This window comes from Quercus robur, chromosome 7 (genome assembly GCF_932294415.1).
Source record: "Quercus robur chromosome 7, dhQueRobu3.1, whole genome shotgun sequence".
NCBI lineage: Eukaryota > Viridiplantae > Streptophyta > Magnoliopsida > Fagales > Fagaceae > Quercus > Quercus robur.
In genome coordinates, this window is record NC_065540.1 from 31,323,839 (window position 1) to 31,395,927 (window position 72,089).

Below are 72,089 nucleotides of genomic sequence, written 5' to 3' on the forward strand. Positions count from 1 at the left end.
AGATGCATATGGTTACAAAAGATTCGCACAAAACATCAAGAATGAACACAACAACGTATGGGTCACACAAACATAACAATGCATACAAACACACAAGGTGCTAAACAAGATAGGCCTAGGGCCCAAGAAAAAAACGAGAATGAACCCAATGCCGGATACAAAACAAGGAGAGGCCTAAGGCCTAAATAGAGTATGAGATGGGCCTAAGGCCCAAGATGAAATAAGGATGGAAACAAGCAAACAAACACATGAAAACCACACAAGACAACAAACATGCAAACGAACACACAAAACATAAAAGATCAACTACAAGGAAGCAAACAAACAAGAAGACACCAAAGACGAGGATAGACATGACAACTTCTAATGAAGCGACAAACACAAAAAACCATACAAAACAAAGGATGATAAAGATGAAAGGAAGGAACACAAAAATCAAGGTAAAACAGACCATCCTAATGAGCATGGTAAAAATGGGAACCAAACACTTGATTCATTATGGATAACTTTCAAAACATTCAATCATGGGGACGCATCCTTCTTGTGGGATCCACCTTGCCCCTAGCTTGAGTATTCACTTTCTTTTCTTTTCTTTTTTCTTCTTTTTTTTTTTTACCCTAACTTTTGCCTAGGCCATCCTTACGGGTTTTCAACCTAGTGAGCATTTTTTTAGGCCCTAACTTTTGCCTAGACTGTTCTTGTGGGTTTTCAGCCTAGCGGGCTCTTTTATTTTTTACAAGAAACAAACAAATGGTAAGCAATGAGTAAGTGCTATGACTTATTTCCAAAAAATCTTGTTGATTCAAAATCTCAATACATGAGTTGCATAATTGACATGATGTGATATGGCTGCACCTCACAAGGTTGCCTACATACCCAAAAGGGATCAAGCCTAACATAGTTCACACAAACAACTTCAATTGATCAGAGAGGACTTTTACTTTGCTTATAATGCAGGCTTTGGTTCTTGGCTCACAAAGAAATGGATAGCAAAGGCTCAAACTTACTTTCTTGATAGTTATAACTTGGTCAAGGATTACTTTTCATTATTCTTGAACTTTCTTCACTTTCACCTTATTTATTTATTTATTTCACTTCACTTCTTTTTTTCTTTTTCTTTTTTTGCATTTCACTTCATGCTTGCTTACTCCCAAGTGCAAGAGATCGTAGCAATATAATTCTCGGTGTACCGAGATCAAACCACAAGGAGCGGGGTGAATTCAAAGACAATGTAATTAAACAACAATTTGGGTGAAGAATAAAAGTACGTTTGCTTGGTGATTGTTAACAAGAATAATAATAACTAGTTACTAACTTGTGCGATGCACATGAAAGCTTATTATGTTGTATTTGTCTTTGTCATCATCTCTTTCAATTCTCTGTTCATCTGAATCTTCATGCTTCTTAACATTGCTTCAATTTGCAGTGTGTTTTCTTTTTGTGAAAAATTTTTGTTGAAATTTTTGTTATTGAATTTTAGTTGAAGTAGAATTTTCAAGTTCTTGAAACATATATCTAATAGAGTTTTACTTAAACTAAATTATTGTAACACTTGATAAGATAATCACACGTTGAAGAGAAATAATAAATATAAAAGATATAAAACCTAAAATATAAAGAATCTAAAATAAAAAGAAAAAAAAATAGTGATGTGGAAAATTGTGGGAGTTTCAAAGGTTTCGGTTTTATATTGATATATAGATAACTAATTTAAATCAATAATGTAAATACTAGGGCATCGGGGTATTTCCCTATATCGATATGAAATTCTTTGTGATCTAAGAAAATATATATTTCATAATTGATTGTTCTTATACAATTAAATACTTATGATTCGGTTGAACTGAGACAATTCAAAAATGCATGATAAGCTGAATTAATAATGCGGTTAGAATAGTTTTCAGGAAAACTCATTCACTTTAAAACCTAATTTCTATTTGAAACTATTAGAAAATCATCTAAACAATAAGAAAAACATGATTGAACTTATTGAAAGTATGAAAGAACTAATGCATCAAAAGAAATCTAATTGAATAATCAAATATGTTGTCTAAAATCTTTAGAAAGAATCACATTGAATATTCATACGTATAGAAGAAACATAACACTTCACCCTAGCAAAGAGTTTAGTCTGCCATTAGAGAAAGGAAAATACAAGGTTTTCTCCGCCAAATTCGTTCTACACAGCCTCCCTTCAAAACCCTAACGTAAAAGTGTCCAAAGAAAATAAAACTTTTACTATTTTCAATTTTCGTCTAGATTTACAGCAGTAACTTGTGAGTTAATTTGGACTTTCAAAAATTGTGAATTTCGAAAAACTCAAAACTGGAAAGTTGTAGATGTTTAACGATCCGTTTGTTTCGATATAAAATATTTTCAGGAAAATATTTTCCAATTTTACAGTATTTGTTTTGCAGTAAAATATTTAGTCAAAAGTAAAATATTTTCAGGAAAATATTTTCCAATTTTACAGTGTTTGTTTTGCAGTAAAATATTTAGTCAAAAGTAAAATATTTTCAGTCAATCAAATCAACCTAAGCAAATTTATGTAAAATATTTTACACTTAAAATTTTGGTAAAACATTTTACGTTTACTCACTCCCTCACACCTCGATACTTATCACTCCACTCCCAGTCACTTTCACGCTCAAACTCTCCCTCTCAAATTTCTCTCCAAAAAATCTCAGCCACCACCGGCCCCCTCTCCCACCAATCACCGGCTCCAAGGTCTGAGGCACCACTAGCAAGTACAAGGCACCACCGTGTCTTAGCATTTGTGCTTTAGCTAATTCTGGTGACATTCAATATGCCTGTGTGCTTTTTTCTCAGATTGAAAGACCCAATACTTATATGTGGAACACAATGATCAAGGGCTACTGTAAAGCCAAAATTCCCACCATAGTGTTTTCATTTTTTTGTCAAAATGGCTCGAGAATGCGTCAAAATGGACCGCCGGAGCTTCGTTTTTGGGCTCAAGTCGTGTGAGCATTTTTGTGTAGTTTCAAAGGGGGTATCGGTTCATTGCTGGGTTTGGAAGTGGGTTTTGAATCTTTTGATTCGGATTTGGTAGTGCGAAATGGGTAATGGGTTGGTCCATTTTTATGCAGAACGTGAGTGTTTGGATTTGCGCTGAAGTGTTTAATCAAAGTTTTGTGAGAGAGGTAGTTACTTGGACATCAATGATTGATAGATATGTGGTGCATAATTGTTCGGAGTAGGCATTGGAATTGTTTAATTTGATGCTTGTGAGTGATGTTGAGCCAGTTGAGGTTACCATGATGGCTGTATTATTATGGAGCAACAGTCAGTGATTTATCATCTCAGCTTGGTGTAGAAAATAAAACCAATTTTGGGATTTTTGAGCATCTTATTGTATGTGAGATGGTGAATGAACGTATACTTATTCTTGTGTTACATAGTAAAGTACTTGCTCGGCTTTCTGAAGACATCTAATTTCATATTGTTACTTGCCCAGCGTTTTGAATAAGAAATTAACGTCAGCTTTCACTTTAGAAAGTAAATGAATTTGTTTGTTGTAAAGTGAGCAAAAACTTTTATAGATCTTGGCAGAAAGTTTGTTCAAAATTAAGTGAAAAATAGTATTTTTTTACTAGCTCTCGTCCGTCTCTATGTATTTTTTGGAAGTTAATAAAAAAAAATGTTTTAATTTTTAATTTTTAATTTTTTTTCCATTTTACTTTGTGCCAACCACTGGAAAATATTTTACACAATATTTTCATGTACACTGTCAAACACTGTAAAATGAAAATATTTTCCTGCAAATATTTTACATATAAAATATTTTACCTTTACAAATATTTTACATTGAAACGAACAGAGCATAAATCATGGTTCCAACCCATCCAGCCTTGTGTCAATTGGATTTTTGAGGAGAGAGATACGCCCAAAACACTGATCAATGCTCAAATCTGATTTTTCATTTTTAGATTCTATCTCTTTGATTTCTTTCCTTATTTGAAGCTTCCAAACATGATAGACGACCCAATCACTCCAGCTGCACCTCCTTAGACATTTAAGCATGGTTCTTTAGCTCCTCTTTAATTCTAGTTTGGTCTCCATTCTCTTAGAAACCCCTATAAACTCATCTTTTTCACATGATTTCCTGAAAGTAGAAAATTACACTCAATGAATGACATCTTATTCAAGAAATAATGTAAAGATAAATAATAGGGACTAATGCAAATCCTGGCTTAATTATACAAATTAAGCATAGTAATAAGGAGATAACGCTCACATAAATATATAATACGTATACATTTTAAGGCGTTATCACTTCACTTCACTTTGCCACTTTTTCTTTTGTTTACTTTTGATTCACTTCACTTTACTTTTTTTTCCACCACTTTATTTAATGCATTGCCCCTAGGTAATCCTTGACAATGGTTACTTTGAAAGAAAACAATTTTGAAGGCTTAAAAGGGGTGAGCAAAGGGAAATGTGTTTAAGATAGCAGGATAATGACCTCTCTTCATCCCAATTTTTATTGTTCATTTTGGCAAATATGCAACATCATATGTTGAGAATCAAATCAACTTGGAAATTTTGAGAACTTATCATAAAACTCAAACCATTGCAAACCATTTTATTGATGAATTAAAAGAGCACATGAAGTGAAAGATTCACTGAATTGAAACAACAAAGACATACTGAATTGAAATAACAAAGACACACTAAATTGAAACATACATTGGAAAGAAAGACTCTTGCGGAATGCAATAACAAAGACTAAACTTCTCAATCAATCAACCCCAAGTACAAGGAGGCACACCATGGTAGTCGGGGAGAGGATTAGTCTTGATGTTTGGGAGATTGATGGGTGGCTTAAGGATCTTGCCAGATTGAATGAGGTCTTCAATGTCATGACGAAGACGACTGCACTTATCAATAGAATGACCATGGCTCTAATGGTACTTGCAATACTCACTTGCATTATAGTTTGGAATAGAGGTGTTTGGAGAATACCTTCCAAGATCCAATGGCTTAATAAATCCTTTGGTTGACAAAGTTTCAAGTGCTTGAGATAAAGTCAATCCCAATGTAGTGAATTCTCTTTGAACATTAACAGCATGAACTTCACTTGTTTTACCTCCATTGTTACCATTACTACTTGAATTTCCTACCCCAAACTTCTTTTGAGGTTTTGCATCACTCTTCTCAATAAGGTCATTGTTGATAGCATCCTCAACTTGTATACTAACATCAAACAAATCAACAAAAGTCTTCAATGGAATTGGTGCAAGTTGGTGCCCATAAGTAGGCAATATATTCTTCATGACCATCCTCACTTGGTCTTTCTCACTTGGACGATTAGGCATTTTGGAAGCTTTTCCTCTCTACCTCATCAGAAAATCAGAAAATAACTCATTGTTCAGCTGCTTTGTAGTTTCCAAATCTCTAAGGCTAACATCCAATTAAACGCTGTATGAATATTGTTGTGCAAAGGCTTCAATCATCTTGTTTCAATCATTCATCTTAGCATTTTCCAATGAAAGATACCATTGTAGGGCTACATCACTAAGAGTTCGAGGAAAACACAAAATGATTTGCTCCTTGGTAAGATCTAGAAGTTTTATGGCAAGAACATATTGCTTTAAATGATTCTTGGGATTTCCAGTTTGATCAAAAGAATCCATCTTCGGCATCTTGAACTTTGGGGGAGTTGGATATCGGGAAATTGAAACTGTAGGAACCAAGTATGAGACTTCTGGGCCTTAAATCACTTGGGCTCACAATTTATTTGTAGTGGGCTTGAGGATTTCCTACTCTGGGTCGTTCTCGGCAGAGAGACTCAAAGCAACACTCAGTTTATACTTTCTCATTTGACTGTTTTCTCTCCGTTTTTCTGAATCCCTTCTTCTCCCAAACTTCTGCTATTTATAGCTAAGGTTAGTGGAGAGAAATGATTACAGCCACCGCTAGTGCAATAGAAGGTCCAGTATTATCTGATTTAAGTGGGCGTTTAGGTGAGAGTGGGGAGCAGCATTTATAGCCTTGAAACTTGGTTCCAGCCTAATCGATTATGCTCGGCAATGCAGTTTACCGAGCATATCCTATTCTCCCGGACACGGTTCACATGCCTGTTCGGGGAAGCTTGAGCCGAACACCTCTTAGAATTCAAGGCCCAAAATTCGTTTTTGCACTAAGGCAGTTTCAAGAAAGGCCCAGGGCAACAGGGGTATTTCGTTGGGCCTGGCCTAGGACCTACATTGGTCTTGGGATCTCGGTGCCGTACATTAGCCCCCCCTTGATTCGTACCCGGTTCCCGGGAGGAATCAAGGAGCTGGTTAAACCTTTTGACCTCGGAGATCTTATTGCTTTGGCCCGGGGTTATGGTTTCTCATTAATGTTCATCTCAAAAGACGCGCCGTCTCGCGGCGTCAGGTACAGTTGCCATTATTGCCTGGCGGTTCGTGAACCGAAGCGGCGCACAGATTGGTTACGTTTGGCATTCGCAGGGCCGTTCGTAAGTCGTGCCCATTTATTGCTTGATTAAACGTTTCTACGCCTTCCCCCCCCCCCCCCCTTTTCAATTCTATAAATAGTCTCCTTCACAACATTCTTTCATTTTTTACTTTACCTCTGATATTTCACGCTTACTCTCTGCCGACCAAATTTCTGTGCGCCTACCTACTTGCCCAATGTTCCTTTCCTCCTTAGAACCCAAAGTAAGTTTTTCTTCCCCTTTCTGTTCCTTCAGCTTTATTTCTTCAAGTTCCCTTTTACATCTTTAGACGTCATAGATGGGTTATTCTTACCTTCTAGAGTCCCCGGCCGCCTTGGCCACTTTTAGGAACAAATTTAATATTCCCGATGACGTGGATGTGGCTTACTGCCACGAGAGTGATATTGATCTCCACCGAGGGCTAGGCTCAGCCTTCTTCCCTTTGATGTCAATTTTAGAAGGCGGGGTCAGGTTCCCCGTGGACCCTCTTTTGACAGATACACTTAGGTACTACGGCCTGTGTCCCGACCAGCTTGCCCCCAACTTTTACCGGGTAGTTAGCTGTGTCAGTAAGTTGAACCATACCTTTGATTTGCAGTTAAATTACCATGACATTAACCATATGTATAGCTTATGTGGGAACAAAGCCATTAACTATTACCTTAAGACGAGAGATAATCGGGTACGGCTGATATCATGCCTACCTGATTCGAACAGGAACTCCGTCGGGGAGTTTGTTCAGGTGCACGGCAACTGGTTTGCCGGGGACGTCCCTTGCCCCTCTTCACGGCGTGAAGTGGGTTTGTACCAATCCCTTGATCTAGTTTCTTTCCTCCACTTTTCCTTTTCATTTTATGGAAGTAAATCTTTATTGTCATATATTAATATGATACTTACTCTCTTGCAGACGGCAAAGTATTCGTTCCGGACATCAGAACCGTCCATGTCAAGGATTTGAACTTCATCCTTCGTTCTGAGATATACGTGCACTGGGACGGACAACTCCGGGCTTCACATTTGATCCTCGGGGTTGAGCCAGTTTATTCCACCTAGCAAAGTTTTAAGCAGGCACTTCTTGTTGATAGCCCGTTGCTTTCATATATAGACGTCCGGTACGCAAACTTCTTGCTGCCGAAACTTACAACCGGGGAGGCAAGGGAGTTTGGTTGGCGGTTCACTTGCTCGGACGAGCTAGCTCCTTTGCAAGACGAGTCCACGGAACAGGTATCTCGGCGCCTCAGAGAGATAGCCCATGAAGCCATACAGCAAGAAGACCAAGTCCAAGAGTAGCCTAATCCCGAGAATCCGTCCGCCGAGCCTCAACAACAAGTGATTGAAGCGGCCGCCTTGTTAGTTGAAGCTATCCAACCTGGTGGAAGGATGGTGTCAAGGAAGGTCATGACCATCGACCGGTTCGTGCTCGGTGCCTGGCAGCCCAATCAGCCCCCACCTTCTCAGGGTCGGGGCCAAGTGCCTCAGCCTCCACCCTCTTCGCAGGCTGGACGGGCACGTAAGAAACAGAAGGTAACCGATCAACCTTCCACGGCCCGGGGGATGCCGTCGTCCAGACTCCTCCCCAACCAACAGGGGGAATCGTTATCCGTGAGCCACCAACCCAGGCTGGTACGAGGGTTGCGTCCTCCTCTCAAGTGGCTCCAGCGTGGAAGCCCAAGTTCCTGTTGGACGGCAAGCCGCTGCCCTCAACCGCCTGTGTTCGGATGTGGGAGAAGGGCGAGGGCGGCCGTATTGCCCAAACTTTGGCCGAAGGTCTTCTCCTTCCCGAGGACGTGCATGCCTTCGAGGAGGGATCCGAGGAGTTTGTGGGGCGTCGGTTAGAATGGCACGCCATTGCGGTAATTACTTAGTTTATTCGTTTTCTTTCCATACCTTCACTTCTGCTTCTTTATTAACTTTTGTGCTTGCTAGGCTACCCAACTTGCTCACATAGTAGCCAGCCGGACACGGGATCTCGCCAAGGAAGTCAAGCGCGAAAAGGGAGCGCGGGAGTCAGCGACCAAAACGGCGAAGGAAAAGCTCAAGGTAGCTGAGTCCGCCGAGAAGAAGGCTGCTGCCGCGGAGAAGAACAGGGCACTGGCCGAAAAGAGGTGTGCGGAGCTCTTGGCCAAGCAGAACGAGACGGAGGTCAAGTTAGTTGAAGCCATCAGCCTCAATACTGCCAACGCCGAGGAGTTAGCCGACCTTAGGGCAGCCCTGGCAGCCGCGGAGCAAAAATGGTATAACGAAGGCTTCGCTGATGCCGAGAAGTCCGCAGAGCTGGTAGTGGCTCAGGCTCGGAACCTGGGCTTTGAGGCCGGGTGGTTCGCTGCTCTCCAAGAACTGGGTGTTCCGGAGGATTCGAACTTGAGAGACCCCGGCCAAATTCCCTTTCCGAGCCCAGTCGCCGCCGTCCAGGACACCCCGGCTGCTATTGACGAGGAGGAGACGGCAAGCATAAGGGAGCTTGTTGAACAAATTGATGCTCATGCCGAGCCAGAGGATATGGAAGCCACCAGCATCCCGACCGTGCAAGAGCTTCTCGATGAAGACTCTCATTTCCCGCTGACCGACCAGCCAGAAGCGACGGACCCGGCCCGACCCTCCAACTGATTCTCTTACAGTCCTTTTATGCTTTTCCTTGTTTTTATCATATTTCTAATTTAATGGTTTATTTGCCTAAGGCACCGAGATGTGGTGCATGAACAATTACCTTTTTTTGTTTGATTGGTAAAATGCTTTCCGTTTGACTTTCATCTTAATCCGTTGAATGAAATTCTGTCTATCTGTATGTTTCACGTGGATTATGCCAGTGTTTTGGCCATTTAATGGAATGATACTCCCAAAACCCATTACACGGTGCTTTGAAAATCCCGAGAGCGCCAATGGAGTTGGTTTTTGTAAAGGGTCAGGGTTCCCGTATGTTCGGTGATCGTGATCCTATCGAGGGTGATTGTGATCCTATAAGGCTTTCCTCTTGCTTGGTGGATTTAGCTTAACCGAGAGCCAGACTTCTGTCCTTTGTGTTTTTCGTTGTAAGGTTTCCACCTGCTCGGCGATTTTAGTCGAGCCAAGAGCCAGGTTTCTGTCCTTAGAGTATTTAGTTGTAAGGTTTCCACCTGCCCGGCGATTTTAATCTAGCTGAGAGCCAGGTTTCTGTCCTTAGAGTTTTTAGTTGTAAGGTTTCTACCTGCTCGGCGATTTGAATCAAGCCGAGAGCCAGGTTTCTGTCCTTAGAGTTTTTAGTTGTAAGGTTTCCACCTGCTCGGCGATTTGAATCGAGCCGAGGGCCAGGTTTCTGTCCTTAACGTTTTTAGTTATAAGGTTTCCACCTACTCGGCGATTTGAATCGAGTCGAGGGCCAGGTTTCTGTCCTTAGCGTTTTTATTTGCAATTCTCTTGGTGTGCAGTTACGGAACCATAAACAGCATATACAAATAACTTCATCATAATCTTGATTTTAGCAAAATACAAGTTCTGTCTTACACGGATGGTCATGCGTAGAACTTCTTTAAGTTGTTGGCGTTCCACGGCCGGGGAAGCGGCCTCTCATCAAGGTCTTCCAAGTAGTAGGCCCCTGCACCCGCGATGGCTGTAACTCTGTATGGTCCCTCCCAGGTTTGAGCAAGCTTCCCTGCAGCTATGTCTCACATGTTTCCCACAACCTTTCTTAGCACTAGTTCCCCGGCACTGAATTCCCTCCCTTTTACATTTCGGTTGTATCTTTGGGCTAGTTTATGCTGATACTCGGCGAGCCGTACGGTCGCGGCCTCCCTGCATTCTTCTAGCCAATCCAAACGCTCCATCATCAGGTCAGCGTTCTGGACGGGGTTAAACCCTGCGACCCATGCACTGCATAAGCTCACCTCGGTTGGTATCAATGCCTCCACTCCGTACGTCAAAGAAAACGGGGTTTCCCCCATGGATCTTCTGGGGGTCGTGCGGTAAGCCCACAATACACTGGGTAGCTCCTCTGCCCATCTTCCTTTTGCCCCGTCCAACCTTCTCTTGAGCCCGTTCAAAATAGTCTTGTTCACTGCTTCAGCTTGGCCATTGCTTTGTGGGTAAGCCGGGGTTGAATACTTGTTCCTGATGCCGAGTTCGCTGCAGAAGGTCCGAAAAGCTTTGCTGTTGAACTGTATCCCATTGTCTGTTATTAGCGAATTTGGCACCCCAAACCTTGTGACTATGTTTTTCCCCATGAACTTTTTCACGTCAGTATCCCGGATATTTGCCAAGGCCTCAGCTTCTGCCCACTTTATGAAGTAATCTACAGCCACCAATACAAAACGACGGTTCCCTGTTGCTCGGGGGAATGGTCCGAGGATGTCAAGCCCCCATTGCGCGAACGGCCACGGGCTGCTGACGGGATTTAGACGTCCTGCAGGCTAATGGATTAAAGGGGCGTGCTTTTGACACTGTTCGTAGCTCCGAACATATTCAATGGCATCCTTCTGCATCTGTGGCCACCAAAATCCCTGGGTCATCGCTCTGTGTGCTAAAGACCGTCCCCCAACATGCCCGCCACACACTCCCTCATGTAGCTCGGTCAGAAGCTCTTTGACTCTCTCAGGATGCAAGCACAAAAGGTAAGGGCCTGCGAAGGACCTTCGGTACAATTTGCGGTCCGAAGACAGCTAGTACTGGGGAGCCACCCGACAAATTTTGTTGGCCTCGTCTTCATCCTCTGGAACTTTATCCTTGGCAAGGAAATCTATGATCGGGTTCATCCAACACGGATTAGCCACTGCTACCTGCGCAACCTCTACTCTGGCTTGGTCGGGAATACTCTTCACACTGATACTTGGCTCCCTTATAAGTTCTATCGTGACTAGCCGTGGCGTGTCCTCGGTAGCCGATGATGCTAACGTGGCAAGGGAGTCGGCGTGCTTGTTTTGTGATCGAGCTATCTGGGATACCTTTACCGTTCCGAATTGACCGATGATCTGCTTGGCCGCATTCAGATAAGCTTTCATTCGAGATTCCCGAGCCTCGAAGTCTCCTGTGATCTGATAAACAACCAGCCGAGAGTCCGAGTAAATCTCCACATCTTTTGCGCCCAGATGCAATACGGCTCTCAAACCGGCCAGTAGGGCCTCATACTCGGCTTCATTGTTTGAGACTTTGAATCCCAATCTGAAGGAGTGTTCCAATCGTATGCCCTCAGGGGTGATTATGACAATACCAGCCCCGGCCCCTATAGCATTTGAAGCGTCGTCCACAAATACCCTCCACGGGCAAACTTCCACACTACAGATTACCTTGCCGTCGTTCTTGGGTGTGAATTCTGTGATGAAATCTGCAAGAACCTGTCCCTTCACCGAGCTTCTGGGTCGATATCTTATGTCAAACGATCCCAACCGAGTCCCCCATTTGGCAATTCGGCCTGTGAAGTCTGATCTTTTTAACAGTGACTGTAATGGATACTCGGTGAGAACGAACACCGTATGAGCTTGGAAGTAATGTGGCAACTTCCTCGTGGCGTGCACCAGGGCTAAAACTAACTTCTCCAGGGGCAGGTACCTTGTCTCGGCATCTACCAAGGTTTTGCTTACGTAATACACTGGCATTTGTACTCCTTGGTCCCTTAGTAACACAGCACTTACGGCATGCTCGGTGACTGAGAGGTACATAAACAAATCCTCCCCGGGTTTTGGGGCTGTCAACCTCGGCGCCTTTGCCAAGTATTCCTTCAGCTCTCGAAAAGCCTCATCACATCCCTCGTCCCATCGAAACCCCTTCCACTTCTTCAGAAGTTGATAAAACGGCCGGCAGCGATCGGCAAACTTGGAGATGAATCGGTTCAGGGTGGCTAACATTCCAGTGAGCACTTGCACCTCCTTAGGATTGCTTGGTGGTTTGAGGCGGTTCATGGCTTCTATTTGGTCAGGGTTAGCCTCTATTCCCCGAGTAGAGATCAGATAACCCAGGAACTTGCCAGCCCCCACCCTGAACGTGCACTTCTCGGCATTCAGGCGCAATTTGTGCCGCCGTAGTATCTCGAATACCCCCCGGAGGTCTTCCATATGTTGTGACTCTTTTTTGCTTTTTACCACCATGTCGTCAATATAAACTTCAACCGTGCATCCAATTTTTTCTCGGAACATTCTCGTCATCATTCGCTGGTACGTGGCTCCGGCGTTCTTCAGTCCAAACAGCATGACCTCGTAGTGATAGTTCGCATTCGGGGATATAAATGCTGTCTTTTCTTGGTCCTCGGGCGCCAAGGCAATCTGGTGGTAGCCTTGGAAGGCATCCAGGAAGCTCATCCTCGGGTGCCCATACGTGGCGTCTACTAGTTGATCAATCTTGGGCATTGGGAATGGATCCTTGGGACACGCCCTGTTCAAGTCTGTGAAGTCTACACAAACTCTCCATTTGCCGTTCTTCTTCTTCACTACGACAGTGTTTGCTAGCCATCTCGGGAAGAATATTTCTTTTATGACTCCGGCCTCCTTCAGCCGCTGGACCTCCAGGTTTACTGCATCGACGTGTTCTTTTGATGCTCTTCTCGGTTTCTGCTTCTTCGGGGGAAATGATGGGTCCACGTTGAGTTTGTGGACAATGAATTCGGGATCTACGCCGGGCACTTCATATGGGTTCCACGCGAAAACATCTACGTTCTACAAAAGGAACAACAACATCTCTACCCTTTCCCGGTCATTCATGCTTGTGCCTATCTGGAAATACCTGTCAGTATCTGGAAGAATTCTAACCTTCAATACCTCCTCGGCCACGTCCGCCCCTGCTTCCCCTCGGGGCCTCTGTAATTGCTATGAAGTTTCCTTCTCGGCCTGCTCAGCTTGTCCGAGTTGTTCATTTTCCCATCTGACCGCGGCGACAAGGCACTGCCTCGCCACTTGTTGGTTCCCCCTCACCTCGGCAACTCATACTCAGTGGGAAATTTTACTCTCACATGGAGGGTGGACGGAACAGCTTTCATGGCGTGAATCCACGGCCTCCCCAGGATTGCGGTGTACGGTGAGAATGATCGGACTACTATGAAGGTAACTAAAACTCCCTTGCCTTCCATGTCCACCGGGAGAGAGATTTGTCCCTTGGGAATTACGACTCTCCCGTCAAATGAGACCAGTGGCGTGTCATACTTCGCCAAATCCTGGGTCTTTAATCCGAGCCCTTCGAAGAGGTCCGGGTACATGACGTCAGCCTGCTCCCTTGATTAATCATTACCCTCTTCACCAGGAATCCGCCTATCCGGGCTGTCACCACCAAAGCGTCGTCGTGAGGTTGGACCGTTCCTTCCAAATCGTCTTCCCCGAACGAGATGGTCGGCCGTCCAACTTTCTTCTTCTTCTCGGCTGATTCTCCCCCCGTGCAAGCCACTGTCAATACCCTTTTTGCTGCTGTTGTTCCTCTTGGTGCGGCATGGATGACTTCAATTACCCCCAGTGGAGGCGGGAGGGGGTTCCTTTTCTGTTGGATGCCCTGTTCGGCTTCTCGGTCAGTGGAGCCTACTACAAACTCTTTTAGGTACCCTGCCTTTACTAGCTGTCCGAGATGATCTTTTAATACTGTTCGGTGGTGTGTCCTTTGTCTCTGTGATAGGTGCAGTATAGGTTTTGGTTCCTCCGAGATGGGTCGCCCCCCATTTTGTTTGGCCACCTGAAGAATGACTCGTTCTTGATCCGCTCCAAGATTTTGTGCACGGGCTCTTTAAACGCCACATTAACCCCTTCGATTTGCACCTCTGGTTCCTGCATTCTGAAGTCTTTTTTTGGTTTTGTCGGCAAAGCGCCTTGCCGAGATCTCCCAATTAATGGAGCTTTCCCCCTGCTCTGTAGCCGGTCGTCCTCCAGGCGTTTGTACTCCTCTATGCATCTCATCAGTTGCCTCATATCCTCGAGGGGTCTTCTCGTCAACAACTCCCGTAATTCAGAGTCTTCGGGGAGCCCCATCCTGAAGGTGCTTGCCGCAATTTTCTCGTTCCCTCCACCAATCTCGTTGTATAGTTCCTAGTATCGGCTGGCATAACTCCGAAGGGTTTCCCCGACCCTCATCTTCATGGAAAGTAGTGCGTCAACCGGCTGTTGCACTCGGCTGCATGTCACGAATCTGCTGCCGAACTCTTGAATCAGCTCGGCGAAGCTATGTATGGAGCCTTTCCGTAACCCATTGAACCATCTCAGGGCGGTTGAGCCAAGATTAGAGGGGAATACTTTACACATCAATGCATCATTGTGTGCATGCAAAGACATCATGTGGATGTAATGACTGACATGCTCCACGGGGTCTGTCCTCCCCTCATAAGAATTGAATGGTGGTCGCGTGAATCTGCTCGGCATAGGGGCCCGTTCAATCTCATCGGAGAATGGAGACCGGGCTGCCATCCGCAAGGCTCGGCTCATGGCGTCCATGGCGGCATTGTGGTGATGCCGTTCCTCCGGCGATTCTGATCCTCGGTCATCGTATCCATGCAACCGTGAACAGTCCCGTTAATGACGTGGTTCCCGAGGGTGCCGGTGTGACTCTTGAGAGCGTGATCGGTCTCGGGATCATTGCGTACCAGATCGGCTGGAGCCCTCCTCGCCCCGATTTCTCCTTTGCTAGGGGTTGCGATTCCTTTCTTGGCGTCGACCCCTTGCTTCCAGTTCTAAATCCATTACCAGTCTGCGCAACCGCTCCAGCTCTCAGTCTCTATCATCATACTGCCGATGCGCCGAGACGCCTGAAACCGTTCTGTGTGTCTGGGCCGACCCTTCTCCCAATCCGGACCTTTCCTCTCCCCTTGGGTGCTCCCTGTCCTCCCGCCATTTCTGCCTTCTCTCTCTCCACGTCGATCCCCGAGAAGATCCTATGGAACTGCTCGGTGCACGCCCTCCTGAACGCTCCTCAGACATTCCCCTTGTTTGAGTCTCAGTCGAACCACAGCTTCGTAGGAGAGCCCCACGGTGGGCGCCAATTGTAGGAACCAAGTATGAGACTTCTGGGCCTTAAATCACTTGGGCTCACAATTTATTTGTAGTGGGCTTAAGGATTTCCTACTCTGGGTCGTTCTCGGCAGAGAGACTCAAAGCAACACTCAGTTTATACTTTCTCACTTGACTGTTTTCTCTCCGTTTTTCTGAACCCCTTCTTCTCCCAAACTTCTGTTATTTATAGCTAAGGTTAGTGGAGAGAAATGATTACAGCCACCGCTAGTGCAATAGAAGGTCCAGTATTATCTGATTTAAGTGGGCGTTTAGGTGAGAGTGGGGAGCAGCATTTATAGCCTTGGAACTTGGTTCCAGCCTAATCGATTATGCTCGGCAATGTAGTTTACCGAGCATATCCTATTCTCCCGGACACGGTTCACATGCCTGTTCGGGGAAGCTTGAGCCGAACACCTCTTAGAATTCAAGGCCCAAAATTCGTTTTTGCGCTAAGGCAGTTTCAAGAAGGGCCTAGGGCAACAGGGGTATTCCGTTGGGCCTGGCCCAGGACCTACATTGGTCTTGGGATCTCGGTGCCGTACTGAAACAATCCCTCAATATCAACCATACCTTTCATCTTCTCAATTTTTTGTGACCTCTCTTTGGTTTGCTTTGACTTTTATTTCTTTTTAGGTTTCTTGTTGATCTCAGCCTCTTTTTCCTCATGACAATCATCACTAAAGATAGAGTTTTCATCTTGAGATTCTTGCACTACTTTCTTCTTCTTTTCTTTAGCACTCTCAAGATGGTGAAACCTCTCAATGATAAGAGAAGTCATCATTCTCATCATTTCTTCCATCTTCTTCAAAATATATTGGTTACTTGATGCCATTTGGTCAACAGAAGTAAGATTAGTTCTTATGAGTCGATTATCAGAAGTTTGAGACCAAGAGGGTTGTGTAAGAATCTTTCTAGGAGCAATGATGGGTCACCTATGATAGATTTATCCTTATGAGAAACATTTTATGAAGATCACCAACAAAAAATTTATACACTCAATTCCCACTTAACCATGCTCTAGAATGAGAACACAAAGATTAGAAAGTCCCAAGAAGATAAGACCCAAAAGGAAGAAACTTGAAGACACAACAATGAAGACACTAAAAGATGACAAACCTTGAAAAGACGACAAACCTTGACAAGACATGGGCCTAATGCCCCTAGACAAGCTAGAATGGACCTAGGGCCCAAACAAAGGACAAATTAAGGTAATAACCCTAGACAACATGACATGGGCCTAAGGCCACAAAACAAATAACAACGAAAGATCCAAGCGTAGACACAACCAAAGATGGACCTACGACCCCTAGACAAGACAAAGGTGGGCCTGATTCTCTTAGACAAAACAAGGCTGTGCCTAAGGCCCAAGACACAACATAAGATGTGCATAATGCCTAGACAAGACAAGAATGGCCTAAGGCCCAAGACACAAAAAGGCAGGCATAATGCCGTAGACAAAACAAGGATGGGCCGAAAGTCGAAGACAAAACAAGACAAGACACAGATGGACCAAGCCCAAGACATAACAAAGGAAAGACTCAAAATATCAAGCAACAAGGGGCTACCAAAATACGCTAACTTTTGAAAAAAATTTATTAATAAAAATACTCAAAAAGATTTTTTTTTTCAAAATTTTTATTTTGAAAGAAACTCTTTCTTAAAAACTCATTTTGATTTTTTTTAGAAAGAAAAAAAAAATTTATTTACAAAAAACTCAATTAAAAAAAAAAACTATTTTTAGGAATTTATATATATATAAATATCTCACTAAAAAACTCACTTTTTTAATTTTTTTTTTTTTTAAAAAAAAACTTTACTTTGAAATAAACTTTTTCTTGAAAATTTTATTTAGCAAAAAATTCAATTTTTTAAAAATTTATTTGATTTTTTTTTTTTGAGAACTTCACACTTTTTTTCTTGAAAATTTTTGTTTAACAAAAAAAGAACTTGAAAACTTTACTCTTTTTTTTTTTTTGGGTTCTTTTAAAATATAAAAAGACTTTTTTTTTAAGAGATTGACCCATCTTATTAGCCCAACAAATAATTCAAACAAAGCACACACACAAGTGTTAACCCTACATGGTTGAGTTTTGAGCTTATCTATATGTGAGTAAACCCCTTTAAGTTAAAGGAACATATCAATAGGTTACTCACAACTAGGTGGGTAATAATTCCAACTTTAAGCCTAAATGGACCCCATATAGATTGGGGACAAACTTTTAACATACTCAAAACCCATCATAGGTAATGACACAAATTGTTCCTCAAAAAAAAAAAAAAAAAAAAAAAAAGTAATGACACAAATTGTAAGTTGGTGGGATGAATTTCGAAAAGTCTTGACCCTAATGCTGCCTCCACTTTCCCACTCATCTCCAACCAAGGTTATATGGGTACAAAGTCCATGTGTGTGAAAAACAAAATAAAACAAGATTGAGCTCAATTAATAAAATCTTTATTTATTTATAACCTAACAACATGTTGGAGTTAAACTTCTCTATTCCCAATGGAGTCACCATTGTGGGCACAAGCGCACGCAAACGAGTGGTTTCCTCATGAGAAGTACGCCTTGATCTGAAGTGGACCGGGTAGAGGGTGAAAAATAGAATCGCCACTTATATTAAGTCTAGGAACCATATTAGGTTATGACAATCCATCCACCAATAGCTTTTAGTAGTTGCTTTAAGAATTCTAGCATTGATGTTTGAGATTTCTTTCCGGTGTGACATGTATCCCTGTTTTTATATGAACTTCATAGGCAAAAGGGATGGATGGCACGGCAATGAGATTGGTAGTAAATCTTCAGATTTTGCTACCTAGAATGATTTATCGTTGAGTGAGAGTTGCAGAGGAGCGAGCATTTAGAGAATGATCCACCACTAAAGGGAAGAGTTACAATAAAGCCTTTCAGTTATAATTTCACCGTTCCAAGTTCTCACCGTAATATTTGGTCCTTTTCAGTCACTCACCAAATCTGGGTAAAGGGCTATTTTTCCTATTTGATACCATCGCAGGGTAATGGATACTTTTATTGATCCTAGGCAGGTTTGATCATTTGATGTCTTTCAATTTGTCAACTTCGACGGTGTCAGTTGCTTAGCACACTCTTTATAGTTATACCGGGTAGCAAAATCAAACCAATACCAAGTTACCACAACAATATATTGCATGGAGCAATCTGGGATTCAAGAGCAGCTTTCAAGGATTTGAGAGAAAGATATTAAGAGAAAAGGGCTTACATTCTATCCAGCCATAATCAACCTTCAGCACCTAACCTGGAATAAATTTCATAACAAATAATTTAAAATGTCACTTTCAAATTCTCAACAAAATATCAAGCAGAAAATAACTGCTAGTTAAAACATTTTGCAACTTTTAAACAATTTTCTTTATATATAGCACAGGTATACATGCAGTTTCAACTTGTCTGGAAAAACCCTCTTTGCTTGGCTGAAGGGAATTGAAATGCCGACACTCAGTAAAATGTAAGGTCAAATACTAGGGCAGACTAACATGTATGGATCTTTCAATGTCATTTTTCTTGAGGAATAAATTTTAGAAAATAACTTCAAAAAGGATAGTTTATTGGTTCACGCTGCACGGCTTTCTGAACAAGCTCAGTCTGTTCCTTAACGTGAACTGAATAGAAACCAGTGGCTGAAGCAGCAGATGGAGCACGCCCAACATACTTAATGTCATCAAAAGTTCCTCTCCCCAGTACTTTCATGGCAGTGCAGAGGCGGGGTGCAACGTAATTGTATGCACCCATGTTCATTGGCTCTTCTTGGCACCAAACAATCTCGGCATCTAACAGAATCCAAGAAAAATTAGCAAGCTTCAATAAGTCAACAGAACTTACAGTACTCAATTAATGAAGAAACAACAGAACCACCTAGCTACTAGAATGTGACCTATAATGAAATTCACCTATATTCTGGTATGTTCATACTCCGTTTTTTTTCTCTGGTTTAAAAGATTTGTAAGGATCATAGATTGATCAAGCATCATCTTGGATGACCAGGTATGGCTATATCATACTATTTTAGGGTAAATTACATTTTAAACCCTATACTTTCAAAAAAAAAATTCAATTCAAACCATAAACCTATTATGTGTGATGTTGATAGAAAATGATTAAATAAAGCGATGTTGTATGACTTAGAGTGAAATAATGTCCATATATAATAGATACATGTTAAATTAACTACTGTGCACGTTTTGTATAAGCGTTTTTTTTTATTAACGGTGTCACATAAATGAGTACATGGTTTGCTTGAAAACATTTTTGAAAGTGTAGGGTTTAATTTGAAACTTCTAGAAGTATGGGGTAATTTGAAACAAACCCAAAACTGTGAGGGTGAGGTTTAAAATGTATTTTCACCACTATTTATCTATGGGGAGTGCCTGCCACCAATATGAAAAAGAAACCTATTATCCATGGGAGACATTGGACTGAGTGCCTGCCACAGATGTGAATAAAGAAGCCAGGTAACCAATGTTAGATCTAAGTTTTGCTTGCATAAGGACATCCAATTTTTACATTATTATGGGGAAATATAACTAGTAAATCACTTTAAAAATAATATGGCCAGTAAGTAGAAAAGAAAAGAAGGCGGCGTTTGAAGGGCTATTCAACTAAACCTAATTGATTATTTCTCTAGATGCAAATTCAAAATGCATACTTGGATATCGCTTCAGCTCCCGTTGGATAAGGTCATATGGGAAGGGGCAAAGCTGCTCCACCCTACATATTGCAACATCCTTAGCATCAACCTTTTTCCGTTCCTCATCAAGCTCATAATAAACCTGCAACAAACAGATTTGCATTAAAGGTCAGCATCTAACAACCAGGGAACAAAAGGAAATTGTACCAATGGCAAAACCAAACCATCTGAAATCAAAATCCCCCAGGTAAGATTTATAAGAAGCCCTAACACTATGTTTACATGGAGAGAGATGGAAGAAGGGGAAGAGGGGGAGAGTGGAAAGCAACTAGAATGTACTAATTATTAATTCTTGCCACCTTCCCCTCTACACTCCCGCCATCTCTCTTCATTCCAAACATACCCTAAAGTAAATTAACCATAAGAAGCTAAATATTTGTTTGTATTATTTTATATAGAAAAAAAAAAAAGATTAAAACAAAAATCCAAAAAAACCTATATTCAGATGGAGGGAGATTGGGCAAAAGGACAGGAGAGGAGAGTTGAAGGCAGCTGAGATGTTTTCAGTTCCAGCCACCTTCCCCTCCACTTCTCTCCCATCTCCCTCCAAACATACCCTAACTAATTTAACCATAAGAAGCTGAATATTTGTTTATAGTCATTAAAAAAAAAAAAAAAACCGCAGCAGTAAGAAGCACAACCTTTCCAGAGCAAAGAACCAGTCGTCGAATACCCTCTTCAAGATTGGAGTGGTCATTCTGGTCCTTTACAAGGCGCTTAAATCTGGTTCCCTGTTTGTCAAAACCTGGGTGGCCCTGGACGTCATCAAACTCAGACAAATTTGATTTGCAGTCCTTGTGACGAAGCAAGTTTTTAGGAGCCATTACAATGAGAGGCTTACGGAATTCCCTGTGTATCTGGGTAATGAAACAAAAAATCATATGCAATTATTAAAAAAAAAAACAAAAACACAAACAAACAAACACAAAATCAAAATCAAAACTAGAAAGTAAGTCATATTCCAATTAGTTGCACTCACTTGACGCCGCAAGACATGGAAGTAATTGGCAGGAGTTGTGACATTCACAACCTGCCAATTGCATTCCTGAATTTGTGTTCGAAGAGTTGGGTCCATCTCAGGAATAACATAAGGATTGTCATCACTCATCTGCCATAAAATTTAAGAATAAATATAAGCACAGGAACATCCTAGAGAATATTGACAATAATTTTATGAAGGAAAATCCTTAATAAAGAGAAATAACAGGAACACAATTGATATACATATATAACAACACTTTGGGCAGAGTACCTGAAGAAAACGCTCCAACCGTGCACTAGAATGTTCAGGGCCCTGGCCATCATAACCATGAGGAAGCAGCACAACAAGCCCAGTTTGACGAAGCCACTTAGACTCCCCACTACTCAAAAACTGATCAAATATAACTTGGGCCCCATTAGCAAAATCGCCAAACTGAGCTTCCCAGATTACCAATGAATTTGGATTTTCCATAGAGTAACCTAACTCAAACCCAAGAACACCAAACTCCGAAAGAGAACTGCACACAAGAACATATATTGCTCATCTAGAAGAAGTTGAAAACCACAAAGCAAGATTACTTGGTGTACCAAGAGTTATATGGAAGAGTATAACAGTCTTTTAATATTTGGACTGACAGATAACTGTCCTGTAGTAAGGAGTTTGGGCAAGAAGAAGTAGATACTGTCTCATGAATTATATCTATGTATGTAATCTATGGGACAGATTTTCCCTTCATCCGACCAACTATGTGGCAATTCAAACAATCTTCCACATTTACTTATAATCATATGACCTATTAGTAGTCATGTGAACTTGTTTAAATCACTTAATAAGACATTTTTTGATAAGTTACTTAATAAGACATGCGATTAAAACACATACCAATGATCATCTTATCTCCACAAAACAGGTTGAATGAGATTCCTCCAAACCGGTTTGGTGGAAAACTTTGTCCTAATCTATATTAGCATACAAGTGCACATGAAAAAATACAGAGGATTTTTTTTAGTTCAAAACACCCTATCTAAGGTCCTAAGGAATAATATAATCTAATTTTATCACATTCTTAACAAATAAGACATTAGTGTGTAGATGAAATGAACCAATATCATCCCTCAGATTATTAATCAAAAAATAACATACAGTTTCATAAGGACTGAAATAGCACAACATTATATAATTAGGACATGGACCTTTAAAGGTTTATTAAGACCACAAATGCCAAAGCTTCAAAAGTCCTATATAAATTTCAAGCATAAATAAAAGGGGGCAAAAAAAAATCCTCGCTTTCAATTAGGAAAATACCAAATCAAGAGGCATAATAACAAAGCAAGCACAGCAATATAATGTTTCATGCTACGAATTAATTAATGGCTTAATGCTAAAGTTGACAATAACACATAAATTTTACATAATTTTGATGTTATTTTTTATTTTGGTAAGGGAAAGCAGTTACATCTACACCTGTGATGCAAAAACCTAACAGCATCCCTATCACCATCAAAATATGGACATGCATTCAGACATTGGGTAAACCCAAGGCACATTATCAGACATAATATATCAATGCATGAACTGCTAATAAGTTTCTTCCTCTTCTTTTTTTTTTGTTCTTCTCAGCAGCAAAAGGAGTTAGAACCATAACACATAAAGCTCATGCACAGCAGAACTTGTAGTAAACAAAATTGTGAAACAAAAACAACAATTTTGTTAGAAACGAAGGGTAATATTTGTAACACCTGCCTCACTTAAATTTAATTTAAATGTTTCTAGAGTGGAATTGGTGAATTATTTCATTTGTCTTGAAGGTGTTATTATTTTATTTTATGATCACTACTGAGAAAATAAATAAAAGAGATATATTGATGCATGGGATAGTTAATATGAAAGACATGGTCCAATTATAAATTGATTACAGAGATATCATTATTATTTATTTGGAGTTAAACATAATGTTTATAAGTATGGTGGGCTTCTTGGGGACCAAGTAAATAAGATACAGGGGGCTATATGCTTTTAGCCCAAGCCAAAAAGAAAAGAAAAATGTCGGTGCTTAACGTTTAAGCTTAAGAGTAGAGAATTAGGGCTTCTCTACGTTGAAAAGAATAGAAGACCGTGGCACTACTAGAGGCAGCCAGCAAAGTTGTAAGTACTGAGGTAAACGTCTATCTACACATGCTTTATTGAAAATTGTTAAACGCGTCTTTGACTTTGGAGCCTTTGTCTCATAGTCTCATGGAAGTCTTAGACTTATACTGATAGTTTCATAGGAAAAGAGGTTATCATGGATGTATATAGACATACATTATTTTATTTATTTTGAAAGTCAGTTAAGAGATTTTTTTTTTTTTTTTTTGATAAGTAATAAAGATTCATTGATATAAAAAAGAGAGAGACACCCAAGTACACCAGGGGTATACAGGGGAGAACAAATCAAAAACGAACATTACAAAAATCAAGAAAATCCAAAAACAGAAGAAAAAGGATGGTTTCTCCACACAGAGAACCAATCAAGTAAGGTTCTAAAGAAAAGAAGCTTGAGATCAGGCATGGAACGCTCCTTGTCTTCAAAACACCTACTATTTCTCTCCTTCCAAATACACCACATCAAACAGTAAGGAACAACCATCCAAATATCTCCATTACAATGGCGGCAAAACGACCTTGCCAGCAAGCCAAAAGCCCAACAACAGAGAATGGCATAACCCAGCAAACTCCAAACGGGCAATGAAGGAAAAGATGGTCAATAGTTTCACTATTACACTTGCACATATAACACCAATCCAAAATGCAAACCTTTCTTTTCCTTAAGTTATCAATTGTTAGGCATTTCCCCAAGGCTGCGGTCCATACAAAGAAAGCCACTCTAGAGGGAATCTTCTGCTTCCAAATGCTTTTCCAAGGGAAAAACTGCTCACTATGGCCAACTAGAAGATGGTAATAAGCACTGACCGTGAACCCCTTACTCTTACAAGGCAGCCAACATCTCTTATCTTCCCCGTTCCCCCTTACAGGAGTGCAATAAATGGAATTGATGAAGCTTCTAAAAGCTTCCAATTCACGATTATGCACCTCCCTACAAAACTGAACATCCCAATGGAGGACTCCATTGGTGAACCTCATTAGATCCGCCACACTTGCCTCTTTGTTACAACAAATCCTATATAAATCAGGATAGTGGTCTGCGAGAGGAGAAGATCCACACCAACGATATAGCCAAAACTGCACTTTTGATCCATCTCCAATTTCATATAGAATAAACCGAGATAAAGAGTGCCACCCCCTTCTAATATTTTTCCACAAACTAACTCTATAAGGACCAGAGAAAGAGCTAGAACACCAACCACCCCAATCACAACCATACTTCACCTCTATCACTTGACGCCATAGAGCATCCCTCTCTTGCCCAAATCTCCATAACCACCTCCCTAATAAAGCTACATTGAAGGTTCTCAGGTTCCTAATCCCCAACCCACCTGAAGAAAGCGGAGTATACACTATAGATCAATTAACCAAAAATTTGGGCTCGTCTCCTAGGCCACCCCATAAAAAGTCCCGCTGAAGTCTAGCAATTCGGTTGGCCACAGAAGCGGGAATAGGGAATAAAGAAAGAAAATAAGTAGGGAGATTAGAGAGAGTGTTTTTAATTAAAGTGACTCTACCTCCCTTGGATAAATATAATTTTTTCCAACTTGTTAATTTTCTTTCCATCTTCTCTAGAATAGGATTCCAAATAGACTTGTCCTTAAATTTTTCCCCCAAAGGAAGACCCAAATATTTCATTGGGAGAGACCCTTGCTTGCAGCCTAAGACAGCCACCAAAAAATCCATGTTATGAACTGCCCCCACAGCCACTAGTTCAGACTTATCCAAATTTACCTTCAGACCAAACACAGCCTCAAACCAAATGAGCACCATACGGAGAATCAGAATTTGATCAATATTAGCATCACAAAAAATCAGAGTATCATCAGCGAAAAGGAGATGGGAAACCATCAAAGATCTTCCAAAAGAAGCACCTACACTAAAACCTAACAAATGACCTTCATGGACAGCCTTATTCAACATTCTACCGACAGCTTCCATAACCAACACAAATAACAAGGGGGACAAAGGATCACCTTGCCGCAACCCCCTAGAACTTCCAAAAAACCCATGGGGAGTACCATTAATAAGGATAGAAAAACGAACAGTAGATAAACAAAAAGAAATCCATCGCCTCCACTTATTAGAAAAACCACAACGCTCAAGCAAGTTAGAAAGAAATCCCCAATTCACGTGATCAAAAGCTTTTTCAATATCCATTTTACATAACAACCTTGGCTGACCAAACTTCAATCTACTATCAAGACATTTGTTAGCAATAAGAACGGAATCAAGAATCTGCCTATTTAGAATAAAGGCGTTCTGGGGAGCTGAGATGATCTCTCCTAAAACCATGCGAAGACGAGTAGCCAAAACTTTAGCAAGAATTTTATAAACCCCCCCCCCCCCAACAAGGCTGATAGGCCGGAAGTCCTTTACCTCCACTGCTGTAGCTTTTTTTGGAATGAGAGCAATGAAGGTTGCATTCAAGCTTTTTTCAAACTGACCTGTAACATGGAAATGGTGAAACACAGCCATGAGGTCGGATTTGAGAATCCCCCAGCAGGCTTGAAAGAAAGCCATTGAAAAACCGTCAGGCCCAGGAGATTTGTCCCCATTAAACTCCTTGATGACTTCAAAAATCTCAAATTCCTCAAAAATCTCAGTTAAGAGATCTTAATATATATGTGAAGTAGTATTACCATTCTATATAAGTTAAGCCTATATATACATCCAAGGGTGGTGTTCGAATGGTCTATATATATGTAGGGCAAATTGTAGTATTAGAGATAACACTACAATTCAAATAGAATCTAGTATAGACGTGATGTCTATTAGAAGGCTATGTCAAATTTAATATTGTGAAATCTTCACAGTCAGATTTAATATTGTGAAATCTTCACAGTGACTAAGGAAAGTTTTTGAGGTTATTTGAAAACCTATATGCCCTTATTGAATTATTTGATCCTTAATTAGGTTCTAGTTGACATCATCCCAAACAGCTGAAGTGAAGCTTGGTTTAGCGACTAGAGGTAAGCGGACTTCAGAACATGTCGTTTCTCAAGACGTGTATATTTATATACATACATATTTGCAAAAGTGAAGTTTCAAAATCTAAAATTATTGTCAATGCTTTATAAATACCTATATATTATTATTTCTTGTTTGTATGTTTGTTTGAAGCTGTATGTGTTAAGAATGATTCAAAAAATATATTTTGAGAAAGGGTTCATTATATGATATATGATTTGTATTGACAATATTGTAATAGTGTTGGTCTTTGGCTGAAATAGTGTTATTGTGGTGTGGTGCAGTGTTTTCGTTTACTCTTTGGAGTCAGTGTTATTGTTTGCTCTTTGGAGCTAGTGTTGCCTCTCTGAGGTTATTGGTATTGTTTCCCATGGGAATCACCCACCAAGTGTTTGACAGTATATGTCTTTTTTTTTTTTATAAGTAATAAAGATGTATGTATATTCAAAAAAACCTCATGCATAACAGCATAAGGCATATCAAAGATTACAGAAAGAGAAAAGAAAAAACAAAGAGAAAACAAATTACAAAAGAGAGAACTAAGAAACATGGGGAGAGAATCACTAGAGGTGAGTCCCCAAGCCCTAGACTAGTCGAAAAGGGAGCCATTGAAAGAAGCAAGCAGCTAGTCATCAATGATTTCCATGTCCTCAAATGTCCGCCAATTTCGCTCCCTCCAAATACACCACATTAAGCACAACGGAGCTAAATTCCAAATGCTAGACGAATACTTTCCCAACCAATTCCACCAACCAAAAAGAATATCTGCAACCGATCTTGGCAAAACCCATGAAATTCCAAAAGATCTAAAAACTAAACTCCACTACTGATAAGCCTTTCCATAATGAAGTAGCAAATGATCCACCGTCTCCCTATTATAACGACACATAATGCAACAGTTAACAAAATCAAACCCTCTACCTCGCAGATTGTCACCTGTAAGGATCTTGTCCCATACGACGGTCCAAACAAAGAAAGAAACACACCGAGGAGCCTTAACCTTCCAAATACCTTTCCCAAGAAAGATAATAGGCAAGGGACCTCGTAGTTTATTATAAAACGAGCGGATATCAAAATCCCCATTCTTCGTTAACTTCCATCTCATACGGTCTCCATTCTTAGTTGGAGGTAAATTAGAACCCAAAGTACGAAGAAAATCATCCACAACACCTATCTCCCAATCATTTGGTGTCCGAATGAAGCAAACATCCCAGCTTCTCCATTCCTCTATTACCAACCGTTCTAGACAAGAGGCCATAGAGGCTGCTTTATTGGAAGCAATCCCAAATACAGCCGGAAAGGTCAGTTGGAATGGTGAATCCCCACACCACCTATTTGTCCAAAACTTCACTCTATCCCCCACCCTACCTCAAACTGAATATTTTTGCTAAAAACCTCCCAACCCATCCGGATACTTCTCCACAAACCATCCCCATGTACACCTTTACCTAGCTTGGATGTCCATCCCCCCCCACTCTTCCCCAAACTTCAAAGCTATAACCCTTCTCCAAAGCCTTGTCTCCTCAACCCCAAACCACCATAACCATTTCCCTAGTAAGGCTTTATTAAAAGTAGTTAATTTCCTTACTCCTAACCCACCATTATCCACAAGTGCACATACCTTATCCCACCCCACCAAATGTGTCTTGGAATTTCCCCACAAAAAATCTCTTTGCAACTTCTCAATTTTGTTGGCCACATGTGTAGGGATAGTAAAAAGAGATAAAAAGTAAGTTGGAAGGCTAGATAACGTACTCTTGAGCAACATCAGTCGTCCACCTTTTGACAAATATAGCTTCTTCCACCCAGCCAACTTACGCTCTATTTTCTCTAAGATAGGATTCCAAATAGTAGGGGACTTGTAGGAAGCCTCCAAAGGCATACCAAGATAGGTCATAGGCAAAGACCCAATACTACAACCCAAAATCTCTGCCAAGGCATGGACATTATGAACCTCCCCAATGGGAACCATCTCACTTTTCATACCATTAACCTTTAATCCTATCACAGCTTGGAAACAAAGTAGTAGCATCCGAACATGTAGAATCTGCTCCACATCTGCATCACAAAACAGAATCATATTATCCGCAAACAAAAGATGTGATACACATTCCCCTCCACCTTGCCTACCATCAGCCCTAAAACCATGAAGTAAACCAGCACCTTCAACTCTTTTCATCATCCTACTAAAAACCTCCATCATAACCAAAAACAACATAGGAGATAGCAGCTCCCTTTGTCTCAATCTCCTTGAGCTTCCAAAAAAGTCAGCAAGAGACCCATTAGCCAAGACAAAGAACCGAATTGTAGATATACAAGTACGAATCCACCTACACCATTTCACCCCAAATCCCATTCTCTTTAGCAAATCTAGAAGAGTCTCTCAATTCACATGATCATAAGCTTTCTCAATATCCAGCTTACAAATAACCCCCAAAATCTTACTCTTCATCCGACTATCAACACACTCATTAGCAATAAGAACTTAATCAAGTATCTGTCTACCGCCCACAAAACTATTCTAAGACTCAAATATCAGCTGATCCAAAACCTCTTTCAGGCGATTTCCCAAGATCTTATATACACTTCCCACCAAGCTAATAGGCCTGAAGTCTCGAATATTGGAGGCAACTTTCTTCTTAGAGATTAAAGCTATGAAAGTTGCATTAAGAGATCTTTCAAACTTACTATGTTGATAAAACTCTTCAAACACAGCTAAAACATCACTTTCCACAACTCTCCAACAATGGTGGTAGAAGGCCATAGAAAAACCATTAGGATATGGGGCTTTATCTCCTTCTAGCACTTTGACAACTCAAAGAATCTCCTCCTTTTCAAACCTCCGTTCAAGCCATTCCCTCTCCAACCCCTCAATCTGATCAAACTCCAGGCCTTCCACAAAAGGCCTCCACTCCTCTTTCTCCGTATACAATTTTTTATAAAACTGTACTACTTGGTCTGCCACTTCTAAGTCTTCCTCATAAATAACCCCATCCACCTCCAACATATTGAGATGATTATACCTTTTCCGAGAATTAGCTACCTTGTGGAAGAACTTAGTATTGTTGTCTCCTTCCTTAATGCAAAGCATCCTTGATTTCTATCTCCATGAGATTTCTTCCAAAGAAAGAAGGTTCTCTATTTGAGATCTCACCACAACCCTCTCACTCATCTCCACTTCAGAAAGGCCAAACTCTCCATCCTTAGCATCTAATAATTTCAAGGCCTCCAATAATTCTTTCTTTATTTGATCCGCATCCAAGGCCACCCAGTCCACATAAGGACAACTCCACAGGCTACAAACCATCCGTCTATCCATGCCTGCAAGCTTAGTTTCTTGAAGGCAGACTACATCACAATTCCACTCTCGTAGTCAATATGTCTTATCTGGCTAATGTTTCCCATATTGAACTACTGTTTTATTGTTGTTGGCTTTATAAGTGGAAAATTTGTTTATTACTATATTATATTGTTTCTACCTATTTAGGGTATTTTGACCAACTAAGTGGCTACTATTTTATTTAACTTATTTCATGATTTCAATGTTATAGTCAAATGTTTACTTTTTGACAATTTTACAGAATATATTCTATTACTGTTAAAACTATATGTAAATGTTTTGTAAAGATTATATCTTGTCAATGATACTATTATTTTGTTTTGAGAGACATCCTTATGTTATATAGTCTCTTATTTGTCTTTTAGCTGACCCGCTTTCTCCACCCTTTCAGATTAGAACAGTGGAATCTCTTTTGGTGGATGATCATTGGAGCCATAGATTGAACACTTCATTAGGAGCTATGTTAGTTAATTGACTATGTTATTATGTTTCCTTAGGATAGTGAGCTTAGTATTTCTGAAACTATTTGAGATTGTATTTGGGGACTTTATTGTTAAAGTTTTAGTCTAATGGATTTTATAAGAAAGACTTGATGGTTTGATTTCTTATTTGTGGATATTTATATTCGCTCTGTTCCATTATTTGAACTTTAGTATATAAGACAAGTGTATCTAAATCTGGGTTTTGGATTTGGGTCGTGACAATATTGTTTTGAATTACTTGCACAAGAAGAAAGTTACCACAGATTACCTGTTGCTAACAGTAAACATCTCCTCATTTTGGTTCATGATAACATGGTCTAGAGGGCAATACTTCTCCCCCGTTTCCTGATCATGAACTACTGCATGGCGATGACTAAATGTACCCCTTTCAACATCCTGACCACTCAATCGAACATGGTTACCCTCTGCAAGCAACGTGGCAAAAGCAAGTGCTTCCCCAACTGCCCAGTCTATGCCTTCACCTGTTTCAATCATTTGTGCACGTTGGTCATAGACCTTCTTTACAGCTCTGTGAGGCTTAAAATTATCTGGAAAAGTTGTGATTGCCTTGCCAACATTCTTCAAAATGTCTGGCTTTACCCTGTATATCAGCAAAGAAATTTTATTATATATATGCATTTGTATTTATACACACACACACACACAAACACATAAATATATTTATAGTCAGAAACATCAAAATAGAAGTGAAAATTGACAACCCAACTCTACCTTAAACTAAGCCTTGATCCCAATTATATTGAGGTTCACTACCAATCCTCATCAACTAATTGGAATCAGCCACATATATTCTTTTTCTCGATTCTATCCTATATATAACCCATACCATACGCCACCTCTCTAAGTAGCATATCCTTCTTCACTGCTATCTATGTTATTTAGGCACTTTAAAAAAATACTATGTTATTTTAGGGCACCCTCTACAACTTGACAAAAAATAGAAACACAAACATACCCAGTGTTCCGGATACGTGAAAGCTGTTCAGGCGATTTGAACCCAGACCAATGAGATGCAAGCCAGTCCCTTCTTTTTGGAACATAATCTTTGCTAGCCAAGAATTCTTCATTGAGTATTGTATTGACCTTATTGAGCAACTTATCAATGCCTTCCTTTGTCACCTGCCCGGATTCTAGAAGTTTATTTTGATAGATCTCAAGAGTTGATGGATGATTCCGGATAACCTGTTAGCCCCAATCAAGTTAGACATCTAAGCAGTTTGGTTGACTAAAGTCATAAGCAGCAATCAGTAATCTATGTGAAACATCAGCAGTAAGAACAAGTGAGGATCATCTTGGAGGAAAAAAACGATAAAAAATTCAGTAAAAATGTAAGTCAAATCAAACAGGAACAAAAAACTTCAAGGAACTGTAGAGAAAGGGCTAACCTTGTACATTTTGGGCTGTGTGAAGGATGGCTCATCAATCTCATTGTGCCCGAAGCGACGATAACACACTAAATCAACCACAACATCTGAATGGAATGTCTGGCGCCACTCAGCTGCAAGCTCACAAACATGAACTACTGCCTCCATATCATCACCATTTACATGGAAAATTGGGGCACTCAACGCTTTGGCAACATCAGTGCAATACTGTGAAGATCTCCCTGCCCTTGGATCAGTAGTGAACGCAACTTGGTTGTTCACCACTATGTGTATAGTGCCACCAGTAGCATAGTTTGGAAGAGCACTAAGATGTAGAGTCTCATATACTACTCCTTGTCCAGCAAAGCTACCATCTCCATGAATAAGAATACCCATATTCTTGGTCCTGTCCATATCATTTGAGTAATACTGCTTTGCTCTAGTTTTTCCGACAACAACGGGGTCCACAGCTTCCAAGTGGCTTGGATTTGCAACAAGAGACAAATGAATTCTCTTTCCACCTCTAGTTGGTCGATCATAAGAAGTTCCTAGGTGATACTTAACATCGCCAGTTCCTGTATAAAGCCCAACTTCATCCACAGGCTTTGTACCACCACTAAACTCACTAAATATCTGACGCAGTGGCTTCCTAACCACATTACCCAATACATTCAATCTTCCCCTATGAGGCATTCCAATAACTATACTCTCAACACCAAGATCGGCTGCCCTATCAAACATCTCCTTCATGCCTGGAATCAGAGTCTCCCCACCTTCAAGCCCAAACCTCTTTGCCGTTGTCCACTTAGTAGCCAAGAAGTTCTCAAACTGTGTACTCCATATAAGCCTATCAAGAATTACCTCACGGCGCTGCCGGTTGTATTGCATCGATGTGGGGGTTTCAATCTTGTCTCTTAACCAATTACATTTATTACGATCTGGGATGTGCATGTACTCATACCCAATGCTCCCACAGTAAGCCTGCTCAAGCCGGGTCAATATGGATCTAAGGGTTTGCACAGGTCGGTTCTCAGACAAAAACCCAGCCATCCTCCACACACCCAAAAAGAATTCTCTATCAAGATCAGCTTCTGTGAACCCATAAAGTGCAGGGTCCAATTCTTCTGGGATTTCTCGTTCTTCCAAACCCAAGGGATCCAACTTGGCTTTCATGTGACCATTAACCTGGTAAGCCCTCACAAGCAATAGCAACCGCATACTCTCTTGAATTGTTTGGCCTGAAATTCCAGGGGACGTGGCAGCCTGACCCACGAAATTCCTAAAGAAATTGTCCCATGACTCATCCACACTATTTGGGTCAGCTTCCCAAGCCCTTTGAAGCTCCTCTAAGTAGACACTGCTTGTCCCATCTAGGAAGCTGTCAGTTAGCCTAGACAAGGGCACAGGACGAGGTACAGGTGCTGCTTGCGCCTTTGATCTGAATACAGTGATGTGAAAATACCGATTCTGTGAGGGAAGTATCCGTGTTCGTGATGTATTTGACCCACCTTGAGATAGAGTTCTCCTAATAGCAAGCTTTGCTACCCCAGAGCCAGCTCTAAACCAACCCATCTCTATCGATCCAAACTATAAAACAGAAAACAGCAGTGACTTAAGTCTCTCAAGGCTCAAATGGACATAGAAGCCTAATTCTAACTTGTCAGAATCCAAGCATTCACTAGAAGAAACAAATAGACCATGGAGCAATAATAACAGGAATAAAAAACAGCAAACCAGCAAAAGAACATCATAAACATTAAACCAAAATTTACACCTTGACATGTATCTAAACCCAGAAATGAGCATAAAAGCCATTAAGGATCCAATCAATTACAACCTACTCTTGATATAGAAAACCCAAAATCTCAGAATTGCTAGAAAAGCCACAAGCTTTACATCACTATTATATAGCAAACCCAAAATCATGCAATTATCCAACGAAATTACTCTAACCAGAACCAGAACAATGCAAAAACCAATCAATTATATAACACGCAAGCATCTAGTTGCTGACAAAACGTAGTAAATTAAAACCCAAAAAAAAAAAAAAAAAAGAAGAAGCATATGAAATTTTATTAATATATAACTCTAACCCTGTTCACTTAATCAGTTATTCGATCAGAAACCCACTTTTAGATTGAAAATGCTCATAAGCCAAAAAAGAAACAAAACCAGAGATCGAAATATAGAAAGATTGCAAGAGAAATCCTAGAAGAGCATCGTACAAAGTATCAAAAACTTGTTCAGGATTTTGTTTCGTTTAGGTTTGGAATCCCTGTGAGGTTTTGAGCGAAATAACCTCCTTCAGCCTTTCTATTTTGTAAGTTAGACAACGTTTGAAACAATTTTGGAAAATAGCATCTCGAGTTTCAAAAAATCGAGATCCACTTACAAAACTCGACCTTCAAAGACTCGCGTTCTGAGTGGGAAAATGCCACATAGATCTCGAGTCTTTAAGACTCGAGTTTTATGCAAAAAATTTCACCTATAGTGGCGTTTTTAAGCCTTACAGTGACGTTTTAAATCCCTATAGCGGCGTTTTTCTGCAAAAAAATTTGTAAGTACCAGGTTTAGGGTGCCCTATAGTGGCGTTTTTAATCCCTATAGTGACGTTTTAAAGCCATATAGCGGCGTTTTTTGCAATTTATGGAAATCGAGTCTCTAAAACTCGATTTTCAGCGCAATTTTTTTTCCCCAAATCGAGACTTAAAAACTCGAGTTCCATCTGGAACTCGAGTTTTAGATACTCGAGATGTTATTTTTCAAAATTGTTTTGAAATATGACAATTAACTAAATTGTTTAATATTTATTGTTATTTTAAAAAAAAATTCAATCCCTGTCCTTACCGTTGGAAGAAGCAGAAAGAACTGACCACGCCAAAGTCCAAACCAAACCAGACAGAAAACTGAAACAGTGCTTTTTTTTATATTTAAAAAAATTATATATTATTTTTTTTTTTTTTTTTTTTGAGGGGGAATTATATATTATTTTTGAGACAGAACAGAAGTTACAGAACTGTGTGTTTATCAAAAAAATAGAAAGAAAGAACAGAACTGTGTGGAAAACCCTCGGGCCTATGTTTGATTTACTAATTTACCCTTCAGCTAAGGCTCATCGTCTACCTTCTTCGGTAAAAAAATATAAAAGGCTCATCGTATTTATATAATCTAAGGTGGAATCCACATTTTCGTCCCACGCAATTTTTACTTTGATTCCTAATTTTTTTTTTACATTGCTTTTAGTCTTTATCTTGGAAAATGTGTCTCGTTTTTGTCCCTGCCGTTACATCAGAGACGGAAATTGCACAGGTGGCAAACGGAGTACACTATTGGCACACTAAAAGCTGTCGTGGCTATTAAAATAATAATAAAAAATGTTATTTGTCATTAAAAAATGCCACGTCAGTATCTAAATTTAAAAAAAAAATTAACTAAATAAAAAAATAAAAACAAAATTAAAAATCAAAATTTACATGAATTTAGATTTAGAAGTATATTGAACAAGAACATCAACCTAGATTTAAGAACTCAAAACTAAAAACCAAAAATCACAAATAACTCAAAAAATAAGAACACAAAATTAAACATCAAATCCACAAAATTAAACAACAACCTTAGCAGTCTCAAGGTCCTCATCAAAGAACATATCCCATTTCCCATCCCACTTGATGAAAAACTCAGTATCCTCATAATACTTCACTCTATGCACATCCCCAGGAGGAGTAAACAAAAAATCCCCAACACCCAAATCATACCTCTCCTTTTTGCTCAAATTCCACACACTCTTCTTCCCCTCCATCACCACCAAATCATGCCCAAAAGTATGATAATGAGCCGGCTCCACACTCCCAACTTTAAACCTCACAATAGCTGATGTGGGAGTCTCTCTCAAAATCTTTATAAACCCACCTAGGATTATATCGATCGGATTCAATTTCCTATTCTTCACCAAACAACAAGTAGCACATTTTGCAGATTCATCAGACTGAGAAGAACCAGTCCACCAGCGTTGACAGGGTCCACACTCTTTGGATCGGAGACCTCCAGTACTAGATGGACGAGAATTATCTCTAGATCGGAGACCCCGCATCACTTTTCTACGTACTTTTTATTCGTTTTTGGTTTCTGGGTTTTGATCTATGAGATTGTGTTGTGTGTTTTGTGTTTTTTTATGCGATTAGGTGTTTGATTTATTGTCTCTAAGATTTCTTTGTCAGAATGGTTGTTTTGTTGCATACCCATTTTTTGTTTTTCAATCATGTTCATGTTTCTGTTATCTTTTGGTTGTGAAACTTTGTGGCCTTTACATTATGTGTGTGTGTGTGTGTTTTTTTTTTTTTTTTTTTTTTTTTTTTTTTTTTTTTTTTTTTTTTTAATTTATGTATTTGTGTTCTTAAATCTGGGTTGGTATTTTTGTTGTTCTTGTTCAAGACACACTTGGATCTCAATCCATGTGATTTTTAGTTTTTAATTTTATTTAGTTAAAATTAATAAATTAATTTTTTTTAATTTAGATGCTGACGTGGCATTTTTTAATGCCAAATAACATTTTTTTTTTATTTTAATGGTCACATCAGCTTTTAGTGTGTCAACAGTGCACTCCGTTTGCCACTTATGCAATTTCCGTCTCTGATGTAACGGCAGGGACAAAAACGTGACACGTTTTCCAGGATAGGGACTAAAAGCGAGAGAAAAAAAAGTTAGGTACCAAAGTGGAATCGCGTGAAAATGTAGGGACGAAAAGCTTATGCACGTGCTCCGCGATGATGCACTTTTTTATTTTGAGTTTAATATAATTTTTCAATTTGAATTTATCTATTATTAATGAGGTTACACATGAATAAATTTTTAAAAAACTAAAATTTAGAATTTGAAATTAAGTAAATGGCTAGGTTTAGTGTGTGCTAGTTTTTAGGAAAAACTATATTAAACGTACATGAGATATATTTAAATAGAGAGTGTGCTAATTTTTAGGAAAAAAGTTTCTCTGGTAGTTTTTTTTTTTTTTTTTAATTACAATTTTAACCCAAATTTTTTTTTTTACAAATAAGAATTATCTAATTAGATTAGAGGTGTTTTTGACATTTTCTGAAGTCATAACTAATTTTCTGAATCTTCTTAATATATAGAGATGACTCTTTTTAATCCAAGCCCGGCTTAATGCAAGGTCAACTAATAAGACCATTCTAGAGTTTTTCTTTTCTTTTCTTTTTTCACCAAAAGTTGGGCTCAGCCTCTTCTTTTCTCTTTTTATTTTTCCAGGCAAAAATTTAAGAGATTAGAGCATAAGCATCAGGACTTGTAAAAAAAAATGTCATTTTAGCATGCCAAAAAAATATTTTATTATTTTAGAATACCATTTTACAATTTACCCTGGATCAAGTCCTCTATTATTCAATTTGATACATTAAAATAATATATTTTTTTTAAAAAAAAAAAAAAAAAAAAAAAAAAAACTCAGCTTAATGCAAGGCCACCATCCAACAACCAAACCACCGCCACAACCAACGACCACCAACAAAACAATCACCACATCCTCCAACAAATTAAAAAGCCAAAAAATTGCAAATAAAAGGAAAACCCACATCCTCCAACAAAAGAAAGATTTAAAGGGAGAGAGGAGTGTCGTCACTGTCGTGAGTTGCTAGTTGTCATTATGGGTCGCCTTCTCAATAACCACTAGCCTAAAACTCAACCAACAACCGGCCCAAAACCCTAACCCAATCGACCCATCGACTTCCTCAACCATCCGACCCAAAACCCCAACCCATTGACTACCAAACTCAACCAACCACCAACTCAAAATCCATAACATCACCGCAACCAACCTCTACCCACAACCCACAATGCCGCCAACCTAAAACATCGACCCACAATGTTGCTATAATTAACCTCGACCCACAACCTAAAAAACACACTTGATGCTGACCATAACGCTGCCACTTGAAAAGAGTGAAGAAAGAAATTTATTTGAGTTTGATCTAAGGTGTAGAGAGAGGGAGCCGTTTGATGTTAAGGGTGAGGGATGGGCTACAAATGTATATGAAGAAGAGTGAGGGAGAGAGGGAGAGAGAGAGACAACACGTGGAGGTAAGAGAAATAAAGTTGAATAAAAAAGTTATAACACATCTATCTGTACCGTTATATTATTGGAACGGTACTGTAGCAAATGCCAAACTGATTTGACATTTGGCACATCTCATGAGAGTTAGTTTTTGGTATTTGGTGTGCCAAATGCTAAAAATAAAGCATTTGGCACACTTGATGCCAATGCTCTTACAAGAAAAAGTTTGGCATCTTTCTTGCTATTCTAACAACTATTAGGAACCTTCAAAATAGTAGGAACCTTCAAAACTTCTTGCCAGCATCTTAGGGTCACCTCTAAGAGGTCCTTCCCTGCAATGGTGTGTGTAGGACGAGGGACTATATACACCTAAGGGAATAGTTAGATACTCGAAAAGATCTGAATACCCTTATTTGTTAAAAAAAAAAACATTAAAAAAAATATGATTTCCTTATCTTCTTTGTTAGAATGAGATCATCCATTATACTTATGAAAACTTTGTAGAAAGTACAAACTAAAGTTGGGAATCTTGTACCATATAGATTAGTACAATAAGTATTTATCATGATTTAATACAACACTCTATAGACACCCCATTTTACAATCCACAATCTTCCTCAATTTATGGCAAAATTATATTTTCATATCTCAAGGGTGAAATCATAATTTTGACCATTAGATTTCTAAAATTTCCATGTAAAACATATATTGAAGTCTTAAAGATGAAAGCGATGTGTCAAGAGTTCCAATTGGAAAACTGGATCAAAATTTGAGGCTAAATCAAGTTTTAACCTTTGTTTTGTTTAGGTTTTTTTTTTTTTTTTTTTTTTTTTTAGAGATAGTTTTTAACCTATAGATTCAGGACCTGATGATTGCTATTTATCATCAGATCAAGACACCAATTGGTTTTTGGTGTAGGTAGGGATCGAATCCTAGATCTCTTATTTATAACGATAAGAGATTTTACCAGTTAAGCTAATTGAAACTTATTATGATTGGAATTGGAAACATGTGATTATGGTAAATTGATTATTATTTTGGTCTTCTAAAGGATTGATTATAATTAAAGAGGTGTCATAATAAAATTGATCTAGACTTAGGACAAGGGTGTTCAAGTGCACAAGGGATTATGTGATTGTAATAAATAGATGATCTTAATTTTAAATTGGAATGGGCTTGGGTCCAATGCATAGGCACTAGACCCACTCTATATATATATATATATATATATATAAACTAGTGTGTAGTCCCGTGCATATGCACGGGTATAATTAAGAACAATCATAATTTTTTTTTTTTAAGAAGAGATTCAAATTATATATAGTATTAGCTTACACTTTTTTAAAACCATACATTTCTAAAAAAATATGTAATGGTTTCTCATTATTTATATATATAATTTAGAATTTAATTAGATTTAGACTCTTCGATTTTTTCACCCAATAATTCACTTGCTACAAAAATTAAAAAAATAAATGGACATGTGGCAGAAAATTGGACTCCAACAATTGAAATCCAATTTAGAATCTAATTGGAATTGGACTCTTTTATTTTTACACTCAATAATTCACTTGGCATAAAATTAAAAATTAAAGAGGACATGTGGCACAAAATTGAGAATTCAATTAAAATCTAATTGGATTTTCTCTAAACTTTGGCTATTTATATATACTAACCTGTAGCCCTATGCATATGCATGGATATACTTAAAAGATATATGTTGAGGGTCATTTTTGAAAATCCAAGGAGAAAGAAGAAAGCCCAGCAACAAGGGCAACAAAGGGTTGGCAAACAGATGGCAAAACCATTGGGCCCAAGCGGCAGAAATAATGGATCACAGACCCATGAAATAAACAAATGGGCCTTGAAGAGGTAAATGAGCTTAAAGAAGTCTGAAAAGAGAGAAATAGCATACCCATGGGCAGCATATGATAGAGAAAAGTGAGAATAGGCCATTGTAGGCCCAAAGTAATGCAAACAAAGAAAGTAAGGGGTTAATGATAGGCCTATGAACCCCAAGGATGAGAATAAGGTAATTGGGTCATGGAAGCCCAATGAAGTTAGTAAAAGCCCATGGGAATGCAGAGTTAGTAAAAGGGTCAAGGAAGCCCAAAGAAAGCAAATGAGTCAAGGATGCCCAAGAGAAAAACAAAAGGGACACAGGAGCCTATAAGTAGGAGAACCAATGGCCATGTCAAGCTACTGGGGGAAAGAGTAAGCGGTTGGCCTAAAGAGACCCAACAGGATTGAGTCATTACAGTAGGATTGAGTCATTACAGCAGGAATGACAAAGTAATATGGCAGGAAATGAGGGCAATCAAGAAATGGGCTGAAAGAAATGTAAGGCCCAGTATCAAATAAAGCCTAGATCCTAAGGGGAGCAGGAAATCGAAAAGCAGCTCACATAAAAAGTCAAAGAAAACGGACGGTAGATTATGCAGGCAAGCCTCCAGACCATGGCAGACGAATGAGCAGCAGACAGATTTTGGACACACACAAAAGGGAGGCACGCGCAAGGCCCAGGCACCACCAGCCTATACCCAGCCAATACAAGGCATGATGAGGTTGTGGGTCAGAGGTAAGAGGTCATGGTTTGGTGGTGGAGAGAATGAAAAAATCTATTTTTTGAGGTTCCTACTTAGGCTCTTTTGGGGGAAGTGTCCTGCCGGGATGACATACTATCTAAAAGAAGCAAGTTGAGTTGGAACCACTAGGTGCATGCCATGAGGGATAGGGAGAGAGAAAGAACCCAGACCGTAGCAGGAAAGGGTGCCAAGACAGACAAACAAACAAAATACCCTTTTTTGTTTGGTGATGGGGGGTGGCATACAGACGGACCAGTGGTGGTCGGCAAGTACACCCAGACCAGACAAAGGAGGTTAAGGACTAAAACAGTAAAATCCGGTCACGGTAGGCACTATAAAGAGACCCTTGCCGTGAATAAAAACAATAACAACGGGAACCATAACTAAGGAATAGGAATTCGAAAAGATATACCAGGAAACAGAAAGAAACAAGTGTGAGGGAAAGAAAGAAAAGAGAAAAACCAAAAAGAAAATAGATAGAGAGTTAGAACGGCAGGCATGTACCAATAGATTGATTCCCTCTCTCACTCACAAAATCCTGCTCTTTGTCAAAACCAAAAGGAGTCCTTTGTGCATTAACCATTCAGGTCCGCTTCCCTCAAGGTAGTTAATTTCCACGACAGGACTTTCCTGGGAGATTAATTGCGTTGAAAAGAAACGTTCTTTCCTCTCTGATTTTGCTCTTGCAGACCAGATTTAATCTGACTTCTTTATCTTTTGATTAACCCATATATATTACCATTTGTTCCATTTGTTCTTTTCTAAAAGTAATTATTATTACTACGATTATGTTTCTTGAATAGGGATCATTTGGTTATTTTCTATTAAGTAGCCAGGATATTTTATTTTGTTATTATTATTATGTTTGACTGCCACAACTTATCTGAAACAGTTCTACTTGCCGCAAGCATGTTCCTGGCAAACAAGGCATAGTTTGCGCACAAGCCGGACCAAATTGAGTTGCAGTTGGACCGGTCCCAATTCCCTTATCCAGAAAACTAAGGCCTAGTGCAGCAGGAAGCAGCCCAACACTACAAGCAAGGCCCACCACTTTACAATATACATAGTATAATTTTTACATATATAATTTAAATATTATTGATAGTCATTATTATATTTTTTTAACTCTTTAAAAAGTCCTATAAAAATATTATTAGATAGAAAATGTAAATTGTCCATTTAAAAAAAAATTATGTTCATCAATTCTAGACTCTTTGGTTTTTGTACACAATGACTTACTTAAATAGATATTTATAATGTGGTTCCACATTCAACTCCAAAATTAAGAAATAAAGCTCTCTTTAAAAATAAATAATTTAGGTCATATGACGCAAAATTGGACTTCAATTATAGAATTTAATTGGATTTTCTCTAAGTTTTACCTATATATATACATACACACACACACACACACTAGTATATAACCCATGCATATGCATGGTACAATGAAAAAAAAAATTACAATTACACACATATATGGATTCAAATTATTCTCTCTCTCTCTCTTATTTTATTTTATTTATTTTAATTTCTTTTGAGTATACACATGAGTTTACTCTTTATTTATTTTTTCTTTTTTTGTTTATTGAGCTTTTGATGATTTACTTATATTAGACCCTTTATCTTTTGCACCTCATTAACTCACCTAGAACAAAAATTAAAAAAAACTTAAATAGGACACGTGGCACAAAATTAGTTAACAATTGGAATCCAATTTAAAACCTAATTGGATTTTTTTTCTCTCTCTCTCTCTCTCTCTCTCTCTCTATATATATATATATATATATTAATAGACAAAACTAAGAGAAAATCCAATTTGATTTCAAATTGAAATTCAATTAGAGTCTAATTTTACACCATGTGTCTCATCTAATCTAAGTTTTTAATTTTTTTGTACCAAGTGAGTTAATTTAGTGTAAAAATTAGATTTCAATTAGAGTTTAATTTTGCACCACATGTCCCACCTAATCTAAAAATTTTAAATTTTTGTGCAAAGTGAGTTAATTCATTGTAGAAAACGAGGAGTCCAATATAAATAAACTTAGGTAATATATATTTTAAAAACCAAAGCATAGAGAAAATTTGATTAGAATCAAAATTAAATTTAGCTTTTCATACAAATTAAATTTTTTAGATTTTTTTTTTTTGAACTAATGAGTATATTTTTTATACTGTTTCTATTTAGATATTTTCTATGTGAAGATCTATAACAAATTGTAGTTGAGTTAAATGATTCCATGCATCTATCTCCATTTAATTTAAAAGATACTATTGAACCAATTTATTCTTTTATTTTGTATTATATTTAGGAGAATTTTATGGATAGTGTTAGTAAATTGATATTGTATATGTAATGTCCAATAATGATTTTTAAAATTATATGTATAATAGTAGTGTAATGAGGAACTTGGCGTAACTAATATCATTAAAATTTTAAAGAAAAATCATTTTAGTTCCTTCGAATGTCTTGGTTGAACTAATGTTCTATATATTTAATATATCAAACTAACATTAATAACACCACTATAATTCATCATTCCTGTGTGTAAGCACAGGTTATGTACTAGATAATATTAACAGTAGAACACAAATATTTAAAAATTTCCTTTTGAATTTGTTGTCAACATCTGGATGTATGATTAGAGTTGCGCCGATCCTTTATAAAAACAACAAAGTCCTCCCAAACAAACAACGATTCTTCCTATCAAAAAAAAAAAAAAACACAACGATTCTAGTTGCAATAATGCGGGCTTCCTGCCAAGACGACATATTGACATTGGACATGAGTCAAACGTCCTTGGTAGCAGGCAAAAGAAAAATAGAAAAAGGTAACAAAAATTTTATTTAAAGGGAAAAGAATAATTATAATAAAGCTGTAAACATATTGACATTGTACATGACTCACTATAGCTATGGCTTGATAATTAATTTGATTTTAGTTTTAAAAATTGGCCTTACTCTATGCGTGGTACACATCAAAATGTAGTTACAAGACCTATACCTAGCTCCTCTGCAAGCTCATCCCATACAGGAAGAAGTGTCAAACCAACAAGGAAAATACACGCTGAAACAAGTATTTTCCTCCATGTTCCAACCTCTGTCACATCATTCAAGCATGGCTTCTCTGGAGTTCTCTGAAAATATAACATCAACAGTAAATTACACTAGAGGGAATTTGAAAAGCATACTTTTCTATTTTTTTTTCTTTTATTTTTCAAATACCTGACATATTAACACATATAGTCCCCAAGGAAGTGACAAAGGTCCACCAAGCTGAAATATTGAGAAAAACAGGATGTCAATATGAAATAGGAAAATTACTAGGTAATTCCAGAGTACGGTAATGTAGTACTCCCTTCTCTCACATTTATGTCAGACCCTACTATGAATTTAATTAATGAGATCTACCATGAATGTGAGACAGGAGTACCACATCACCGTATTCTAGAAGAACCTAATAATTACTATATGAAACAAATAGATATTTTAAAGAATCTATTTAATCATGAAAACATTAATGGAGATGAAGATAATCCGTAATCGTGCAAGAAGTCCCAAGGAACAGGTAATGATGCATGAACTATGATATGGTGTAAGCACATTGTAATAAAGTAGTAGTGGATTAATAATGAAAGTAAATTAAAAAAAAAAAAAAAAAAATCCTTAGTTACAATGTGGGACGGGATATTTGAACTTAGGTGCTAGTTGAGCTACAAGGCCCTTGGTGATAATGACAATGAAGTTGCCAAGCAAAGATGAGCCTTACCACTCCCAATCCAAGCAATGTGTAAGTTGTCAAACCAAATCCAATTAGCGCATTTTTTCCAAAAGCCCCCTGTAAAAAACACATAATCAAATTATCATTATGTGCTAATTTCGGATGAAAATAATAATAATTATCAACCAAATCACTCAAGCAAGGGAAAATAACATCAATCCTTCTACATGAAAATTTGACAACAGAAAAACTTTTATCTTCTTCAACAAATGAAGCACAATAAAACCCAACTCCCACCCCCCAAAATAAAAGGATAAGGTACTTTTTTATACATGGGATAGAGGTGGGAATATCAGACAGCCAGTTGTAATATAAAGTAGTTATTAGAAGCAAGTACAGGAGCCAGAGGTAACTTCTTTTGCACAATTTAAGTTGAAGATAATTAGTTCAAAAACTCCATAGACACATGTATGTATAGATTGAGGCAGGATTCCATCAACTGGTAAATGTTGATTTAGGAATCTAAGAATAAATTTGGCAAAACTAGCAGGATCTATTCACAACATCGTAGCAATGACCTCTAGGTCAACTAGCACCTCTTCATGTTTTCAATGGAGAATTCCAAGCTTCAAAATCCCCCTCCTCCACTTATAATGTATCAGGGAAAAAAAAATCATCGAAGTCCAACACATCTTTGGCAATAGAAACAACCACTGGGGTGAGCCCCTCTGCTCATGTAAGTACATTCTAGGTTTAATTCAATCTCGCATATAGAGAAAAAATTAGGGAAAAAAAAGACACATACATAAACACACACAGATTTGATCCAAATGAAGGGAAACCCTGCAAAGCACACAAAGGATATCTCTATAGCAGTGCAGTTCTCAAAGGACTTTATCAAATTAACTCATCTATTTGATCGGATAAATGTAAGATTTGATAGAAGGAAGCTTCAAGAATGCAAATCCCTAAGCATACTATTAAATTACCGATTGTCCCAAAAGGCAAGCTATTAGGATATAGTAAATTTAATCATTTAATCGCACAATTCTAACACTTCCCCTCACGTTTTGGCCCAAACTCCTCTTAATAGGCGAGGCCCAATATGTGGGATTTTAAATAGGAGGTAGAGTGGAGAAGACAAGGATCAAACTTAGAACCTCTTGCTCTAATACCATTTTAAATTACCAACTGTTCTAAAAGCTTAAGCTATTGGGATATGGTAAATTTAATCATTAAAACTCACAATTCTAACACATACAATAAATTTTCATGACCACATTTAGCAAATATTTTTTCATTCTCATATCTTAAAAGCAATTGTTTCCCATAATATGTTTACAGCTGTCTGCCAATACATATAATGTATGGATGAAACCGTATTTTCTTGCACCAATTAAAAACAAACAAATAATATATTCTGTTGTGAACTCATCAGTACATCAAGAAAATTCTCCCAATCACCACTGCACAAATGTACAACATATGATCCTACATGTGTGCAAGCTCTATACTGACTCTTACAATAATAGCAAGCTTAAAAATGTAGATTTCCCAATTAATGAATTAAAGCAGAAGAAAGTAAGTTGAAGGCCACCTGCACAGCTCTTCCACCATCAAGGCAACCCACTGGAAGCATATTAAAAGCTGATGTTGTTAAACCACACCTACAACAGTTACTTGCATGGTAAACTATCATATGTTATGATAAACAGAATAAGATATTCCAAGAATGGTATGTTACCATCCTGCAATCACAAGAGGATGAATCGAAACTGTTGCAGCATGCATTGCTCTGCACATTGATAATATCAACATGTCACTGAAAAGCTTCATGACAAAGATGAGATGCAAGGGAAATTAAATGATTGAATTACCGCATCAATAACAAGTGAAACATTACTTGGCATTTATTAGATCATTCCAAAGGAGCATCATAACCATTGGAAAAGCTTAATTTTTTCTTATGTTGCATATCAACAATATTTTCAGTTCAATAAGGCAATGGAAGTAGAGGACATACGCATAACCAAGCGTAGCTCTAGTGATGAGTCCAAGAAGCAAAGAACCTTGAAACAACATGCTTGGAACCTGCACTAAATCTCCTGCAGCACCTGGATTTGATGAGAGCAATAGTCCAACAGCAAACATTGAAAAAGACAGGGCAGCACCAGCAACTGGACCAGCAATTGATATGTCAACCTCTGTACTCCGATCAGGAAGAATAGATTTGAACTGCACAAAATAATAATAGATAAGCAGAAAATATCCACATAGATATAGTGTAGATAGTACTTGTAGAAAGTTCCACCCATTGTCTTAATGAACATTTCTCATTAGGGCTGATTAGGCCTAAAGGCAATTGACACTGCCAATATATAGCAATGCAAAGAAGACATAATATATAAACTAAAGATTCCCAAAAAAAAAAAAAAAAAATTCTGGTCCATTAAATCATAATGCAAAACTTGAAATAGAAAAGAACTTTGACTAAGAAAACCAGAATCCAATTAAAAGAAAAAAAATTCTTTTCCAGTATCACAATGTCGAATCTTGTATATCAAACCATATATCAGGTCAACAAGCAGAAAAATCAAATATTTCAATTGCCCATGTAAGTATTCATACATCATATAGTATGACCAGTCCAGATATTTCTGAAATATTACACGCCTTCATTAATAGCTGAGAAGTATGTAACGTTTATCTCTAAAACAACGATGTTGTCCTAGCAAAGACTTGGCTAGTTAATGAAGTCTCCAAAATCCTCATATAAGGAACAGAGCTATAACTGCTAGATTATATATGAATTTTCATATTATTTCTACAAAGGAATATTAATTTGTTTACTCAAGATAAGGGTCCTCAAGTAGCATTGCATTAATCAAATTGAAGCTCAATATGGGAAACGATGACCTTTACCATCCAAAAATGAATTTAGAATAGTCCATTTTATTAATTTCACATGGAAAAAGATTGACTTTACTTTTGGAATAATTAAGTCAAATTTCTCATGTATTTTTTCTCATAAATCTTAGATTGAGTTAAGAGCAGAGAAAGTGAAGAAGGCAGAGCATAGAAGAGACTACTTGCAGAAAAGGTTAAAATTGGATTTGAAATAAAGCACCTAGTTGCAACGATGATTTTTTTGGCACACTGTTATAGAGGGACGAGTGTACAGAACACAGTAGAAAATAGGATATCAAAAGGAAACAAAAGTAATAACAGAACATATCCTAGGCTTCACCATCTAGAATCTGCTTGCAAACCCTAGGCATCACCATTGCATCATGTGCACCCTCTAATGTTACACTTCCTTGTGGAACCTTCTCTTCATCAAGGATAATGGAATCATCCTTTTCAACAATGGGCAATGTATCTGACACTTCAATAGGTTGAATTAAGTCTGCTACACATGGTTCAGATATTTCACCTTGTTGTTTAGGCTCCTCAGTAGGTACTTTTTGTCACACATGTAAAGCAACCTCCGTTGACACTAAGGGCTTGTGGTTAGCATCTAAAGTATCAAACCCAATTTCAGGTTTATTGAGCATTGCAAAGTAATCTTGAACTAATTTCATGAGATTCTCAAGTTTTTGTTCTACTGAAGTGTATTTGTGTTCTGCTTCTGTAAATTTGTGTTCTATTTCAATGGAAGATAGCATTGGAGTGAACTTAGGACTAGAATTTGAACCAAAGTTCACCTTAGGCTTAAGACCAGATTTTGAACAAAAATTCACCTTGGGCTTGGGACTAGAATTTGAACAAAAAGTCACATTAGGCTTAGGACTAGAAATTGTTCGAACATTCATCTTGTGGTGGTTCAGCCCAAGAGATGGAGGCTTCCAGGCTTTATCCCCTAATTTATTTGTACCGTGGATCAAGAGTATCCAACAATGGGAGGCCCAAAAGTTGGCAATGTTGCTATTGTGGTGGATAGATTGGAGTTACACTCTTTTATCCTTGCTATATGAATGATCCCCTCTTTCCCTTGAAAATCCGAACTAGATCACTTTCTTCCCGGGAAGGCTTTTTCCTCACCACGCTCATATCTCTCTCCCCAAAATTTTCCAACCCCTCCTAAGTCTCCTTCCCCTTATATACCCAGCCTTGAGTGGGTTAGCCATCATGAAGGGTCCCTTCCCCTAGGCAGGTGGGCCCCTCTTTGCTGTATATACTTGGATGGGTGGGGCCCACTCAATATTCCTGAAATGACTCCATTGGAACTTGCGCCAACCTCCAAATTCGTGTTCGGCAGGCGGATTTCCCCAAGGCATTATATCATGCCTTCAGTGATATCTTGTGGTGATCGGTTCGGACAATGCCCTGTTCAAGCCTTTCATCATTGTTTGGTATAGCTGATGGTCGGTTTGGTATAATTCAAGTGGGTCTGACTTAAATGGGCCATGATCTTGGGCGGGCCTTGATTCGTGGGCCGTACACATCTCATCTTCAAATTGAGATACATGGCTAGGTCCAGGTCTATCCCATTGATTGAGATTGTTATCTCATATTTGTCTCTTTTCTTGATAAGGTGGGGAACATATTTCTCTCTTATTTTCTCATAGGATGGAGGAAACATATCTCTCTCTCCTTTGTTCATAGGATGAGGGAATCTATCTCTCAATGAGTATTTCCTTCATTTCTTTCCAATTAGTTATGGGAGGCTTACCCTTTCTAATGCGAAGGTCTTCAACATCTTGCCAATAATCTCTAGCTCTACTTATCAATTTCATCTTGGCAAACCTAGCCCTTGTCACGTATGACAAACCTATTTGTTCAAAAACTCATCTATCTCATATAACCACTCAGTGAAAATCCATGGGTCTTGACGACCATCAAAACTAGGTGCTTCTAATATAACCATGATTAATAATAAGTCCCAACAAAGAATGATAAAAAGAACCTGTACTGATGACATGGGGGTTGTTATCCAATGTGCGAGTCTGGGCTGGACTGATCTGGACTGGTGGGATTAGATGTTTGCTGGATGCAGGTTGTGACCAGCAATAAAACCATGTGGGCTACCAAAAAAAAAGAGCCCAAGTAGTCAGAATGGGCTAAACGTCCCTGTTGCTGGTCTCGTTCCTTTTTTTAAAATGACTAGAAAGCCAAATACAAGTCACGTGTGGAATATTATCCACAACACAAAAGAAAGCTTCAATCCCAGTAAATCAATAGCAGATGTGAAACGGTGGTGCTGGGCAAGATGGACAGCTCTAGTGTTTGGTGAAACAACGGCTTCAGCGATGCAAATCTGACTCCTCCTGGCAGTTGTGTGGAGGGCGGCAAGGTGGCAGTGGGTTGTCTAAGGATGGGCAGATTTTTTTTTGGTTTTGGCATCACCACCAAACAAAGAGAACAAAGGAGGAGACATTCTCAACTCGTAATAATATTCTTATTCAAATTCAACTATCTTTCACGATTACATGAGTGCCAGTTAAATAGGTTTTAAAGATTATACTAATATGGAAAACACCTAATTAAATCCCTAAAAATAACATTAATAATCAGATTCAAAATTTAAATTCAAAAGCAAAATTAATCGCAAATTAAAACATAAAATCTTGGTTCCCTGCATCAACGAGGCAGTTGGATAAGTCCAACTCCATGCAAAAATGGCAAGAGCACTCAGTATAAGCAAAAGAGGGATCTGTAGGACTGAATATCTAATTACATTTAGACTTACCTCTTTCAAGGAGTTAAGGCCTTCTTTTTTTATCTTACAATAACTACATTTGAATAAGGTATGGGGAAAACAACATTTAACTTCTAAACCAGGAACAGATCAACTTGTAATAAGACTGAAATAATGTTCTGAAGCATTTGTCTCAACCATGTTACTCAATGCTTCCTCCTAAATGTGTTTGTGGGGATGTGGGAATTGGTCTCTATGTTAAACAACCTTCCAATGTTGGGTATGTCTAAGGAGATATAGGAATTCATATTGACCAGAGGAATAACCATTCAATGCCCAGTCACTTTGCTGGGACACAAAGAGCCATCCATTCAAATATGATACTAGCATTACTCAAATCTGAAGAAAAGGAAGAAACTGAGCAAGCTTGCTTTTCTTTTTATTATTTTTTTTATGAGATAGTGGGGGAGGGGAGGGGAGGGGAGGTCGGATTTGAACCACAAACATAGGGCACCCCAGAGGATTCCATTACCACTGGACTATCAGTTGAACCCCAGCTTACATTTCATTTGAGTAACACAGCTTAGCATCCAACCATAAAAATTATATTGCACCAATCTTATAAGAGGAAATTTTATAACCCCCACAAAGAAGTTTCCGCCACTTAATGATTTCAGGAAAGGAATTATAACATACAGAAATGATTAAATATACTCACCTGAGTAATTGCACCAAAGCTGCCAAGGGTAATGTTGGGAATAAAATAAGGTATGCTTAGCTTTACTTTCTTTGGGAAAGCAGCCAGAAAGTGCCCAACTTCCTGCATGTAATTAGCCCTATCACTAGAAATATATCAAAAGATAACATTTATTTAGAAGACCGTTTAATGACATTTAGTAATATCAATATCAGTTGAGGAAAAATATAAATCAAGAAATAGGTCAAAAGAAGTTATGGAACCAATAAACAAAAGGTTAAGAGGTAGCAAAGATGTATTATGTCATCTCTTTAGCAATTAATCAACTCAAGTAAAATGGCTTTTAGATGATCTTTCACATTGAATGGGTGAATAATTTCCCAGTGTCTGTTGTTTGCGAAGGTTGTGGTTTTGGCTTGGGATCTAGGGAATTTTAGTACTCCAAGACAATGTACACAACTCATACTTGGATAGCTTTAACCAAATCTAAAATCATATTGTTCCAATAGGAGGAAGGGATTGTCTTTGCAAGACAGGAAATTTTAGTACTTCAAGACAATGTACATAAGCTGTACTTGGATAGCTTTAACAAAATCAAAAATCATATTATTCCAATAGGAGGAATGGATTGACTTTGCAGGATACCTTAATAAGATTAGGATTATCAACCTGCATAGTTGGGTTGAGCCAAACAACAAATATTATCAAGTGGTATTCTTTTTATTTTTCAAAATTGGTAAGTTTTTAACCTAAGAATTGGACCTACCCGGGCAAAAATGATCAAATGGTTAATATCTTCAAATGCGAAGAGCAGCTAAGTAATAGATTTTAGTGTGTATTTAATACAAATCAACTCACAAAATGGCAGTGGCTATATATAGGATAGATTGTGGTAGATAATTTTTAAGCTCCAGAATTCTATATCCAAAAAATAGAAATAGAAACAAAAATGTAGATTATGATCTGCATGTGTAGCACAATGTATTATAACACCAATAGAAACTTTTCCCATTGAAATGCATTTATACAACCAAAGTAGACAGGCAGCAAGAGATGATTGTTTACGTGAAATAGTAGAACTCCCAAGACACCATATGCCAGGGGCAAAGCAGACTCCACAAAAGGAAATAGCAGTTCCATATCTGGTGGTTCAATGGCATTTGGATCTGTGAAGTATTTCACTACCTCTGGTGGAAGTCGATTGATCTGCTTCATTTAAACACAAAAAAAAAAAAGCAAAACAAAAAACATGTAATAATGAATGGTAAATTCCCAAAACGACAAACAAATCGATAGTTGATGAACCATTATGATGTCCTAAAACATATAAGAAAAGGATTGTGTACTAACATATAAATATAAATACTATAATGTGAACTTGTGTTTTCACTTATACCTGAGATGCAATTCCTAACTCCACAGAGGAACCAATGGTTAGAAGGAATAACAAGAGAGCAATCACATACTGCCAAAGTGTCGTTGGCCCTGGTTCTGAAACCTCCTTTCGCAGCAAACCAAAGCTAACACGTGGACCACCACGTGGGTCTGGTCCTTCTGAATTGGGTTCCTCAACCATAAAAAGGTTGTACTTATTTCCAGTGACCTCAATCAACTGACTCTGAAGTTTGGCAAACACCTCTTCTCTCTTTCCCCTTAAATTCCCAAGGAAAAGAATGCCCTCACCAAGGTCTCCAAATGGCTCTTCTTTAGTAACCCAGAAGGTAGAAAAGCCAAAAAGCTTATCCTTAATCAACTTTACATCAGCAGGATCGACCTTCTCGGGCCCAAGGAGTTCCATCAGTTTAAAAGAATCAACTTGGAAACTGTTGTATGCCGGTCCAACCGGTGATATAGTTGGAGGCTGAAACATGGACATATACTTGAATCAGCACAGTCCTATCTTATATATTAGACATACATTCATAGGTGTGATTTTGTGCCTTTTAAATTTTTATTTATCACTACCCATCACACATTATATGATATATATATACATACAGATTCCAAGTGAAAGCCATGCCACCACTCGACTCACTAATCTAAATGAGTTTTTCAAAGCTTAAGATATACTTTCAAAGTAATAGTTAAATGATTAAATTCACTCTTTACTATTAAAAAAATAAAAACTTGTTCTATCTAAGTAAAACTGTATTACTAATAATGTTCCAACAACTTCAAATACTACTAGTCCAACTAAAATTTAAAGAAAGAAATTCAAAACAAGTTCAATTTTTTTTTTTTTTTTTAGATTTTTTAATTTTGATTTAAAAAAAAAAAAAGAATTCTAATAGGATTATTAAGAAAAAAAAAAAAAAAAACAATAAATAATACCCTTGAAGAAGGCGGCGTCTTTTTGTCGCCGGCCGTTGGTTCTTCAGGCGGTGCCGCGGTGGTTGCCGGGGAAGTCGAAGGTTCAGCACTACTCTCTTCTTCATCGCCATTACTGTCATTGTGAACGCCGCTAAAACACTTAAACCTATAAAAATTGAAATAATCCACTCTCGTAGTCCTCTTCCTCTTCGACTTGAAGCTAAATGAACACGATGTTTGTCTGACTCTGCACAACAAACATGAATTCCTCCTCGTCCTATTCCATACGGGGGCCGAAAAACTAAAACTACAGCTCGTAGTCAGAGTTCCCATTTATTAAAACAACAATCAAACAAAAAATTGAAGGAGAGCCTGTTGTTTTTTATTTTTAGTTTCAGTTATGCATTTGGAATTGGATTTGGGAATTCAAATGGATGAAGAAAACGAACTAGAGGCCTTGTTGTAAGAGTAAGACTTTAGTTCACTATCTACTTTCTAAATAAAATAATATCTTCTTCTTTTTCCCCTTTTTTTTTTTAATACTTTAATCTTTTTGTATTTTTCTTCTTCTTTTTCCTTTTTTTGGAAATATTCCTCCTTCGCAGTTATCGATAAAATAAACCTATTAAAGTATAATCAAATGGGAAAAAACTTATTATATACCCTAACTTTTTTTTTTTTTTTTTTTGGATGAGAAGGCTTCTATTAAGGGTCCGTTTGGATACAGCTGAAAACTGAAAACTGAAAAATACTGTAGCGAAATAATTTTTAAATGTGTGAATAGTATCGTGGAACCCATTTTTAATGAAAAAGTTACTGAAAAGTGAAATTTGTGGGTCCGTGAACAGTACACGATGTGTTGTGATTGGTCCAAAAAAATTTGAAAAGTCAAAGTTTGCGGCTACTGTTCATTGAACAGTGCATGAACAGTAGCCGCAACACCCAAAACGCTCCAAAACGCGTGAAAAAAAAAAAAAAAAAAAAAAACAGACAAAACGCAAACGCAGTTTTTTTCAGCCGAATCCAAACGCGCTCTAAATCAGAAAAAGAACTACAACAACTACAAGGCTCAAACAGCAGCACCAAACTACAGACAATCCAAGTGCAACAGGTTCCTCACCACAGGAGGAGAGACACCCCTCCACAATTGGCAAACATTATTACAATGAGCAAACTGGGCTAGCTCATGTGCAACCTTGTTAAAGTCCCTTTTCAGATGCCGAATCTGCCAGCTCACAAAGACATCAAGGAAGCTCACAATACCATTGACAATGTGACCGAAACCCCCACTGCTATCCTTGGACAGAATGCGTTGAACAATGGACAAAGAGTCCGATTCAATAATGATCTGATTAAGGTCCAGTTCCTTTGCAAGGAGGATTCCAGCCTCAATTGCCAAAGCCTCAGTCTTATCCACTGTAAAACAGCCAGGAAGAACACGGCAAAGAGTAGCAACTACCTGTCCTCTATAGTCCCTTATAATAACACCTATACTAGACAGCCTCTCATCGTCAGCCGTTGCTCCATCAGGAGGTTTTCTCCAGCTAACCTCATAAGACGCCGGACCTAAGGAGTAGAATTTTGCAGCTTCTTTGAAATCAATAATCAAACTAATAGCAAAATTCCAAGTCTGCTCAGCCCCTTGACTGACCGACTCAAACACCCTCAAATTTCTGCTATGCCAAATGGCCCATGCAACCACAACCAAAATCTCTAGATCTTTAAGATTGCCTGCATCTAACAACTTCATAGCTAAATTAGAAAAATCCAAGGATTCAGCCCCAATAACAAGTGGACAATCTTTCCACAGGCTCCATATCTCCTTCACAGCACTACATCTACAAAGAGCATGCAAAATAGTTTCATCCTCCAAACCACACACAGGACACAGCCCGTTCGTGCTCACCCCTCTCTTCCTTAAATTTTACATTGTTGGTAAGGCATTAACACAAGCTTTCCAAGTGAAGATTCTTATTTTTGGGGGGATTTTAAGTAGCCATATTCGCTTCCAAAAGGGCGTTCTGGGGTCACCGTGAGAACACTCACCCCTATCTGATGGGTTTATCACAATGAATGCCACATAATACGCACTTTTCACTAAAAATCCCCCCCTTTTGTTTCCCACCCAAATTATCTTGTCCTCAGGAAGACTATAGCTTAGCGGAATATTGAGGATTGTTTCAAACTCAAAAGGGAGAAATAAGGATTTCAAGGTATCAACCTTCCATCTTTTGGTATCCTCATCAATTAAAGCCGAAACCATAGGAAAATCATCAAAAGGCCGAGGAGGGGAAATTACCTTATAAGTTGTTGGAGTGGGAAGCCACTTGTCCTCCCAAATGTGGATGAGTCTCCCGTTGCCTACTATCCAACGGGAACCTTTTCGAACCACTTCAAGACCTTTAAATATGCTCCTCCATGTGTATGAAGGGTTGTAGCCAAGTTTTGAGTTCAGAATGTCTCCATTTGGATAGTATCTAGCTTTATAGACTTTGGCACAAAGGGAATCCGGGTTTGACAAGAGTCTCCAGCCCTACTTAGCAAGCATTGCTAGATTAAAGGCTTGGAAGTTACAGAAGCCCAGACCACCATCTGACTTTGCTTTACACATTTTCTCCCAGCTCATCCAAGCAATTTTTTTCTCTTCTTTCCTTTGCCCCCACCAGAAATTTCTTATCATCCCTTCAATCTCTTCACATAACCCTTTTGGGATTAGGAAGCAACTCATAGTGTAGGTGGGAACTGCTTGCACCACGGCCTTTATCAGAATCTCCTTTCCTCCTATGGACAACAACTTCCCTTTCCACCCCGCCAATTTCCTTTTGACCTTTTCCTTCACTTCTGCGAAAACTTCGGTCTTGGATCTTTCAATGATGGATGGAAGCCCCAAATATTTGCCATGCCTTGTGTCTTGCATCGGCCCAAGTATGTCCAACACTTCACACCTTCTTTCCTGGGGAGTATTATGACTGAAGAAAATAGAGGACTTCTCCGCTTTAACTTTCTGACCTGAGGTAGCTTCGTAAAGCTCAAGGATCTCAATGAGTTTATGACATTCTTGCTCGGACGCTTTGCAAAACAAGAGACTGTCGTCTGCAAAAAATAGGTGAGTAACCATAGAACATCCCTTACGAATAGAGATTCCACTCAGCATCTGAGTCCTTGCTGCCTCCTTAATTAGAGAAGAAAAACCATCTGCACATAATAAGAATAGGTAAGGAGATAAGAGGTCTCCTTGTCGGAGACCTCTTGTAGGGAAAATACATCCATGGACTGCGCCATTAATAATCACAGAATAAGAAACAGTGGTAATACACTTCATAATTAATTGGATACATTTTCCATGGAATCCCATTTTTTCCATCACTCCTTCAATAAAACCCCACTCAACACGATCATAGGCCTTACTCATATCAAGCTTGACCGCCACAAAATTTTCCTTCCCCTCATTTTTATGTTCTAGATAGTGCATTAATTCATAGGCAACTAGTACATTATCAGTGATGAGCCTCTCTGAAAGAAAGGCACTTTGGTTTTCCGATATAATTTGAGGAATGATGTTTTTTAGGCGGTTTGCGATAACTTTAGAAACCAGCTTATAAACTACATTGCATAAGCTTATCGGCATAAAATCAGACATTTTGGATGGACTATTAATTTTTGGGATCAAAGTGATGTTGGTCCTATTTATATCAGCAATTGACATATCAGAATTTAGCACATTCAACACCATACATGTAATATCATCCCCAACCACATCCCAAAATTTTTGAAAGAAAATAGCTGACATACCATCCGGGCCTGGAGCTTTTGTGGGGTGCATTTGTTTTAGAGAGATCACCACTTCTTCCTTTTTAAAGGCAGCAATTAGCCCCTGATTCATCTCATCTATTACTCTGGTGGGTATTGTATCAGTAACCTCAGAAATATGACAAGGATTTGAAGTAGTGAACAGTGACTCAAAATAAGCCATAGCTGTCGTCGCAATACTCTCATTTGTATCACACCAAGTCCCATTCTCATCCCAGTTACCACTAATAGTGTTTTTCTTCCTCCTTTGTGAGGCCTTTGAATGGAAAAACTTTGTGTTACGATTCCCTTGGCCGTACCAAAGAACTCTGGACCTCTGGTGCCAAAAAGTCTCCTCACTATCAAGAAGATCATTAATCTCCTTTCTTAGACTATTTATCTCCTTCCCTATAATTCCGTCTCTATCTTGGATGGTCAGATCATTGAGGGCTTTCCTTTTACTCTGAATTTGCTTTGGCACGTACCCAAAAATTGACTTATTCCATCTTGCCAAATCAGCTGCACAATTTTGAAGACCTGAAGATATACTTTCAGGTGTACCCTGGTGCAAACACCCCTCCCAAGCATTCTTGATAATTTCCCTACACTCCTCTTTTTTTGTCCACATTTCCTCAAAATGGAACCTACGCTTCTTAGAGGGCTGCACAGCTATGGAATTGGCTATCAGTAACGCACAATGGTCGGAAGTCGACTCAACAAAATGGAGGACTTTTGTTCCGCTAAAGTAGTTAATCCAATCATTAGTGGCAAAAGCCCTATCTAACCTCAGATATATGCGGTTATCCCCTTCTTGCATGTTACACCACGTAAAATCCGGATCGCTATACCCCAAGTCTTTAAAACCGCATGCATTAACCACCTCCCGAAACCCATCCATTTGCCTTTAAGGCCGAGGAGCCCCCCCCCCATCTTTTCCCCCCTAGACAGAATCTTATTGAAATCATCGTAACACAACCAAGGGAGTTGAAATTTCCTATTCAAAGCTGCAAGTTCATCCCAAGATTCCTGCCTTCTGTGAGTCTCTGGATTCCCGTAGAAACCAGTAATTCTCCACTTAAAACTCGAGACTTGTTCTGAGATAATCGCATCAATATAGCTTCTTGAATAACCCATAATTTCCAAATCAACTTCTCTTCTCCACAACATTGCTAAACCTCCTCCCCTGCCTTTTCTAGGCACTATCAGCCCATTAACAAAATTTATTTTTTCCACAATTTTCTCCATAGCCTTCTTTTTAATTTTTGTTTTTGAAAGGAAAATAATTTTGGGATTCCATCGTTGGACTAATTCGCCCAACACACGAGCTGTCCGGAGGTTCCCAAGCCCCCGACAGTTCCACCCTAAGGAAATCATTGTTCTCAGCGGTGCTGCCTAGCAGCCACCGCCGTTTCCTTAAAGAAATTTTCATAGAGAAATACATTATTCTTACCTTCCTCATCACAACTTCGCTTCTGGGGTCGACCTTCACATTCTGCCAATATTTCTGTATCCTCATGCCTCTTAATGCCTACTGCTACCTCCAGAGGCTTCATACCAACTCCTTGGGCCTTTCCCACCTCTCTAGCCACCTTTTTTAACTTTCCTTTATCCGTCCCACACTACCTTTTGTTTGGGCCTTTCCCACCTCTAGCCACCTTCTCCTCCTTCATTATTTGCTTTAATTAACTTGGGCTTAAGTGGACTAGTAGCCTTTTGCTCCTTCATATTGGACTTCACAGATTGGCCCACCCTTGAAAACTCATCCTCGTTGGTTTTGACAGGTCTTTAACTGAATGGCTTTTAGTTAGCTTTTGGGTGCTACGTGGCTCCTTTCCCTTGCTTCCTTCCTGCTTCTTAGCACCCAAAATGTCCCATCAACTTTGATAGCTTACTACACCCATCTCTGGCCGTGCATCATGTCCCTTCTTTTCCAAAATTTCAAACTTTTCTCTCCCTTCGAGGTTGACTCTTCCGCCCAAATCGCTACTCCTCTCATTCTCGCTTTGAATGGAAACCACCATCTCCCTCGCCGTGGCCTGAGGCATCTTCCCCGACTCTCCACCATTTTTTGGTTCATGACTCCCGTTGCCCAAGCCTCTAGATCCATCATTTTTTATTTTGTAACTGCTACTACCTGAGCCTCTAGACCCTTCATTTGTCCTTTTGAAATGCTCCCAGCCCTCAACCATTCATTGTATTGCCTCTCCATAGACTGCTTCTCTATCACCATGCCATAAAGCTTCTCATCATGTCCTATTTTTCCAAAGGAGAAGCAGAATGTGAAATCGCTCATATTTAAAGGAAACCCAGCATCTATCCCCATCCATATTTGTAACATATCCGCCTCTTCTCAAAGGCTTCTCCATGGGTAAGTTAATTCTTACACGCATGAAATTAGCTTGGTCTGCTTGCCATGACCTCTTATCCACCTCAATAACTCTTCCTATCTTGCTGCCAATATCGCGTCCAGCTTCCTCAGTCATGTATTCGAATGGTAAGCCCCAGATTTGAATCCAAAATGGGGTGTGAGTGAAGACCAAGTTGGCTGAGGATAAGCCCCTCCTCTATCGACATAAGAGCAAGAGGTTATTCTCAAAGTTCCACGGCCCGCTTCTCTCCACCCATTCTAACTGATACATTGAGCTGAACTTAAACTGCAAAACATTGTTTCCGACCTCAACTATTCGAAGATCTGAAAGCTTTGACACCTAAGGGAGGAAAGTCTCGCTCCATGATGAGAGAGAAAAAGCTTCTATAGGGGAGAGAGAAACTATTATATACCCTAACTTAGGTAAAGTTTCTCAAGTTCTCCAATTAAATCATTTCATATTAACATTTAATCCACATTAGGGTTTTAATTAGCTCAATTGGTAAAGTCTTTGGTGCCTTGGTCTAATGATAGATTTATTATCAGGAACGGATACTATATATTAAAACTCTCTCTAAAAAAAAAACTACATTAGCATTCTCTCTCTCTCTCTCTCATCATGGTTCTGCCAATGCCATTGGGTTGAGGTGGTTGGTGGTTTTTTTATTGCTGGGTTGAGGTGGTTTCTTTTTTTCTTTTTTTTCTTCTTCTTGTTGTAATCTGACCATGTTAAAATGGTTTGACACCATTTTGTGCCTATTGTTAATATAAATTAATTGGAAAACTTAAAGAATTACACCTAAGGTATTGTATTTGAGTTTTTGTCCTAATCAAATAACATATTTAATAAATTATCTATTCTTTATTTTTATTTTTTTTTAGCAAAGAACGATAATTATCTATTCTTTATTAATCCTTTATATATTTCACCATTAAAGATCTCATTTACAATTATATAAGAGATTTTTTAGAAATTTGGGGAGTCCCCCACCCTAAATAGATTCATCACTAGTGGTGACTCATAACCCACTTATATATTTTTGGGCTAACTACAACTTACCCACTTGTGGTTTGGCTGAAATTTAAATTGCCTAGTTATGGTTTAAAATTTAACACTTTACCCACCTGAGCTCTACTCCATTAGGCTTTTGTAACCCACTTCACTATTTGACGTTAGAAAAACACATTTTAATTTGAAAACATAACATAAAACAGATCAAAAAGCTAGGGTTTGAAACTCTATGAACATTAAACATGAAATTTCAAACAAATACAAATTTAGACACATACAAATTTCAAACAAACAAGAAGTCGAAGCCACCTTGAAAGTTTTTCTAACTTTATTTTTCTGTTTGTAAGAAAATCTCTTAAATTAACTTTATGTTAGGCCCTTATTTCAATCCACTAAAGAAGGATTATGGAGCTTCTACTAATAAATATGTTATGTATGTGGTTGCAAGCTAATATGCATGGGTTTCCAACACATCTTATTTGAGGCTTCTCCAAAAAAACACACCTTATTTGATATTAATTAATTCATTTAAGTTTCAAAACTTCGTATATCTATGATTAGGATTAAGGGTCTACTATTTCAAATTTTGGATATGGACACTTGACACTCTTGAATTAAAAATACTGGATTATTGCTCCCTTTTACCATGTTTATTGATGCAATTATTATTTTGACCTACTTTAATATATGATAAAAGCAATTAGAAACCCAAGCAATTTTGCAATATTGGTGTGTGCATGTTCTTTGGCCACATATTCACCAAAGTTCATAAAGTATCATTTTCCCAAAATTTGATTGATAGAAATCATCCTTTGGATGGGAGTGCCATTAATAAAGCTAAAGTCACCTACTAATAAAATAAAATCCATGGCCCTAACCAAAAATTACATCATTACAAAATTCCTCTAAATTAAGAAACATAAAGAAATTTCACACACACACACACACACACATATATATATATGTATGTGTTGTAGGGACACGTTTTGCAGCCCAAACCCAAGATGTGTGGGATCTTGGCCCAATGAGCCCAGTACAATAAATTTGTAGAGAGTGGGTTAAAGAACTAGGCCCTAATGAATTGGACAACGGCTAGTATGGATTTAAATGATGATCAAACAAGAACAAAAAGCACTAATCTGAATCAATTCACTATCCAAGGAGGTAAGTCTTTATATAAATCAACTAGACTGAGTACAAGTATAATTTTGATGGCTACAGTGTTCCTTTTCTATTTTTCCGATCCTTTCCTCATGGAGGGTCTCTTACATTATATAGCTCCCTTTGGACCATCTTGATCCTATATTTGTTAATCATCTGAGCCCTTATTTGAGTACTTGTCCCATCAAATACCCTCTTTGGCTTTCTGTGAGTTGTGGTAGCCAAGACAACACTATTCAGAGGTCTTCTCCACATAAATGCAGCCAGAAAAGTAGCTACAGTGCATTCAATGCGGTGGTAGCAGCTTTCCCTTAGATATTTTTGGGTTCCCCTCCTTCTAGTATGTTCATGATGCACGTCTCTATCACTAGAATTTCATGGAAGGTCACTCTGATCATTGGAATACATATTTGAGCTGTACTTATCGTATCCGAGGAGATATTCCTCCTCGAACAATCTTTTTATTTGCATCTTGCTCATTAAATCTTGAGCCTGAATCGTTCATTACCATTCGTTCGTCCTCAGACTACTCATGCTCTTGGCCAAGGCCTAATATATGATTTGGGTCCTTAACCTTACAATAGCCCCTCAAAACTCCAGTTTTTTCCTCTCATCCGAGGAGAAAGATGGGGTTTTGAATTTTTAAGAGTTAATTTTACTTGATCTTTTGATTTACATGTGTGGGAGTGCCATTTCGCGTGCCCCATAATTGCCCCTGACGCTTTAAAGCCCGCAAGGCTCTATTAATTGCTCCAAGCGGCTCTTTGTTCCCTAGATCTAATGGTGAGGCACAAATCCAATGACTGATCTTTCTCTTGGAATTTTGAGCGGGATTACTCCCACTCATTTTCACTCTCTATATAAAACCTTGAGGGAAATCATTCTCCCCTTACTTTACGAATTTTCAAGTTCTCTAGAGATCTCAAGCCGAGGAGATATTCCTCCTCGAACAATCTTTCTATTTGCATCTTACTCATTAAATCCTGAGCCTGAATCGTTCATTACCATTCGTTCGTCCTCAGACTACTCATGCTCTCGGCCAAGGCCTAATATATGATTTGGGTCCTTAACCCTACAATAGCCCCTCAAAACTCTGATTTTTTTCTCTCATTCGAGGAGAAAACTGGGGTTTTGAATTTTTAAGAGTTAATTTTACTTGATCTTTTGATTTACATGTGTGGGAGTGCCGTTTCGCATGCCCCATAATTGCCCCTGACGCTTTAAAGCCCGCAAGGCTCTATTAATTGCTCCAGGCGGCGCTTTGTTCCCCAGATCTAATGGTGAGGCACAAATCCAATGACTGATCTTTCTCTTGGAATTTTGAGCGGGATTACTCCCACTCATTTTCACTCTCTATATAAAGCCTTGAGGGAAATCATTCTCCCCTTACTTTACAAATTTTCAAGTTCTCTAGAGATCTCAAGCACTCCAACTCACTAAAACCTCCACACTCCTAAGTTTCCTTAACTTTTTTCCTTAAGAAATTCCCAAAAGGTTTTTCTAAAGGTTCAGAATTTAATACACTTGTTTTCGTAAGTATCTATCTCTTTAAACTTTCTTTTTCTCCTCGGCCAACCTCCTCGGCCTTCTTTCTCTTTTAGAAAACTTCCTTCGTGTCATCTACGTTTGCTTAAATGGGTAGATTCAAGCACTTAGTAGACTCTTCGGCCGGTATGGAGGGATCTAGGGCTAGATATCACATTTTGTAGGGAGTAGCCCTACAATATTGTGCCCCAGACCAAATTCTTACCAATACGGAAGTGGGTAAAGTCGTCATTCCTATGATTGCTTTCATAAAAGGAGGAATGATGCTTCCCATAGGTAGGGTAACTAGGGATTACTTGATTAACCACAAACTGACTCCTTATCAGTGCGTCCCTAACCTATTTAGGGTCTTGGGTTGTGTAGACGCTTTCAACGAGTAGATGGGCTTGGGGCTCACATGGCATGATGTGGTTCACATGCACGAGTGCCATAAGCTTGCCGACACGGGATACTATCTCAACTCCCGATCCGACATCGTCAGACTGATATCGTGCATTCCTAAGTCAAACAAGGGCATGAAGGATGACTACCTTATTGTCTCCGGGGAGTGGAATGACGGTCTTCACTGCCCAACTCGAACGGGAGAGCTAGGTAGGGTACCCTAGGATTAGTCCCTTTGGCAAGGGATTTAGCGCTATTAGTTTTACCCCCTTTCACTTTTAACATTTCATCTCATTTTGATGGTAGTTTTTATTGGTCTAACCATGATTTTCTCCTCGGATGTTTTTGCAGATAAAAACCACGTCTTTCCAAAACTTAGTTTTATCAATGTACCGGGTCTCAACAAAGTGCTGAGATCTGAGATATTCATAAGCGAAGACAGACAGCTATGGGCCGCTCATTTAATTTTGGAATACGAGCCCCTGTCTCGCATATTTCAGGACGCAGGCTACGCAATAAGGGCTAGTGACCCTAGATTGAATTGCATAGACGTTTCTAAGCCGGGGTTTTTGGCTCAAAGAGACCTTCCACCTGTGGTGTTACCACTTCAACCGGTTTTGCTCGAGGCAGCAATAGCACCAAGGGAGGAGGTCGCCTTTTCTTGTCTATCACTCGAGGAGGAGATAGACAAATTTCATTTTGAAGAAGGGGAGATTCAAGAGACTCCCTTAGATAATATTTCGGATGTCGAGGAGGACGCTGATAGGCACTCGGGTGTTCACCTTCCTACCTTGGTAGTTGCTTGTCTAGACAGCTCCTTTGAAGAAGAGGAGGATGAGATGGCATTAAATTGAGGGAACAGAAGCCTGAGAGACCTCATGGCTACAAGGAACAAGGGGACAACTTCACAAGAAGTCCCCAAGTCCCAAGTTCCTCCTACTCTTCCCCCTCCTCCTCCTTTGATCCCCACTGACCTTGGATTGAAGGCTATTCCTGATCTAAAGAAGAAAAGACCAATTCAGGAGTTTGAACAAGGGGAGGTGGGTCCTTAGAAGGGGGTTAAGCAACATAAGGTGGCCAAAGACCTTCGGGAGAAAAGGTCCAACTCTGTGGATAGCCGGGAGGAGCAAAATAGGGCTGATGTGCGCATTCCGCAACGCACTTGGTCTCTTCAGCTGGAGGTGGATGTGATTGCCATCCCTTGGAATGCCTTAGTCAAAGACTTCCAAAGGGGGCGTGCAGGCTACATTGCTGAAGCCCTGGAGCAGCCTCTTTTGCTCCCTAGGGACATGGAGGCTTACAGACACTTCAAGCAAAATGACCTCTTCCTGTCCCTGAAGAGGGACCTCGCCATGGTAAGCAATCTATCATATCCTTGAAGTTAAATGTTAAGTTGTATTTTTGTTCCTTCCTTACTTTTTTATTCATGTGATTTTTCCATTGTCTTTGGGCAGGTTGCTCAGCAAGTTTTTGTGGTTGAGGAATGGGTTTGCGACGCCCGTAATGAGGCCAACGTTGAGGCCCTCTCTTGTGCTGACGTTGAAAAATCCTTGAGGGACCTCAAACAAGAACAGGCTAAGCTGTCTGAGAAGCTGAAAGCAGCGGACCAGGCTTGCCTGAGTGCCGAGGTGGGTCTAAAAACTGTGGAAAGGCAGGCCGATGATCAATGCCAAAAACTTCACCTGACTGAGATAGATTTGGCCACTCAAAGGCAGTTGGTCATAGATCTTAAGGTTTAGCTGCAGAAGGCCAAGGAGGCAGCTCAACTGGCCAAGGAAGCAGTTGAGACTGAGAAGTAAGCGTCTTATCTGCCCGGCATGGAGGAGATGCAAATTAGGCTCGTTGAGGAGCTTTCAAAGGTATGCAGGGATTACTGCAATGCGACATGGGATAGGGCCCTTAGTGTTGCAGGATTCGCTGCAGACTTTGTTTAGAGGTAGCTTGGGAGAGTATATTATCACCCAAATATCCGTGAAGTCCCAGGTGCCATCTCCTCCCCCTCTGCCCTTACTTTAGAGACTTTTGAGTAGCCCTTGATTATCCAAGCTGCTCTCCCTCTCCCTGAGGCTTCGAAGGGATCCAGCCAAGCTGGTGATCAAGGCTAGGGGGTTGAGAGGGACAAAGACAAGGGTAAGGGCAAGGAGAAAAAGCCTTTCTTAGAAGCCAAAAACGCTACCAAGGACAAGGAAGCTGTAGCAAAGGCGAAGGAAGTAGAGGCCAAAACCAAAGAAGCTGATCTTAAGGCCAAGGACGCTCCTACCTCCCAGCCGAGCCAGAAAGAAAACTCTCCTACTCCCAAGGCCAAGACTTAGCACTTAAGATTTTCTTTGCAATTTCTTTTGCAGTAATTTTTTTTTAATGACATTCTGTCAATGTATATAATGTATTCCCTTTTTCATTTAATGAGAATGTTTTTCTCTTCGTCTCTTACACTTTTGCTTTATGTGCTTTGAGGAGTATTACTATCATAAATAGCATTGAACTGTTGTTGCTTCATCTTTAGTAAAAACTGATAACAATACACTGCTAACAATTTAATCAATTTAACCAAGTACCAACAATAGAGAAGTTTACCACATACCTGTACTGTGAATTAACCTTTTTGCAATGAAAGCTAGATCTAATGAAGATAAGTAATATACTTTGTAAAGAATAAGAGGGGCAGATATCCTTCATTCTACCCAATGCTTAGATAAACAACTAAGGACTTTAACTTGCTCAGAGCTATCAATTTGAGGAGTTGGTTATGATCTTGGATTTGCCTTAACACTTAGAAGGATGCCAGCAAGTATTAACTTAGCCAAAGCGTGTAGTCTAGGGAACTAGGTCTGACTAAGGTTTTGGTTAATACTGAGAAAAAATGAATAGATAGATGTCTTTGAGTGTTAATTTTACCAAAGTATGTGGTCCGAGGATCTTGACATAACTTAGGTTCTGTTTTCCACTTAGAAAAGATGCCAATAAGTATTAATTTGGCCAAATCATGTGGTCTGACGAGCCAGGCATGACTTAGGTTCTGTTTAATCACTTATATAAGAGGTCATTAAGTGTTAATTTCCCCAAAACTTATGGTCCGAGGAGCCATGCATGACTAAGGCTCTGTTTAATCACTTATATAAGATGTCATTAAGTGTTAATTTCCCCAAAGTATCTAGTCCGAGGAGCCAGGCATGACTAAGGTTCTGTTTAATCACTTATAAAGATGTCAACAAGTATTAATTTGGCCAAAGTATGTGGTCTGAGGAGCCAGAGATGACTAAAGTTCTGTTTAATACTTGAAAAGAATAAATAAAGGGAAGTACAATGCCTTTATACAACAAATGAACATATTGGCAAAGGAAACTTTCATTAATAATAATACATTTTCAGGTTGTTTACATTCCAAGGGCGCAGTATTACATGCGCATCTAAGTCTTCCAGAAAATATCCTCTTATACCAGCCACCGAGGTAATGCGATATGGTCCTTCCCAATTGGTCCCTAGCTTTCCCCACGCTGAGTTCTTCGCAGTACCCAAAACTTTTCTCAACACCAAGTCACTGGGTATTAATGGTCTCAGCTTTACATTGGCATCATAACTTTGCTTGAGTTTGTGTTAGTAGTATGCCAATTGAATCATTGCACTTTCTCTTCTTTCTTCAATAAAGTCTAAACTCTTTTCTAGTAACTCATTGTTACTGCTTGGATTGAATGAGCTGGTCCTTAATGTTGGGAAGCCAGTTTCTAAAGGAATGACGGCTTCGGCTCAATAAGTCATTGAAAAGGGGGTCTCTCCTGTTGACTTGCGAGGTGTAGTTCTATACGTCCAGAGGACATGTGACACCTCTTCTACCTATTTTCCCTTTGTGTCATCCAGCCTTTTCTTAAGTCCGTTCACTATGACCTTATTTATAGCCTTGACTTGTCCATTTCCTTGGGGATAACCTGGAGTGAAATAACTGTTTGTAATTTCTAGATCACAACAGTATCTCCTGAAAGATTTGCTGTCAAATTGAAGGCCATTGTCTGAGATAAGGGTACAAGGGACCCCGAATCGTGTGACAATGTTTTTCCAAACAAATTTCTTGGCGTCCACGTCCCTGATATTTGCTAAAGACTCAGTTTTAATCCACTTGGTAAAGTCGTCTGTGCCGACCAACAAATATCTCTTGTTTCCTACTGCCTTGGGGAAAGGGCCAATGATGTTAAAGCCCTATTGAGCAAATGGCCAAGGGCTAGATAGAGGGTTAAGGACTCCTCTTGGTTAATATATATTTGGTACAAATCTTTGGCATTGATCACATTTCCTCACATATTCTTGCGTTTCTTTATGCATATTTGGCCACCAATAGCCCTAAGTGATGGCTTTGTGACACAAAGATCTGCCTCTTGTATGGCTTCCACAAATCCTTTCATGTAATTCCTCAAGGAGTAGCTCTGATGCCTCAGGGTGAATGCAGAGTAGATATGGCCCAAAAAAAGAGCGTTTGTACAATTTTTGGTCCTCGGACAGCCAGAAACGAGGCGTCTTTCTCCGTACTTCATTAGCTTCTGATTTATCCTCCAGCAAGATGTCCTCTCTCAAGAATGGTACTTTGGGATCCATCCAGCTTAGCCCTACTCTAACTTGGTGAACATGGACTACCTTTCCCTTTACCTCCGTGGGTTTACACAAGTCTTCTATAAGGATAACCCGAGGTAAGCTCTACGCCGAGGAGGTTGCAAGCGTGGCTAGGGAATTAGCATATGTGCTTCCACTTCTAGGGACATGCAGTAGGCTGAATGATTCAAATCTTGATTGTAAATGCCTAACTTGACTTAAGTACCCTTGCATTCTCTCATCTCTTACTTATAACTTGCCCTTCACTTGGCCAACCACTAGTCTTGAGTTCGAGAACATCTTTACTGCCTTTCCCTCCATTCTTTGAACCATGGACATTCCTTCCAACAAAGTTTCATATTCATCCTCATTATTTGTAGCTGAGAAGCCCAGTCTTATTAGTGACTTTTCAATGGTGATTTGTTTAGGAGAAACCAGAACTAGCCCCCACTTCGAAGCCCATTTGATTTGCTGCACCATCAATATATACCTTCCAAAATAGAGGTTCACGCAGGGAGATTGTGCCAACTAATTTTCCATCTATGTTTTATGTCGCTGTTACTTCTTTTAATGGGGGTTCAACGAACTCAGCCACCAGGTTTGCAAGGACCTAGCCCTTGACAGAGGTGCGAGACATGTACTTGATGTCAAAAACCCCTAGAACTGTGCCTCATTTAGCAATCCTCCCCGTGTAATCAACACTTCAAAGTATAGCCTTGAGTGGAAGCTGAGTCAGTATAACAACTGCATGTGCTTGGAAGTAATGGGGAAGCTTTTGTGTAGCATGCACCATCACCAAGATGACTTTCTCCAATGGTAGATAACGAACCTTGGCCTCATGTAGTGACTTGCTAACATAGTAAACTGGCCGTTGTATGCCATTATTAACTCGTATCAATACCAAACTTATAGCATGGGAGGCCACAGCGATATAGGCAAACAAGACCTCATCCACTTCAGGATTGGACATGATAGGTGGTCGAGATAAATATTCTTTAAGTTGCTGGAAAGCTGAAGCACACTCCTCGGTCCACTCAAATTCCTTCCACTTATTCATCAGGAGGAAGAAGGGTCTGCACCTATCATCTGACCGAGAAATAAACCGGTTCAAGACAGTAGTCATTTTGGTAAGCTTCTGGACCTCTTTGGGATTCTGAGGTGGTTGTAAACTGTTGATGGCTTTAATTTGATCAAGATTGACCTCAATTCCCTTGTGAGTTACCATGTAGCCCAAGAACTTGCTTGATCTCACACCAAATGAGCACTTGGAAGCGTTTAGGCGCAACTTGTGTTTTCTCAGAATTTCAAAGATGTTTCCGAGGTCTCCTATATGTTCAAACACTACCTTGCTCTTCACCACCATGTCGTCTATATATACCTCAATACTCTTGCCTAACTGTGATTCAAACATTCTCGTCATCATCCTTTGATAAGTAGACCCTGTGTTTTTCAAATTAAAGGACATCACTTTGTAGTGGTAGTTTCCAATGGGAGTGACAAAAATTGTTCTTTCTTAATCGTCTAGGGCTAGTGGTATTTGATGGTATCCTTGAAAGGCGTCTAAGAAGCTCATCCGAGGGTGTCCCACCATTGCATCCACTAACTAATCTATTTGAGGCATAGGGAAGGGATCTTTTGGGCAAGCCTTATTCAAATCTGTGAAGTCCACACACACTCGCCACTTCCCGTTCTTCTTTTTCACTACGACAGTATTGGCCAACCATTCCAGGTAGAAAACTTCCTTGTTAGCCCTTGCCTGTTTGAGCTTCATCACCTCATCTCTGACAGCATCTGCATGTTTCTTGGATGGGCGTCGAGGTGATTGCTTTTTGGGGGTGATGGATGGGTTAACATTTAAATGATGGCAGATGAAGCTTGGGTCCACCCCCGGTGCTTCGTAAGCATTCCATGCAAACACGTCAATATTTTTCCTAAGAAATTCTACTAGCTCCTCCTTCTCTTGGGGAGGTAGCTGAGTTTCGATCAGAAAGAACTTCTCCGAGTCATCACTAACCATAATTGTTTCTTAATCTTCACACTTTGCCTCCTTGGCTGGTCCATTTATAGGCAATGTTGGAGCCTTTGATTGCTATAAGCCCCCTCCAGCAGAGGCTGAGTACTCAGCTTCAGGTTGATGTAAGATGACAGCTATTAGGCATTGCCTGGCTGTGGGTTGACTCCCCACGATTTCTTCAATGCGACCCCCCGATGGATATTTCACCTTCTGGTGCAGAGTAGAAGAGACGGCCTCCAAGGCATGAAGCTAAAGTCTGGCTACAATGGCCGTGTAGGGGAAATAGGCATCCACCAATATGAAATTTACCTCCACCACTTCTAAACCAGCTTGCACGGGTAGTCTTATCATACCCATCAGAATGACTACCTTTCCATCAAAACTTACCAAAGGAGAATTGTAGGCCATCAAGTCCTCGAGTCTCAAATTCAGCCCCCTGTATAAGTCGAGGTACATAATTTCAACACCACTACCTTGGTCCACCATCATCCTTTTCACGTCATACCTACCAATCCTAAGCATGACCACTAAAGTATCATCATGGGGCTGTATGGTCCCAATCTTATCCTCATTTGAAAAACTTATTGCTGGTTGAATATCCATTCTAGCCCTCTTCGGCTCCAAATTATCATCCTTGGTGGACGGCCGAGCCACATACATCACTTTAGAAGGACAAGAACCGGTCCTCTCGGGAGCAGCAAAGATGACATTAATCGTTCCCATAGGAGGTCTTGAAGAAGCATTTCTCCGGGGATTCGAACTTGTCTGGCCCACCTTGCCACTAGAATGGTGCAAAAGTTGCTTCAATTTTCCTTCTCGGACCAGCTGGTCCAAATGGTCCTACAAATTTCTACAGTTCTCCGTAGTGTGTCCCTGGTCTTGATGGTATTGGCAATAAAGGCTTTGGTAGCGCCTCATGGGGTTTCCAGCCATCTTGTTTGGCCATTTGAAGAACGACTTATTTTTAATCTTTTCTAGAACTTGATGCACCGGTTCTTGGAATACCGCATTAACCAACTAAGTATTAGCAGATCCTGACTGCCCAGCAAAATCTCTCCGAGGCCGGTTGTTATTGTTGTACTAATCCGACTTGAAATCCCTCCTCTCCTAAGGGAAAACCTTAGCTTTTCCTTTCCCCAGTTGCTGCTCTTCCTCAACCCTCTTGTACTTATTAATCCGGTCCATGAATTGGTGCACATTGGTGACAGGTTTGCCAGTTAAAGACTTCCTTAAACCGTGCTTGGCTGGGAGGCTGGCCTTGAAGGTGTTGATGGCCACGTCATCAAAGTCACCATCAATCTAGTTGAACATTTCCCAGTATCGGTTCGAGTACGTCTTCAGAGTCTCCCCTTCTCGCATGGATAAGGACAATAGGGAATCTATGGGCCGAGGGACCCTGGTACACATAATAAAACAAGAGCCAAATGCCCCGGTGAGCTCCTTGAAAGAATCTATGGAATTTGCCCTTAGGTCGTCGAACCATCTCATCGCAACGGGTCCTAGACTGGATGGGAACACCTTGCACATCAAGGCTTCATCCTTAGAATGGACAGCCATTCTCTGACTGAAATGGCTCACATGCTCCACTGGGTCTGTTCGTCCATTATAGATGGTGAACGTTGGCTGATGGAAACGTCGAGGAAGGGTTGCTCTTTCAATCCTGCGCGTGAAAGGCGACTTGGAAATTTAGTTCAACGCTTTGCGCATAGCATCGTTTCCCAGTCCTCTGTGAGTTGGGCTCTTGTATCTGCGCTCACGATGGTGTTCCTCTTCATATGAGAAAGACTCATTAGAAGGAGTCCTTGATCTACGTTGATAACTACCATCCTTCTCATCCTTAGAAGAGGAGTCAGACCGGGAGGGAGTTCGTCGTCGTCTTCGTGCATGATGTAATTCCTTCTTTAGATGGTTAATTTCCCTTTGCATGGCTCTGTTATTTTGCTCTTGAGAGTCGTGACTCCTAACTCGAGAGTGACTTTTACTAGTATGACCGTTGCACTCGCTGTTGCACAAGTTCTTCCCACAGACGGCGCCAATTGTAAGGACATGTTTTGTAGCCCAAGCCCAAAATGTGTGGGATCTTGGCCTAGTGAGTCCAGTACAATAAATTTGTAGAGAGTGAGTCAAAGAACTAGGCCCTAATGAACTGGACAACGGCTAGTATGGATTTAAATGATGATCAAACAAGAACAAGAAGCACTGATCTGAATTAATTCACTGTCCGAGGAGGTAAGTCTTTATATAAATCAACTAGACTGAGTACAAGTATAATTTTGATGGCTACAGTGTTCCCTTTCTATTTTTTTAATTCCTTCCTCATGGAGGGTCTCTTACATTATATAACTCCCTTTGGACCATCTTGATCCTGCATTTGTTGATTATCGGAACCCTTATTTGAGTACCTGTCCCATTAGACACCCTTTTTGGCTTTCTGTGAGTTGTGGTAGCCAAGGCAATACTGTTTAGAGATCTTCTCGTATGTTCATGATGCACGTCTCTATCACTGGAGTTTCATGGAAGGTCACTTTGATCATTGGAATACATATTTGATCTATACTTACTGTATCCGAGGAGATATTCTTCTTCGGACAATCTTCTTATTTGCATCTTGCTCATTAAGGCCTTGTTTGGATTTATTTTTTTCATCACTCATCACTCATCACTCAATTTCTGTCACTCATCACTCATTGCTCATCACTCATCACTTAAAATATCCTACCTGTTTGGTTTTTGTTTTCACTTCCTATCACTCAAATATTTCTAATGTTTGTGGGACCCACTGCCGGAGCACCATGTCAGTGAGTATAGTTAGCCTAC

The 72,089-nt window shown here is 39.3% G+C and overlaps 4 protein-coding genes across 6 annotated transcripts; all 4 read right to left on the reverse strand.

The window, feature by feature from the left end:
• Positions 1 to 11,094: 11,094 nt before the first annotated feature.
• On the reverse strand, positions 11,095 to 11,433 carry LOC126691262 (uncharacterized). Its single transcript, XM_050386319.1, has one exon. It carries the CDS (start codon positions 11,431 to 11,433, stop codon positions 11,095 to 11,097), a length of 339 nt encoding a protein of 112 aa, XP_050242276.1.
• Positions 11,434 to 18,748: 7,315 nt separating this feature from the next.
• On the reverse strand, positions 18,749 to 34,426 carry LOC126693099 (uncharacterized). Of its 2 annotated transcripts, none has more exons than XM_050388972.1 (9): positions 34,260 to 34,426; positions 31,434 to 32,999; positions 31,004 to 31,230; positions 30,296 to 30,628; positions 21,361 to 21,607; positions 21,088 to 21,216; positions 20,750 to 20,965; positions 20,067 to 20,190; positions 18,749 to 19,191 (listed from the first exon to the last, which is right to left on the reverse strand). In XM_050388972.1, the coding sequence occupies exons 2-9, from the start codon at positions 32,982 to 32,984 to the stop codon at positions 18,953 to 18,955; spliced, it is 3,066 nt and encodes a 1,021-aa protein (XP_050244929.1). In that variant the 5' UTR covers positions 32,985 to 32,999; positions 34,260 to 34,426; the 3' UTR covers positions 18,749 to 18,952. The 2 variants fall into 2 exon arrangements, with proteins under 2 accessions (XP_050244929.1, XP_050244930.1); XM_050388973.1 differs by lacking the exon at positions 34,260 to 34,426 and adding an exon at positions 33,638 to 33,701.
• A 557-nt stretch (positions 34,427 to 34,983) lies between these two features.
• LOC126690891 (DNA damage-repair/toleration protein DRT102-like) lies at positions 34,984 to 35,542 on the reverse strand. The gene has a single exon (XM_050386006.1). It carries the CDS (start codon positions 35,500 to 35,502, stop codon positions 35,014 to 35,016), a length of 489 nt encoding a protein of 162 aa, XP_050241963.1. The 5' UTR covers positions 35,503 to 35,542; the 3' UTR covers positions 34,984 to 35,013.
• Positions 35,543 to 42,880: 7,338 nt separating this feature from the next.
• Positions 42,881 to 52,917, reverse strand: LOC126693100 (probable zinc metalloprotease EGY1, chloroplastic). 2 transcript variants are annotated; one of them, XM_050388974.1, is made up of 10 exons: positions 52,446 to 52,916; positions 51,511 to 51,975; positions 51,180 to 51,320; positions 50,136 to 50,237; positions 45,803 to 46,014; positions 45,524 to 45,574; positions 45,377 to 45,446; positions 43,828 to 43,896; positions 43,284 to 43,334; positions 42,881 to 43,195 (listed from the first exon to the last, which is right to left on the reverse strand). In XM_050388974.1, exons 1-10 carry the CDS (start codon positions 52,755 to 52,757, stop codon positions 43,037 to 43,039), a joined length of 1,632 nt encoding a protein of 543 aa, XP_050244931.1. In that variant the 5' UTR covers positions 52,758 to 52,916; the 3' UTR covers positions 42,881 to 43,036. The 2 variants fall into 2 exon arrangements, with proteins under 2 accessions (XP_050244931.1, XP_050244932.1); XM_050388975.1 differs by lacking the exon at positions 45,524 to 45,574 and having other exon boundaries at positions 52,446 to 52,917.
• Between the last annotated feature and the right edge of the window lie 19,172 nt (positions 52,918 to 72,089).

Coding starts and splice junctions, on each gene's coding strand:
- LOC126691262 (XM_050386319.1), bottom strand. CDS start 11,433: ATGAAAGCTTATCTGAATGCGGCCAAGCAGATCATCGGTCAATTCGGA.
- LOC126693099 (XM_050388972.1), bottom strand. CDS start 32,984: ATGGGTTGGTTTAGAGCTGGCTCTGGGGTAGCAAAGCTTGCTATTAGG. Junction 21,608..30,295: donor ATGTTTACTGTTAGCAACAG/GTAATCTGTGGT, acceptor TCTTGTGTGCAG/TTCTCTTTCGGAGTTTGGTG. Junction 19,192..20,066: donor GGAGCTGAAGCGATATCCAA/GTATGCATTTTG, acceptor GGATTCTGTTAG/ATGCCGAGATTGTTTGGTGC.
- LOC126690891 (XM_050386006.1), bottom strand. CDS start 35,502: ATGCGGGGTCTCCGATCTAGAGATAATTCTCGTCCATCTAGTACTGGA.
- LOC126693100 (XM_050388974.1), bottom strand. CDS start 52,757: ATGGGAACTCTGACTACGAGCTGTAGTTTTAGTTTTTCGGCCCCCGTA. Junction 50,238..51,179: donor TGGGAGTTCTACTATTTCAC/GTAAACAATCAT, acceptor AATTACATGCAG/GAAGTTGGGCACTTTCTGGC. Junction 43,196..43,283: donor TATATGTGTTAATATGTCAG/GTATTTGAAAAA, acceptor TTATATTTTCAG/AGAACTCCAGAGAAGCCATG.